The sequence below is a fragment of the Aethalodelphis obliquidens genome, unplaced genomic scaffold (genome assembly GCF_003676395.1).
Source record: "Aethalodelphis obliquidens isolate GAN/ISIS:26980383/991018 unplaced genomic scaffold, ASM367639v1 scaffold24, whole genome shotgun sequence".
In the NCBI taxonomy this organism is placed as follows: domain Eukaryota; kingdom Metazoa; phylum Chordata; class Mammalia; order Artiodactyla; family Delphinidae; genus Aethalodelphis; species Aethalodelphis obliquidens.
The window spans coordinates 22,097,015-22,169,103 of NW_020837968.1; the positions used below are offsets into that span (position 1 = coordinate 22,097,015).

Consider the following 72,089-nt stretch of genomic DNA (forward strand, 5'->3'; position numbering starts at 1 on the left):
CTTATTGTGATAAACTTTTCATGTTGTATGTAAGTCCAATCATTATGCTGAACATCTTAAACTTATACAGCGCTGTATGTCAATTATACCTCTATAAAACTGGAAGAAAAAAATTGATCATGCAGTAGGCTATTAAACCTTAACAACTTTCAAAGAATTAGTATACAGTCAACATTTTTGGACTACAATGCAATTAAATGGAAAATCAATAAAAGGTAATTAGAAAATTCTCATGAGTTTGAAAATAAATGCACATAATTCTAAAAAAAACTTGTGGGTTAAAGAATAAATAATATTGTACATTACCAAATGTAAAATAGATAGCTAGTGGGAAGCAGCTGCATAGCACAGGGAGATCAGCTCGGTGCTTTGTGACCACCTAGAGGGGTGGGATAGGGAGGGTGGCAGGGAGACACAAGAAGGAGGAGATATGGGGATATATGTATAGCTGATTTACTTTGTTATACAGCAGAAACTAACACACTGTTGTAAAGCAATTATACTCCAATAAAGATGTTTTTAAAAAAAGAATAAGTAATATTGAAGACTAGAAACTATTCTGAACTAGATGATATCACCAATATTATGTAACAGAACCTGAGGAACACAATATTTTGAGGAAAATATATGATTTAAATTAGACAACAAGATTGTGAATTCTGAAAGTAGCTGAGAATTCATGAAAAACAAAGAATAGCATAATAAACCAAAAAATAAAGAGAAAGAAGGAGCATTAAAAAAAACAAAAGCAGAAATTAATGACAGACAATATAGTCATACAAGAGAGTACAAATAAACCCCAAAGTTAATCTTTTGAAATAAAAAAAAAAAAAACTTGTAAAATGGAAAAACCAAACTGGCAGTACTGAAAGAGAAGGGTCGGGGAGGGGAGAGAGAGAAAAAGGAAAAAATATTAATAATAAAAAAGAGGACATAACTATATATCTAGAAGAAATTCAAATGGTAACGAAAAAATATTATGAACAATTTTAGGCACTATGTTTGGAAAAAAAGATAAAATGGATAAATTCTTACAAAAGTATAATTGACAAAAGAGAATTGAGAAACAATTGAATATCTGAATAATCTTGTAATTATTAATGAAATTGAATCAATATTTAAAAATATTCCCATGAAAAAATCATCAGGTCCAGTCAGCTTAACAGCCTAGTTCTACAAAACATTTAAGGAATTTACCATTCTGCTCATACACAGACTTTTCTAGAGAACAGAAGAAACTTTCCCTAATTCATTTTATAAGGCCAGCACAAGCTTGAATCCAAAATCAGACAAGGACATTTCAAGAAAGGAAAATTATATGACAATTTCACTCAGAACTTAGAATACCTATCTATCTACTTATCTATATATATACTTACCTACCTGTCTGTGCTCCTGTCTATCTATCCTAAATCTAGCAATACATTAAGAAGATATAATGACCAAGTTGGAAGTTGGGTTTAGGCCAGATGTGCAAGGAATGCAAAGTTTAAAATCAATTATTTAGAAAATCAATTAATGTAATTCACCACATTAAGAAATTAAAAGAGACTTCTGATTCTGGCCATTATGGACTAATAGGGTTCCAACTTGCTCTCCTGCTGTAAGCAACTAAAAAATCGAATGTGAGACGTGGAACAACTATTTTCAGACATTGGACACAGGCAGTGCAAGACTGTGATCCCTGAAGGTGGAAAAGGAAGTAAGTGAGGTGAACCTCACAACTGCCTTGGCTTTCTGCCTGTAGGCACCTTCTGGACCACAGTGTAGGGAGGGGCTTCCCAAGCAGAGCACGAGTCACTGAGTTGAGAAGATAGGGTTCAGAGTTCAGGAAGGCAGAAGATGCTGCAAGTTGTGGGACAGAGTTCTAGAGAGGATATAGTTACGTAGAGAAAAGAGATCCAGCATTCTCCATAGGGGTCACCTTGAGACTTTGCTTGATACTAAGTGACAAAGAAGTGGGTGAAACTCCATGAATCTGGGCAAAGAATGACCTGGAAGCTTTAAGCTAAACAATTCCCAGAGCTCCACAGGACAGAGTCTGACCAGTCAGACTCGAAAGGCCTTGTTAATCATCTGGGGTACTCCATAGTGAGACCTGAAGAGTCACACCTTAATAGGAGGGCTACGCCACCCCTAGAGCATGGGCTACTACGAACCAGCCATAAAAGCTTACAAACAAGCCTCGGAAAGATCGAACTGATCTGCAAGTTATTTAATTGCCAGCCAGAAAAAAACCCCTCAACATCCTTTAAAATACAGACACTCAGCAATGTAACATTTGAAACATATAACATTCAATCAAAAAATATTATGTATGCCAATAAGCAGAAGAATGTGACCCAAAACCAGAAGAAAAATCAGTCAATAAAAACAGACAGAATTTAAAAACAAACAAACCAGAAATGAAAGCTATGATAGAATTAGATAAGAATAAGAATAAGATTAAATAAGAACTTTAATATAATTATTATAAATATGCTCAAGGATTTAAAGGAAAACGTGAACAGAATGAGGAGAGATGGAAGATTTCTGGAGACTAAAACATATAATATACTAAATAAAAATTTCACTTATTGGGATTTATAGCAGATTAAGCACTGCAGAAGAAAATATCAATCAGCATTAACACATAGTAATAGAATAGAAACTATTTGCAGTAAAGCACACAGAGAAAAAAAGACTAGGAAAAAGATCAGAGCATTTGGCCGTTTGACAATATCAAAGCATTCTAACATATGTGTAATTGGAGTTTCAGAAGGAGAAGAGAAAGGGTGAAGTGAGGGGAAGCACTGCAGAAAAAGTAGTTGAAGACATAATGAGTAAAATTTTTGAAATTTTTGAAAACTACAAGAAAACCACTGTATCACAGGAAACATTAAAGGAATTCTTCATGTGAAAGGAAAATGATGCCAGATGAAAACTTGGATCTATACAAAGAACACTGGAAATGGTAAATATGTGGGTAGATTTAAAATATTTTTTGTCATTTAAAAGTTTCTTTAAAAGGTAACCATTTTAAAGCAAAAACAATGACAAAGTATTGTGTGGTTTATAACATACATAGAACTAAAATGTATGAAAACTAGCACAGAGAACGGGAGAGAAAAACTTGAAGTATACTGTTTTAAGGTTCTAACAATATATGTGAAGTGGGATAATACTAGTTGAGTGTAGACAGTGATGAGGTAATGATGCAAGTTGTGAACCATGAGCAACCACTAGAGACAGAACAAAACAAAACCCAAAGACATATGAACCTAAAACCACCCTAGAAAAATAATTTTAAAAAAACCCCGAAGACAGATTGCTAATAAAGTAGATAAAATGGAATACTAAACTGTGCTAAATAAATCCAAAAGAAGTCAGGAAAAAGGAATAAAGAAACAAAACACAGGACAAATGGTAAAAAAAAAAAAAAAAGCTAAGTGGTAGATTTAGACGGAACCATATTGATAACTGCATTCCACGCAAAAGTCCAAGAGCTCCAATCTAAGAGATTGTCACACTGGGATAAAAATGCAAGATTCAGTTATATGCTGTAGGTTTAAAAAAAACACCCACTTTAAATATAATGATACACAGATTGAAAATATAAAAGGATGGAAAAAGATAAAAAACATCATAAGAAAGAGTGGTTATATTAATACCAAAGTAGACTTCAGAGCAAGGAATATAACCAGGGATAAAGAAGGAGATTTTCATAACAATAAAGGGGTCAATTCATTAAGAATATAATTCTAAATGTCTAGGCACCCAATAATAGAGCTTCAAAGAACATGAAGCAAAACTTGACAAAAACTTGAAAGGCCAAAAACTTTTATTTAAGATCAAGGAAACATTGCATGGGAGGTCTTAACCAAAGGCATAGAGATAAATAAATAACAGACAACATTAAAATTATATGGGTTTGAAAGGAAGAAACAGAACTATCATGATTTGCAGATGATATAGTTGACTATGTAAAAAACTCCAAAGAATCTCAAATATATAATTAAAACTAACAAGAGAGTTTTGCAAAATTGCTGGAAAAAACTTTACCTATAAAAAACAACTGCAGTCACAGGTAGGAGAAAATATTTGCAAAACAAATATCTGCTGAAGGACTATTATTTAAAATATACAAAGAACTCTTAAAAATCAACAATAAGAAAACAAATAGCCCAATTAAAAAGTGAGCAAAGATCTGAACAGTTACCTCATCAAACAAGATATCCAGATGGCAAATAAGCATTAAAGAGATGTTCAGCATCCTATGTCATTAGGGAATTGCAAATTAAAATAGTGAGATACCACTGTACATCTCTTTGAATGGTCAAAATCCAAAATACTGACAATGCCAAGCACTTACGAGGATGTGGAGCAACAGGAACTCTCACTTATTGCTGGTGGGAATGCAAAATGGCACAGCCACTTTGGAGAGCTTGACAATTTCTTACAGAGCTAAACATATAATCCAGCAATCACGTATCTTGGGATGAACCCAAAGGATTTGAAAACTTAAATCCACACGAAAACCTGCACGTGAATGTTTATAGTAGCTTTATTTATAATTGCCAAAACTTGTAAGCCACCAAGATGTTTTTCAGTAGGTGAATGGAAAAACAAACTATGGTATATCCATACAGTGACTATTATTCAGAAAAAAAAAAAGAGGTATCAAGCCATGATAAGACATGGAGGAACCTTAAATACATATTGCTAAGTGAAAGAAGCCAAGTCTGAAAAGACTACATATTGTACAATTCCAACTGCATGACATTCTGGGAAAGACAAAAATAGAGAAACAGTAAAAACACCAGTGGTTTAGGGATTAGGGGGGTGGGAAAAATAATAAGTGGAGCACATGGGTCTTTTGTTTTTTTCACATGAGTCTTTTGAGGCAGTAAAATTATTCTGTGTGATGCTTCAATGGTGGATATGTGACACTATGCATTTGGTAAAACCCATAGAACTGTATAATAGCACAAGAGTGAGCCCTAATATAAATGGACTTTAGTTAATAATAATGTATTAACTGGTTCATCAATTCATAAATGTGCCACACTAACGTAAGATGTTAATGGTAGGGGAAAGTGTGCGTGTGAGAGGCGGTATATGAGAACTCTTTGTTCTGATCAATTTTTCTATTAATTCAAATCTGTTTAAAAAAATAACATCTATCATTTTTCTAAAAAAATGAAAAAGTCAATGGCATTTTTACATATGAGGAACAATGAGTCCGAAAAATATAATTAAGAAATAAAAGATATCATTTACACTAGCAAGAAAAAGATATAAGGAACATAGGGATATAGCTAACAAAATACATGAGAGCACTTTATGGAGAAAATTATAAAACTTTATTGAAGGACACTGAAGGTCAGTATACATGGAGTGATGGATCATGTTTTTGGATAAAGACAATATCATAAAGATATTGGTTCTTTACAAATTGATAAATTAATTCAATGCAATTTCAATAGGATTTGTGTGTGGGTATGTAAATTGAGAAGTTGATTCCAAGATATACATGGAAGAGTAAAGGGTCAAGAATAACCAAATAACTTCTCGAAGAAGATGGGGAAGCTTACTTTACCACATATTGAGAGTTATTATAAAGCCTTAGTAATTAAGACAGTGTATCATTGATCTGGAGACAGTAAATAGACCAATGGAACTAGAGAGCCCAGAAACAGATTCACATATATGTGGAAACTTGATTAATGGAAATGGAACTTGTAGGTCAGTGGGTAAAGGGTAGACTATTCAACGTATTGTGTCAGGGCAAATAGTTACCTATACAGAAAAAAAGAAATAGATAACTCTCTCTCTCTCTCACACACACACACACACACACACACACACACACAAAATCAATTCTGGTTGGATTAAATTCTTAAATACAAAAAGCAAAGATTGAAATATTGAGAAGAAAACGTAGGAGAATATCTTTCCAATTCAGGTGGAGAGAGGGATTTCTTAGGATTAAAAAATATTTACCAAAGAGAAAAATACTGATATTACTGACTACTTTAAAACGAACTTGTTTATCAAAACATACTTTAGGACTTCCCTGGTGGTCTAGTGGTTGATACTCCATGCTTCCACTGCCATGGCATGGCCCAAAACAACCAACCAACCAAACAAACAAACAAGAAACACACTTTAAAGACAGTGAAAAGACAAATAACAAACTGGGAGAAAATATTTGTAACACAAAGAATTATCAAAGAAGAGTAGGCAGAATGTGTAACTATTTTCTACAAATCTGTAAGAAAAAGATAAATAACCTAACAGAAAAACAGGCTAAAGATAGGACAGACATTTCACAGAAAAAAAAAAAAGGCCCAGAAACATAGAAAGATTCTTACTCTTATTAATAGCCAGGAAAATGCAAATTAGATGTGCAGCTAGATGCCAATTTATGCCTACCAGACTGGCAAACATTAAGGAGTTAGTCAATATCAAGTCTAGGCAAGGGTGTGGAGTAATGGGAACGAAAATCTTCTGCTGGTGGGATTGGAGAGTGTTACAGCTACCTTGGAAAACAATTTTGATTACCCAGTGTTGACAAGATGATACAAGGACTTTCAGATGATTTGTTAAATATTATAATATATCTAGCAGGGGCTTTGATTTTTCCATGATGCATGTAAGAGAAAAGTGCCATGATCCTCTTCTGATCTGTAAGAGAAGTTTTTTTCAAGTATCTATAACTTTTAGGAATACTGAGACAATTTATTATAACATTATAATTAAGTCGGTGAATTGAGACAAGCAACCAAATATTGGTTTCTCTGGAGGTTATTTTCACATGGTGGTTATTTTCACAGGATGTGGCAACAATTTCTAAAGTCATAGGAGTCGAACAAGACCCTGCCGCTCTGAGTTGCCAAGAGCGATGAAGAGTCACATGTGTCCACTTTACATGGGAGAACAGGACACATTCCGTTAAAAGTTTTGAACCAAACAAGCAGGTTCTTTTTTTTTTTTCTTTGATAGAGTAGTTAGAGATCTGAAGTGATTTTACTTTTATTTTCTTCACTTTACTCCAATCATGAAGTTTCACAGTGATTTCTGGGGTGGAAGAGGGAAGGTGATGTTGAGAATCATCAGGGCTGTGGTCCAGATGGCCCCAGGAGGTGTGGGCCTCACTGGGGCAGCTGGAAGAGCACGGACTGCCCGGCGGGCTGGTACGTGATGTCCTCCGAGGCCTCCAACTTGCGCAGCTCAATCAGGCGGTCGCCTGCAGGGGCAAGTGAGTTGGCTATCAGCTCTGCTGCCTTGAAATCGCCCTCCGCAGAGATGACGGCTGCTGCTTCTGAGGCTCAGCCTTTTTCATCACAAATCTGGCTCCTCTGCTTCCTGCTGAGCCATCTATTTGGCTTCCACCACTTCTGGGAACTCCCTTCCGAAGGTCAGATGTGTCAAGGGTTATGTCATCCAGGATGAGCCTAAAGGTGGCTGCTCGCTCCATGAGCTCATTGCTCACCTGTCTGGAGACCAGCTCTCTCTGGTGATAAGTTCTCCAGCATCAAAGTGAGCCACCACGGATCTGAGGATCTCTGTACTGATGGACGGCAGCATGTGCTCATCAGAGTCTTCTCTGATGCTGGTGAAGATTCGGGGAAGTGGCTAGTAACCGGCTGGAAGACGATGCGCAGGGTGATGTTGACATTCTGTAAATCTTTGCTTCCAGTGATTACTGGCACGTTACATGCTGGAGGGCAGTAGACAAAGATAATTGGTTTCTGTACCCAAGGGATGAGAAAGCGAGTCCCTTTTCCTACAACAATGTCCTGCACTCCACAGAACGGGTCAAAGGTGATAGGATACCTCTGTGCCCAGCATCTGTATTATACAAGGCAGAATTTGCCATGCCTCCTGCAACGGCTAAGGCCAGGCTGAACTTGACGATGGACTCAAACACTGTCTCCTTCTGCTGGACCCACTCACACCTTCGCAAGCCCTGGCTCCTCCCGGGCACACCCCCTTCCCCTCCGACACGAGGCAGCCGATCCCCTACATTCTCACCTGTCAAGCAGATTCTTTGAACCACTTTTGTGATGTTGAGTATTGTCCTCCCAGCGGCTGTGTGGGAGCAGGGAACAGCGCTCACCTCTGAGTAATGAAAAAAATACTTTTCAGGCCCAGGCTCTGAAATTTCATTATATGACATTATAAGAAAATAGCCTGTGGAGCTCTGTTTGACTAGCAGATGGAGAGGAGGCTGAATAGAATTTTATTTAATGAAAGTGCAGTAAGAGGAATACATTGTTTTTTTCTAAAAATTAATAAAGTTGGATGTGTACATTCCCTCCAACTTTGCGGCTCCTCTCCCAGAGAAGCGGAAACCCTCCCATCTTCCCTCCAGTCTCACAGCTCCACCCCCAGAAGAACCCTTCCATCTGCAGCAGAAGGTATGCCTTACGATATTCATAGCCATAAATTGAAACAGGCCAAATGTCCATTAAAAGTCGAATATATAAATAAAACTGTGGTGTAGTTGTACAGAAGAATACAGCAGTGAAAATGAACTATAACTGTACACATAAACATGCATTAATTAAAGAAATACGTAGAATTTTTAATTTTTAATTTTTTTTGGCCATGCCATGCACCTTGCGGGATCTTAGTTCCCCAACCAGGGATCAAACCCGGGCCCCCTGCAGTGGAAGTGCAGAGTCCTAACCACTGGACTATCAGGGAATTCCACAGTATCTAGAAATTTTTTAAATCACAAGGGAATATATACAAAATGATTCCATTCATAAAAAGTTTTGAAATAAGTATAAGCAAATAATTATACTATCTTGGGATGCATATGTGGGTATTAAAAAACCATTAAAAAGAAAAAGCAAAGGAATGATTTACACAGAGTTCGGGATAGCAGTGGGGGGGAGAGGAGGAAGTGACTGGGGAGGGAGATGGTGCTTCTGAGGTCCTTCTCAGGTTCTACTTTTTAGTCTGGGTGTTGGGTACAGGAGGTGTTCGTTTTATTATTTTTCAGACTGTACATATACATCCTATATATTCTTTCATATATATGTGTGTGTGTATATACGTATGACACGTATATATGTAAACCAAAGTGTTGTTTATAAGAGTGAATGGGACATGAAAGTGCATGAACTTTTGTTGTGGAGTGAAATCGGGAAATGTTGCCCTGCTTGGGATGAGGGAGTGAAGGGAAGGTTTGTCTTGGGTTTTCGGTTGTGGCTGAGAAACCATGGAACATGTCTTATGCTCACAGGAATGATGCAGTGGAGAAAGGGAAGCTGGTGTTTTGAAGGAGAGAAGGAATAATGTGGGAGCAAGTCCTTCAGCGATGAGAGAGGGTGGGATCCAGTGACAAAGGAAGGCTTGGCTTTTGAAAATAGTAAGGACGTTTTCCCATTGTAACACAGACAGTGACTCTGGGTACGAGCTCCAGTGAGTATGTAGGTTGAAAAATTGGAAGCTGTGAGATAATAGTAAATATATGTCTTGGTCTTTGGCCCCAATTCCAAGCACAGAGCTCCTAGAACTCTTCCTTGTAAATTCCTAAGTGATACAATCACCAGGGGAACCTTTGTTCTATTGAGGCCACTCTGGGTGGGTGCCTGATGGCTCCTGGTCTCCAGAAAGACTAAGCTACGATTAGAGGCTTGGAATTTTTACCACCCTCCGATTCCCCACACCCCCTTCCCTCCAATTCTCTAGAAGAGTGAGAAGGGCTGAAAATTGAGTTAATAATTGATCATCCCTGCGTGAAGAAGCCTCCATAAAACCCCAGTAGTATGAGGTTTGGAGAGTTTCCAGGTGGCTGAACACATCCGCAGACCAGGAGGGTGATGCACCCCAACTCCACGGAGACAGAAGCTCCTGTGCCCAGGACGCTCTCAGACCTCTCCTTGCAGAGCACAGGCTCCGGACACGCAGGCTCAGCGGCCATGGCTCCCGGACCCAGCCGCTCCGCGGCATGTGGGATCTTCCCGGACCGGGGCACGAACCCGTGTCCCCTGCATCGGCAGGCTGACTCTCAACCACTGCGCCACCAGGGAAGCCCCACTTGTATTTTTTAAATCATATCCTTTAATAAACTGTTAAGTGGAAGCGTTGCCCTTGTTAGACCTTCACGGTCTCCTAGGAGTTTCGACTCGCCCAGGAAACAACAAGAGTCGGAAGCCGATGCAAAACGCAAGAGGTTTATTGAAGGCCGGTGCACCGGGGTTCCTTGGTCCTCACGCAGGAGGTCGAAGAAGGAATCCCTTTTGGGCGCGAATATGTCAGTTTTATAGGTTCCCACTTCCCCGTATGTAAATTATAGACTTGGTTGTGTTTTCCTGCTGATTGGTCCTGGCTTAGGCTCGGACCAGAGAGGGAACTTGTCCCCAGCTTCCTGATTGGTCTTTGACAGATACCTTTTTTACATTTTGTTTATCTCCCTCCTTCTCGGAAGGGGGCCGGACATCCTGGAAATTCACCCATTGTCTAAGAAGCCCCTATTGTCTGGAGAGTTCTTAATTAGCTGGAACAATGTCCCTCGAGTCCCACACCCTGAGTTCTGTGAGCCTCTCTAGCAAATCAGACTCAAACCTGGGAACCTCCGATTTGTACCCAAGCTGGACAGAAATTGTGGGTAACCTGGGGCCGTACTACTAGCAATTGGCATCTGAAGTGGGGGGCAGTCTTGTGGGACTGAGCGCTTAACCTGTGGGATCTGATGTCATCTCCAGGTAGATAGCGTCAAAATTAAGTTGTAGGCCAACCAGCTGGTGTCATGGAGAATTGCTTGGTGTAGGGAAAATCCCCACACATCTGGTGAAGAAGTGTCCCAAGTGAAGTGTTCTGTGTGACAGTAAGGGAGAAACACAGGGGAGGGAGAACTGGGTATTTTCCCCCATTACAGAGGCCAACTGCCTAAATTGTCTGTGTTTTCAATGAAGCATAAAGTGAAGTTCTCAACTGAAATGCGTGTGGGGAACGCGTGGGAGGTTTGAAGAGATAAAGTCTGAAGTGTCATCCGGGAGAGCAGTGAGCAGGCTTACAAGGGACCTGCAAGAAACCGCGTGTGGTGCTGAGAGACGGGAACATTAAGATAAAACTGGTCAGCCCAGTCGTGTGAGTTCACCCTAGCAACATTCAGCGGATCAGGCACAGAGAGGTCTGGGTCTGAGAACAGGGCTGGGTTGGCCAGGCCATGAGATGAAGCGAGAAAAGGGCACAGAAGTGGAGGATCCAGAGACGGAAACAGTTTAATTACTGACCGTGGAATTTAGGCTGAGTGAGGAGAAAAATGAAAGATGGGGGAGGGAGTGATATTAGTAAAACCAGTGCTGAACTTAGTGGCTTTGGGATCTTAATGAGGTCAAAGACTTGCCTCAGTGTGTTGGGTACTCAGGGGAGCTGGGAAGTTAGTGGTCAGAGATTACTTGAAATGAAGATTTTAGCAGAGGCGCAGTTACTGGTGATGACAAGTCCAAGGTCTGCGTGCCTGGTGCAAGTGAGGAGATCAGGAGCCTGAGACAGTGATGGTAGTTCTCAAGCCAGGATAGGGCTGCCTACCTCCTGGGGGCAATATGTGTGGGGATGCTTAACGTGGCCACGACTGTGGAGCGGGAAAAACGCTGCTAATTAGTGGACAGAGTGTAGAGATGCCACATGTCTTGTAATGGGCAGGACTGTCTAGCACAAAGGATCGTCCTACCCTGATGACAATAGAGCCTCAGCTGAGAAACGCTGGGCTAGGGTATTGGATGGGTCACCTGCATGAATGCAGAGTCACTGATGACAGGAAGAAGGTGGACAGGAAGACAGAGGAGGCGAGGGAGAGCAGAAGAGAGCCACGAGGCAGCAGCTGGTAGCACTCAGTAGCACGGTTTCAGTGGAGCCGGAGGTTTGGAAGCAAAGAAGCATGGGAGACCGAGGGCACATACCCCGAGGGAGAGAGCACCACAGGGGACGGCTGGGTTTCACATAAAGCAGAGAGGTCAAGAAGCATTTGAAAAAGTGGAGGCTATTGGGCATTTTCGTCACAGACGGGAAGTTCCAGAGGGTACATTGGAAGGTGGGCCAGTAAGGATGAGAGAGAGAGAGCTGGCCAAATGAGAGCATGCCCAGAGTAGCTGGGAATGAGGATTTGGGCACGGAAACTTCTGGTGATCTAAAGCAAAACAGCAGGGATGGCCGCGTGATGGGTGTAGCCCTGGTGGTCTCTCACAGGAAGGTGGATAATCAGTTCAAACTACGGTCCAGAATCCTTAGTGCATGGATCAGGGACTTCTAGGTAACCATTCCTTGAAGTAAACCCAGAGGGTTCAAGTTTATCTTTCACATTTATTAGAGTACTCCTTGAATAATTTATATGGATTCGGTCAAACCCAGGAAAAATCCAGAAAATCCAACCACACCTCTATTGAATTTTGGAGAAGATTCAGCTACCGGGTCCTTCAGACATTCATGAGTCCAGGCTGCCTGACAGAGTCACCTCATCGAGGAAATTCTGATTTCTATGGGCAGAGTAGGCTGGAACCATGCAGAATAGAGTCCTATGGGCAAGAGCAGTACTTCTGAACCCTTACTGTACAGGTGAATTGCCTGGAGGTTTTGTTAATATTCTGATTCTGACTCAGTGGGTCTGGACTGGACCCGGGTTCTCCACTGCAGGAAAGCAGTGTACTTAGGTGGAAAGAGGAGAAGCCTTGCAACTGGCTGGGTTCAAATATGGGTTTTCCTTATGTTGTCTGTGCGTTCTTGGGTTACTAACCACTAAACTCCTTTGGTGTAAAGCAGGAATAACGTCGTAGGCTGTGGTGATTAAATGCCCGAGGAGCACACAGCAGGGGCACTGCAGGAGGACTTCCCTTTCCCCTTTGTCCTGTCCACAAAACCCACTGCCTTTCCGGACTCAACGTGACACCTTTTCGTATTCGTGGGCATACTGGCCTTCTGTGGTGTGTCAGCTGCCTGCGAGGGCAGCTCTGTGGTGGCCACTCATTGACGCCAGTGGGAGAGGAAGGTACAGGAGTCTTCTTCTATCTTTGATTAGGGCCAAGCTGGCTGCCCTAGCTCCCCTTAGCTTTTCTTTTTTCCGTTTTGTAATCTGAAAATCCCAGTCCCTATTTGGGTGGATAATTACTGGCCACCAAGACTGAGGGTCCTAGGTAGACCGAATGGCTTTTCCTTGTCTAATTTTTTCACTGCCCTGTCCAATGCATATTCCTTTTCCAGTGTGGAATGAGTAGAGCAGGCCTCCCACCCTCCCCCTGTGGAGTCTGGCTTAGTGACTTTGGTAACTTTATCCCTGAGTCCACCTGCCTGCAAGGCTATAAGGACAGCCTGGTGAGGCCTGTGGCTTCCTCTGCATGGCTGCAGCTTCAGAAGCACCTGAAGGTTGCCCAGGCACTAAATCCCACTAATCACTGGGAGTTAGGGGTGTGAAGGATACAGCCTGGCGGTCAATGGCTCCCCTAACTGAGGCCCACGAAGGCCATGAGTGTTTCGTAGAACCAGGCACTTCTTCCTGAGTGAAGGGGTCCCGGGGTCAGGGAGATCAATGTAGACGGCTCTACGCCACTCCTCAACAGCCCGGGGGTGGTACATTCTTGATTGGGTCCACAAAGCCCTCCCAGTGAGGGCAGGGCTGCAGGGCACAGGTGCGCCCATCTAGCCTTTGGAAATGAATGCCTCCCGCACCGCGTTGGGATCGAGAGGAGGCCCCGCTTAACCTTCGCTTTTCCCTTGGCCTTGACAAGATGGGCCCTTCACACTTCCCAGTGTAGGAACAAGGTATGATCCTCTTTGGGAGGATTTTCCTTTTGGGGGAAAGGATCAAAGGGACAAGCTTGAGAGGACTCAGCAGTTCTCTGGGTTTAGAATCCAGAAGGAAATAAGCAGCTGCCTGCCTCTAATCTACCTCTTGGAATGCATAGCATGGAGCCACTCATCTTTATTAGCGTGGACTTCTGCACACTTAGAACAAGGTCCGTATCTGGGTGATAAGGAGAACTTCAGGAGCAGATAATAATGGGAAAGAAAAAACCATTGTCCCTCAGTGTATTTGGTATCCTTTCTACAGGTAAAACCAGTTGCTTTACCAGATTTGAGTTGGTGATCAACTTGTTATAGTCTATCAAAAACCTATGTAGACTAGGGGAAAAATTCCCCTTCGGCTCCTGTCCTTGAGAACAAATGAGTTGTAGATCATTCCTACTTAGCAGAGAGTGGACAGGCATTGACAGACCACAAATGACCTCCATTATTATTTTTTTTAATTTTTTAAAATTTATTTATTTTTGGATGCGTTGGATCTTCACTGCTGCATGCGGGCTTTCCCTAGTTGCGGTGAGAGGGGATCCCTCTTCATTGCAGCGCGCAGGCTTCCCACTGCGGTGGAGTCTCTTGTTGCGGAGAACGGGCTCTAGGCACGCGGGCTTCAATAGTTGTTGCTTGCGAGCTCTAGAGCACAGGCTCAGTAGCTGTGGTGCTCGGGCTTAGTTGTTCCACGGTATGTGGGATCTTCCCGGACCCGGGCTCGAACCCGGGCTCGAATCCGTGTCCACTGCATTGACAGGCAGATTCTTAACCACTGCGCCACCAGGGAAGCCCCTCCATTATTATTATTAATTTTACGGTACGCGGGCCTCTCACTGCTGTAGCCTCTCCCGTTGCGCAGCACAGGCTCCGGACGCGCAGGCTCAGCGGCATGGCTCACGGGCCCAGCCGTTCCGCGGCATGTGGGATCTTCCCGGACCGGGGCACAAACCTGCGTCCCCTGCATCGGCAGGCGGACTCTCAACCACTGCGCCACCAGGGAAGCCCTATTTTTTAATAATACTTAATCCAAGAGAGGTCTTTTGAGTTTGTGGAGGGAAATATTACTTGGCTAGGTACCAAAAGGCCAATGGAGACGGGGGGTCAGGTTGGAGGTGCAAAGCAGACTAGGTTAGTAGAAAACGAGGTGCGCAGTCACCCAGGCTCCTGCTTGCTTGATGCTTCTAGATGGGAAGTGTGTGTGCACGAGCAGTGGGGGCAATTCCCCTGCAGGTCTCTCTGCTGCGCTCCTGGCGGAGAGAAGAGGGCATGTTCTCCCTTCCCAGCCTTGTCTCCATCCTCCAGAAGCTGGGGCTGGCACTGCTGCCTGGGAACAGGTGTGGTTATGCTCTCTGACAGTTAAGGACTTGGCCCGTGGACCTGAGCTTGAGGGGAATACATGGGAGTAAATGTACATGCAAACACAAGAGAAATGTATGATGGAGAAGGGCGGACTATATTTCTGCAGAGCAGATGGGATTCTTGGGTTTCAAAAATAATCTCCCTATTGGGCGTGAGACAGACTACAAGGACCTACTGTACAACACAGGGAATAAAGCCAATATTCTGTAATAACTGTAAATGGAGTGTAACCTTTAAAACTGTATAAAAATAAAAAATATCAAACAAAAGTACCCCTCCCCAACACAAATATATAACATTTGCAGTCTCCTGGAGGTCAAAAAGCACTACAAAACATTTCTTATAAAAGTATTTTTTAATAAATTGATGTATTTCAATGTTAACATGATAGCCCAATGCTATATCAAGGTAGCAAAAGTGAAGATTCCTGGTATTTTTTTTTTATATAAACACTATGAATGACAGTACATTTGCATTCAACTTCACAAGAAATTATCCTCAGGTTCATGAAGATTCTTGAACAGCTGTAACACCTTTCAAACAGTGAAGATGTGTATTGACTGAGTAGACAATGAAAGTCTAATGACTGAGCTGCACTCTAAACCATACTGAAGGAAAGGGGTACAATGGCAGTTTGGCCAGCTTGCTGGACAAAATCCAAGCCTTTTAAACTTAGTCACTGAAAGAAAACACAGCATGTATCAAAATTACAGAGTATCTTATAGAAATGGACCCATTAGAAGACACACAGATTAGAACCCTGAAGCAGTGAATGAGTTTCTACCCGTTTTGTGATGGAAAGAAGCCATGGATATAGAGTCCCGCAGCCGTCTGTAGGGTTGAATCTCCTCACACACACAATGCTATCAATTGGTGAAAACCAGAATTCCCTGCTATGTACAAATGCTGGTGAAGGTAACTTGCACTATTGCTGTGGGTCAGAACAATAGTGGGCTGGATTTCAGGCATCAAGTGGAGGCTCTCTTTACTGCTGTATCACTGCCTTCTACCATTCCACAGGCCACACTTTCCAAAGCTGATGCCCCTTTCTTAGGGTTGAAACAAAGGAAAAACAAAACCCAAGGGCACTGAAAACAAACAGTAGAAACCAGCAGCTTCTGACCCTCTTAACACTATATTACTGTCCAACCCACAATGAGAAATGTGTTTCACTTGGTTACAACTACGAAGAGAATATCTGATGCCATCATATCACATGTATCTTAATGACTGGATTTTTTATATAGGATTTTTCTTAACAGAGATCGGGTTGAGAACAAGATTCTTTTCCTCCAAGGGAAAGCTGGTGAAATGCTAGTTAACTGAATTCACCCTCAATTTTGAACTGTAGTGGACAAACTGACTTAAATGAGATTTTCTAAAGTAAAGACATTTATTTCTCAACCTCAAGTACCATTAGACTGCAAGCAATCTCACGTCCAGAATTTTATCTGGTGGTTCTACGATAATTGGCCTCAGGGCCATTATTTATTTTTACTAGGACCTTAACACTATTTTTAAACTCCAAATGCTGCAGATGAAAGTCAGTACAACAAAATAACAATATAATCATTTGTGTGCTGAGGCGCTGGATTCTGGATAAGCAAAGGTGGAAGGCTCCTGGCTACTCACCAAGAAGTGCCTAAATAATGGCCACTCCTTCACGTGTGTCCGTAGCACAGATTTAAACTCATGTCTATTTGAATGGATTAGAAAAAACTGGAATCCACCACATTATTAAAAACAAAAAATCCCAAGCGAATGGCATCAAACATTTTTCACTAACCTGGGTTTTAGTGATAGGACTCTTCTTTGAGTGAACTGATTCACTGTCAAGAGTCTTCGCATTTTATTCTAAATCTCATTTTTAGACCTGAATCAGGTCAACTTTTCATAAAGATCATAGATTCCTTTCTGTCACATCTCTTAAAACAAGTGCTCTGCCCCCCCCCCCCCCCGCTAAAAGAACTGAGAATAATTTGTAAAAGCTTTCCTCTCCAGCAACAGAACAGTCAAAAGCATAAATTAGGTTAAGTGGCTTCATTTTCCTCAGGTCAAACCCAAGGTTTATTTTCCCTATGAACAGGGTGTGCTTAATTTGATAAAATGATTCAAAATCAGCTTATGGAAAAGTTAAAAATGTAGTGTACTGAAAGATATGTATCCTTACAAAGAGCAATAGCAAACAATCCAATCTAGAAGTTTAAATAAAAGTAGATGATTTTAAAACTAATGATATATATATATATATATATATATAAAGCTGAAGTCACTGCCTTGGATAATTTATACACTGCATCCAATATTTTATGTAGAACATTCATTCTTAAGGCAGAAAAATTGAATTTGACATGTAATGACTTGGCTCTTACATCCAAGGGTCAAACTGGGAGTAGACTTGAGCAGACAGATTCCTTGCTAATGAGGACTTATCTGTGGTGACAATTTCATTCTTCGAGTAGGTTATGTAAGAGACATACATTTGAGAGAAAGAAAAACATGAATAAGACACATAAATATGAGTTTTCCACAAGAGGTCAATGAGACTAAGCTTTCTATAATGAGGTGAAACTACTCCCATAACAAACTGCAACATACTCTTTCTGGTATGGTACATAAAATGTTTAAAATATCAAAGTATTAACTTTTTGGAGAGTGTTACTTTAGACTCTAGTTTTCAAGGTGTGGTATAAAAGGTAGCCTGAAGACTTAAAAGCAGTTGAATGTCAACTCACACTGCTACTCAGAAGGCTACCACTTAGGATATTCCTGCCCCACAAACAAAATCCTCTGCAGGGAGGATATCAATATATATTAAAATAAAAATGAAGCCCCCAACACATGTGCAAAAACACTTGTTACTAGTAAGAATACCTTTAACGAAAAACATCTTACTTACAGAATCAGAGGCATCAAAGCCAGACTGACACGAGAGTATACCACCCCGTGGAGGTGGCCAGATATTTGGGATGAAAGCCACCGTTCGGTGGGAACCTCAGGAGATGTACCACTTGGAGTGGAGGGAGTGCTGGGTGCCCAGGGTCGGGCGCCTCTCACGCAGATCGAGGTCCCAAGCCCTCAGGGCTGTGTGTGCTCCTTCACCTCTGTGCACCCTGGTACCAAAATGGTAACAAAAACAAACACAAACCTAAAAGACAATTCTTAAGCAGGTGATGGTGACTGTAACTGTGTAAGTACCTTCTTGTGTGCCTCTTATTTATGCCGAAGCTCGGGCAATTGTCAGAAGTGTACAAAGATTACCTGCCTAATTTCTGAAGACATGAAGATTTTCTTCTTTCATGGTGGCAGGAGTCCATGCAAGATTTGTAAACAGCGATACAAAATACTGTAAACATAACTTAACAGAGCTTATATAAAACAGAAGTAAATCCGAATTTACAAGTGGGTAAAAAAGACAGAGGGCAGCTTCATACAAAGTTCTCCCTCCTGCGCCAAGTGATTTTTTTTTTTTGATTACAAATATAATCCTGAGCTGAAAAACTGGGATTTGGGGGAGAGCCATCTTTGCATACAAAATATCCAGAGGACATTTACTCTTTTACTCTTCTCTAGTGATATTCAACTGCCAGAGACAGTTCTGAATGCGTGACTTTGGAGACATTTACAGTTTAGTGTGGCGCCCGGGTCTGGAGCCTGCGGCAGTGCTGGCCATGGAAGCGGAGGCTGCAGCATCCTCCGCTTCCTCCAGTTCGTCCTGGAGCTCTTGGCTGACGCTAGACTGCAGGGCTGCGGGAGTGAGCCACTCCTTTGGGAGGCAACTCTGGAGAAAGGGTATACAGGAGCTGAAGTAGGCAAGCCGATTGATCCAGCGAGGAATCTCTTTCCCACAAAGAATCTACAGGAGAAAGAGTGTAGTATTACGTGAGAGGTTAGGGTTATCTGGTCAGCTGCCAAGGAGGGGAGGGTCGGGGAGGGAGGCGGATATACAAAAAGGCCACTGCGCATTAGCCTTTGGTGCTGTTACTTCCGGCCTTTGATGACAAGCAGCTCCCTAACTCGGAAGCCTGGGGTCCCCCTACTGTCAGCTCCATCCCTTCCCTTCTGAAGAACTTTGTTAAGTTGCTTACTTTTTACATCTATAAAATCAAGCTAATTCCATTTGGCTCCTTTCTTTCTTTGGTCTTTGTAACTGCTTTGAGTAGCATGTAGAAGTACTTTGAACACATAGAAGACTTGTTAATACAAGATACTATTCAAGTAACAGAAGCTCCAGGCACTTCTCATCCTTATCCTGTTCTTAGGACTTGTAAGCCCCCTCTTTTCCCAACTGCAAATAATAAGAACTAGGTCTTTTATAATACTAACTTTACTCTTTATTACCCTCCTTTCCTTCTGCAGTCAAAACTAGGGTTAACTAATCCATGCTTTATTGTCCCTGTGGTGTTTTTGCCTCCAATCATGTCAAAGATTATAATCATTATACTTATGATCTGGAAGTACCATCTACTTTAGCTTAGTTGGTTTCAAAGTATCTTACATCCAAAAATTAGCTAAAATGTAAATAAGCTGGCACCTGTCATCAAGCAATATAACTTTTCTCCCTAAAGGTTTAGCCCTATGCCTTAAGGGCTACATTTAAATACTATGTCTCTGTCTTAACTACAGGGCTAGGCGGTGGTCTCAATGGAGGGAGAGTGGCATGTTTTGATCATTTTTGATTACCCGGCCTGTAATCAAAGAGAGGTAGACAGTACTTAAAAATACCTGAAGAATGTGCATGAATTAGATCTGGGGGAAAGCTAGCAATGCCCTTATACCGTTCCTATCTGTCTATTCTAAAAAACACAGGCAAACAAGTATTACATTATATTTTACACCCAAGACATAATTGGGGATATACGTATATTTGAAGGTTACCACAGAGCGGTGACTAGGAATAGCAAGGTTAATGTAATGAGCCACTGCTGACTATCCAGCAGCTATTCTCTTCATTCTCCTTCCTAAACCCTGGTTTCATTCAGTCACCTGCCTTCCTCCATACATCAATGTGCTTCACAGGAAGCTGACTTCATCCCAACACCTGCAGGCGGCTTGATTAACCTAAAACAGAGGTCTGTAAACTAAAGCCACCTGTTTTTATAGGTAAAATTTTATTGCAACACAGCCATGCCCCCTCATTTTTTTTTTATGGCCTACAATTCTTGGGCTACCATGGCCGAGTGGGGTCCAGGAATAGTCCACAGGCCTAAAATATTTACTATGTGGCCCTTTCAGAAAAAGTGTGCAGATCCGTGATCAAGCCAATGTCTTTTAAACTTTGAGTCAAGATCCATTAGTAGCTTTAGCATTTTAACTTGAATTCTTAAAATGAAATAGACTGTAGATACTAGGGAAATTGTGACACTTGTTTTAGTTATGTGTACATATCTGGATCATGATGTAAAATATATTTCTTACTGTAGGTAGCGGTCAAAAAATATGTGATTCATATAACAAAGTTACTTTTGCATTTAAGCTTCACCTTGGTAATCCCTCTTTCTAGGAATTTATTCCAGAGACACACTGGCAAAAATATGAAAAAAAGGTATGCACAGGGTTATTCATTACAGCACTTTTTTGTAGGCTAAAAATAATCCAAATGTCATTAATAGCAAACTGACTGAATACATTTTGGCACAAACAAGGACTATTTAGCTGTGAAAAGAAGTGAGGACTATCTCTATATACTGTTACAGAATAAACTCCATGGTACAATGTTAAGTTAAAAAAACAAAGTGTGTGTCGGATGCCTCCCAAATATAATGGTGGACCGGCACAGAGTAAGTTATAGACATTCCCATTCTAAAAGGGAGAACACGGAAGGAAGAAAGGAATCATTAGTCCCAAGCAATTTCCTTTTATAAATTTATTTTATTATTTATTTTTGGCTGCACTGGGTCTTCGTTGCTGCGCACAGGCTTTCTCTAGTTGCAGTGAGCGGGGGCTACTCTTCGTTGCGTTGTGCGGGCTTCTCACTGCGGTGGCTTCTCTTGTTGTGGAGCATGGGCTCTAGGTGCAGGCTTCAGTAGTTGCAGCATGCAGGCTCAGTAGTTGTGGCTTGTGGGCTCTAGAGCGCAGGCTCAGTAGTCGTGGCGCATGGGCTTAGGTGCTCCGAGGCATGTGGGATCTTCCCAGACCAGGGATGGTACCCGTGTCCCCTGCATTGGCAGGCGGATTCTTAACCACTGTGCCACCAGGGAAGCCCCCAAGCAATTTCAAAATCTGACTGGGCAACCTCCATTAGGTTTCAAGGCCTGGGACTAATCCTCTGCGGCCCTCAGTTCTGTCGTCTGGGCCCTTGAAATTACCCTTTTTCGCCAGGCTGTTTACTGCCTGTGAAATTTCGGAATCCAGCAGTCATCTTTCATTCTGTCCTCTTTCAGTCCAAGCCGGCAGTGTTTCTGCTAATATAACATCGTCAAAAATGTTGAGTCTCCTGTGGGATTCACTCTATTGGATAAGAGGTTCCTCTACAGATCTTTCCTGGAAAATCCCATTTCTATTCCTGATTTCCACTGAGATGGCTGAGAGGATCCACGAGTCACATGTTTAATCTCTTCAGCAGCAGCAAAAGGTTATCCAGTCACACCCTTGGCCTTCTCTCCACAATATGCTTTCCTAACAGTAAAGCCCTCTGCTATGTTAATTTTTCTCTGCACAGCACAGGAACCAATTCTTTTTTTGAAGACTGTTAAGTAACGGAAAAGAATCAAGACATCTATCCTACCTTTCCTATGCGGACTGAACCTCATGGTAACAAGAGGGTATTTGGCCTTTATTTATCCTGATTCAAACAAACTGTTAAAAAATTATGACAAGTGGGAAAATTTCAACATTGTATATTTGCATTATATTAAGGAATGCATGTTAATTTTTTTTAGGTTGATAATATTTGTAGTTATGTTAAAAAAATCTTTATCTTTGGAGCTACAAAGTAAACTATTTACAACTGAAATGAAATAACACCTGCGATTTGTTTCAAAGTAATCTAGGGATCAGTGTTATTTCAGAGTGGGCATTTATGGATAAAACAAAATTAGCCATGAGTTGATAATTTTTGAAGCTAAGCGATACGTATATCAGGCTCATTATACTAGTCTCTCTACTTTTATTCAGGTTTGGAATTTCCCACTGAAAATATTAATTTACAGAAGGTATTCAGGCCAGTGGCATTTAGTAACGGCAATGCCATTCTTCTTGCTAGTGACTGGTTTAGAAATGGCATTCGACCCAATTCTGGCCATGAAACATGACCTGCTTTGGAAAGGGTGGGAGGTTCTGGAGAAAGTCTCAGTTTCTCAGAGAGAAGTAACGGGAGAGACAGAGCTTTCTTTTTTCTCTTGATGTTGCTGTATCAGGATATGGTGCCGAAAATTGTTGCAACTACCTGAAAACCATAAAGGGAGCTAGCCTGAGGGCAGAGCCAACCTAACACCCTAAGGATGGCAGCTCAGAGAGATAAAAAGACCTTAGGCCACTGGTGACACACAGTTGAGACACTGACCATACTGACATGGAGCCCACCTTATCCTGGACTTCTTGTTTTGTGAGATAAAATATTTCCTCATTGTTTAAGTCAATCTGAATCAGATTCGAATGCATCTGACCTGTAGTGTAGGGGTTGGGAAACTTTATCTGTAAAGAGCCAAACAGTAAATATTTTAGGCTCCGCAGACCATTTGGTTTCTGATACAATTACTCAACTCTGCTGCTGCAGCCTGTAAGCAGTAAAGATGATAGGTTAAAAATATGAGTACGGATGTGTTCCAGTCAGATTTTAATGGATACTGAAATGTGAATTTCACACAATTTATACATGTAACTATATATTCTTCTTTTGACCTTTTCCCAACGGTTTAAAGATGTAAAAATCGGGACTTCCCTGGTGGCGTAGTGGTTGAGAATCCGCCTGCCAATGCAGGGAACACGGGTTCGAGCCCTGGTCCAGGAAGATCCCACATGCCATGGAGCAACTAAGCCCGTGCGCCACAACTACTGAGCCTGTGCTCTAGAGCCCACGAGCCACAACTACTGAAGCTCACGCACCTAGAGCCCGTGCTCCGCAACAAGAGAAGCCACCACAATGAGAAGACTGCGCACGGCAACGAAGAGTAGCCCCCGCTCGCCACAACTAGAGAGAGCCCGCACGCAGCAACGAAGACCCAATGCAGCAAAAATAAAATAAATAAATAAACAAGCAAACAAATTTAAAAAAAGGTAAAAACCATCTTTAGCTTGCAGGCCATACAAAAAGAGGTGGTAGGCTAGTACTGGTGTGCAGGTTGTAGTGGTTTGCTAATCCTTGTTGTAGAGAAGCGTCTGCAATGATAACTATGATGCTTCTTAGAACTTTTGGAACAATTTTGAATAACAGAGTACATATATCAACAATCATTTATAATTAGCTATGGTTTTCTATCTGCAACTGGTTATACGACACATGTAGAAACTATGTTGTCAAAGACATAGAAGCACATTAGATTTAATAACTTTTTAAGAGTGCCTAACGTTAATTTTTTTGCCTTGATTATATGAGGTTTACTAAAAATAGCCCCTTACCTCCTCCACTATCCAGAATTCTAGTCTCAGTTGTCACTAACAAGCTGGCTAGGCTAAGTCCCCTAACTTCTGAGTCTCAGTTTCTTTAACAATTCAGCACTCACAAGGGTGAAAGCATGAAAACTGTGACCTAAAAAGATGGCTCCAGGGGCATCTAGAATTGCTCTTCAGGCACTCAACTCCAATATGGTTTTAGGGTTAGACCAGGGCTGAGGTGGTGTTACAGATGCTCAATAAAGCTAATAATTTATTTCGGAGAGAGGATAAGTTGGAACCAGAAGAAGTAACGATAAAATATAACAAGCACTGAACTAAGCAGTCTGGGTCTAATCTGAGTTCTCCACAATCTTGGTAAGTCATTTCCCCAATCAGGGCCTGTTACTTAGTCCATAAAATGAGGAGACTAAATTAGATGCTATCTAAAACCTTTGCTAATTTTAACGTTCTACGGATCTTTGAATGCACTTCCTACAAATGTAATGTCTAGGGTCAAGAAAGCTTAGAACTACCTTGTCTCTTCCTTGAAAATCAACTTGGTCACCTCTGCGGTATCAATGCACCCACTAGACTAGTGGGTGCTTCTCCAACTTTTATGAATCATCTGGGGATCATGGTAAAATGAAGATTCTGATTCAGTACATCTATGGTGGGGTAGAGATGATGTATATCTTACAAATCCCTATGTGATGCTAATGCCGTCAGTCCTCAAAAAATAACTGGAGAAGCACAGCAGCAGTCTGCTGTAGTCCTGTTTGAAACCTATGCTGTGGAAGCCATGAGGGCAGTGAAAAGGGCCAGGTAGCTAAGCAGCTCTGCAGAGGAGGTCACTGAAGCAGCAGCTCATTTTCTCTTTTACACATTTCACAATTTCTGTGGTACCTGATGTGGCTTCTGCAACCATCTGCTAAGGGTCAGAAAGCTGGGAAGCTGTTTCAAGCGCTATTTAATTCTCCAGACCTTATTTTATAACCTTTTGCTTTCTTCCCGTCATTTCCTTTTTTAAAGACCTTTAATTTGGATCTACTTTTGGTTTTCTGCTTGGCATTCAAGAACTGGGAAGGCAAATAAGTGTGTGTGTGTGATAAACTGGCAGAGTAAAATTTCAAGATAGGAGAAATGAATTACTTATTAATAAGAGCCAGAAAAATTTCAAGTTGGCAACTAAAATTTAGGAAAAGAGAAATCATAGTGGCTAAGAAGCAGAAGTCACTTAAGCATTAATTTTTTTAATTTTTTATTATTTTTTTCTTCCCCAACCCCCTAGGCATTAATTTTTAAGTGAAAATATAAGATTGTAATGAAACAAATTAGAATAAGAAGAGACCCGTTACTGTATTCACTCTACTCACTGCAAAGTCATGAACAGAATTACAGTTTAAAACTGTGCTCACTCTAAAGTTACCAACTTTGGAAAGGTCACTCATATAAAAGAAACATTCACATAAAAGAAATAAAATACCATATATTACATAACATAAATAATCAGAAAAAAATAATTGATTAAATATAGTGGGACAGTAAATATACTAGTGTTATTTATTTGAAGAACTTTTAGAATAAAATTTAACTTACCTCTGATAAAGCCGAAGAAAAGTGGTTGCAGTTTTTATGCATCAAATGGTAAGCATTGCCTTTGTATTCTTTTCCCAATTCTTCTACAATTTTTTCTATATCATCTTCTAGGAAGTCGGTGCTCCCTAAAACAACAGCTTCTCTTAAAGAACAAAAAAAAAAAAAAGAAAAAAAAAGAAAAAAAAGAATATAGCTGCGTGAGTTATAGGTATTATAGGCATGCTTAAAGACTCATTTCCAGAAATGCTTATTGCCAGGAATATTATGACTGATGTAACAAAGCAGGGTTACTGTGAGAAGACTAAAAGGTAAATGAGGTATTTTAATAATTTCGATTATTTTCTACTTTTTAAAAGCAATAAACTCTTAAGTATACCACTTCTAAATAATACAAATGCAAAATAAGTCATTTTCTTTATTAAACAGTGTCATATTAAAAATATAATATCACAGTTATTTTTATTACTATTACATTAGCAGTTACATTATTAGAGAACCAGATCCATGCTGCAAATATTCTTGCTTAATTACACTCACCATCAAATGGCTGGTCATATTCTCACTTAGAAATAATCTTTTAAGTTATCTGCCACTCGGCTGCAGTGAGATGACTGTCAAATGACTAATTTTTAAAAAAGCATTATAAACCCAAAACCCTCCAAAAGAATACACCAAACCAAAAAAACAATACACCAAACCAAAAAAGCAACCAGCCCTGCCACCACTCCCAAACTACTACCCTGGAAATGCAATAGACATCATTCAATAGAGAGTAGAATTTTAGTCAGATACAAGTCAGGCATCCAAGAAAGCTGACAATACTTAGAAAATCCTTTTATCTAGCAGTTTTGACCAAAGGGAGACCTAAGGAATGGATTCAGGCTGGCATTATAGCACTTCTGTGTGTAAATATTTCAAATTAGTTATAGGTTAAGAGAGTAATTAACTCAGTAGTGATAAAAAGATACAACCCTATACTGAATTTCAATGTTATAACCTCATTTCACTATTTTTCACTTGGCAAGTTAACTATTATAGGTCCAGAAGTTTCTTTAAAGTTCCTTGAAACTAAGATTCTAAATATCACTTTAAATACAAAACTCAGTTAAGGAATGGAAGTTTGATTATTAGCATTCAGGTTTTCAGTGCTGTTTACTACACATAAGCCTCCACAGTACACTCAGATCCATAATTTTAGGTTTATCCATACATATACTACACGAACCTTAACAACAGTTTCTTGGCTAATCTACTCAAATTAGTTTAGTTATTTCAAGTTTGTAAACAGTGTCGCTTTCATTGGGAAAATGAAGAGATTTTTAAGAGTGTTAAGTAGGTCACAATAAAACTTTCCTCCATCTCCCCCTAAATAGGAGACTGACGGGAAGCAGTCATTATATAGGAAATGTTTTCTAAAGCAGAATCTTATACCAGGTAAAAACACTTTTAAAGTAGACATAGTAACTTCTGTGGGTCCTGAATAAGAGCAACAGACTTCCTTATTTCAGGCACTTTATTTGGCTGATTACTATCTTTACACAACAATTTAGATTTGATTTTAAAGTGTCCGCAACTAAAACAACATTAAAGAAACATTTTAAGTTCCTAGATTTTAATCTACAGAATGAATTCTGTATGCCTGAAAACAAGCTTTGGCATCTAAGACAGTGTAATAAAAATTATCCTCCCTACTTACTTAAATTTAAATGTTTCTCCTAGTTCAGAAGCATTTCCTGGGGAAATTTCAAATATTCCAGAAAAGGGGTAAGGATGGCCACCATAAGCAAATTCTGAAAAGAGAAAACTCATGATTTTTAGTATTTATCACATAAAACTTAACCAGTATGCTGAATCAGATTTAATAAATGATGAGGATAATAATGATACCATCTAAATATTTTTCAATTTAGTAATGCTTTTACAAACATCTTATTTACCTATTGCTTGTATAGAACAGTTGACGTAAAGGACTTGAAACTCTAATAACAAAAGACGCTCAAAGGTAATCCTGACTTCTATATTTACTTTATATTGGCTAGAGGAGACTGGCTAACACTCAAAGGTGAAAAAAGTCCCTGCATTTACCTATCACCCCAAAGTATGTACGTGGTCAGTTCTGTGTTTTGCCACTTTCTAAATTAAAGTGATCAAATTTCAAACCTGGACTTTACTGGAAAAACTGTCTAATAACAATGAGTTTTCATGGTTCCTGAGATGAAGACGCTTGTTTTATCTTTGAGTAAGAGGGAAAAAACATTAGCAAACCAGAAAAACTGAATTCAATTCCCCTCATTCAAGAAAAGATAAGTTGCAAAATTAACATACACACCCACGCACACATAAAGACACACACACTTTCCACAGCACATCTTTAAGCTAGGAGAGAGCTACTTGTACTACAGTGAATGTACATCCAGCCTCATCAGATATAAACTCTCATTCAGAACAAAAATGGAGAACGGTTTCAAATCAGGAAGGAAATAAAATTTCTGGCTACAATTCTGGTACTAGATACTTCGATATTTAAGTGGCAAATCTTAGTAGACTTACTTAAAGTATTCCAAACAAATGCTTAAATTAATCTTGTCACTTAAAATTTATTAAATACAATCTTATAAGGTCAGAACAAAGCATGGGAAAGAAAAAGGCAATTCTACAATACATTTACTTTTGATTCAGACCTTTCAGGAAAAAAAAGCAATAATGTAGAATAAAAAAGTATTTAGCATTTAATTCTAAAACATACATTAAAAATTTAATGACCGAATTTTATAAAACACTGTAGATAAGGTTAGATGTGGAAATATCGTATTTCAACTTTCTCAATTATGGTAAGGAAAGTTGTAGACCCACTTATTCTTCTATTCAAGAAGCAATAATTCACTTTTAGGAATGTATTTGGCCCTGGCTTTGCTGTTTTGAGCCATGTTTCTAATTATTCCTAAGTCATTTTATGAATGGGAGCAATGATTAGGCAGATAAATGGATAATGGACTAGTATATAAGAATACTTGGGTTCAAGTCCTAGTTCTGTTAATTAGCAGTATGACTTTCAGCAGGTCTGAGCTTTAGTTTCTTCATCTGAAAAATGGAGAAAATGTCTCATGCTCCAATCTACCTCAGAGCAGCGAGGTCATGTGGTCCAAAATTCGATGGCACTTAAAAAAAAACAACTGTAACACACCATACAAATTCAGCTAAAAGGGAATATACATGCAACTTTGGCAAAAGCCAAACCAAACCGGGAGCAAACCCACAGACTACCATTTCACCCGTATCAATACTCCAACCACTGGAACTTTCAGCACAAACCTCACTGCTTTTTGGAATTATCTGGTAGATGCAGTCTTTCAGGTAAAATGGAGCTTATATGGCAGATCTTTATAGCCAATATTTAATATGGTACACTGCACCTAGAAGCAGTTAATTTAGCATATAAAAAAGGGACAGTAAACCACCACACTGACACATTTAAGTAAATGAGCCTTTTCTTTGTATTAGCTGAAGTTGTTATGTAGTCTTCAGGGGTAACTGGGAGTAAAGTGCAGTAACATTATAGCAAAGACCTCCTAGCTGAAGCAAATAAAAGCATTTCTGCTATATGGTGAGTTTATGATTCAAACTAGTATATTATTACAAGCTTGATGAAATCAGCAATGTGATCTGTCTTATGCAGAACATTCTACTTACAACTTGATCAGGAGATTATCTTGTATCAAGAGAGAATTAGAACAAAGGAAAAAGCTGCTGAAACAGAGCTGCTTGATTTAGTGGCTCCAGTTATGTTTATCATAATGAAGGGTAATAAAGAATAAAAAGGGCTGAGTTAATGACAAAGGCCATCATTCTTAAGCAAAAAGCTAGATGTAATCAAAGGCAGGATTTGCTCAGCAGTATTTTTAAACTTTATATATTTGTAGGTCTACAAAAACAAATTTATTACTGAAATTCCCTCAGGAAATTGGTATTTCAAGTTTGACATTCTAGCACCAACCCTTTTCCAATCAAAATGATTATTTTTATCACACTATTTTTCAAAGTGCAAGGTTTCTTAGGAATGCCAATACATATTAAGGCAAAACTGTCATAGTATAACAATCTTGAAAGGAAAATATTTTTTAAGACATAGTACCTAGAATAAAAGATAACCAAATCAATGTACACTTGTATACTTTGAGTACTTTCTCCCCAGATACATTCCACTTTGGGTATTTTTCCAAAATACAGTATAAACAAATATGGGGAGATTTTCTTCTACTTTTTAAAGTATGGAAGTACTTCAAAAAAAAAAAAAGGAAGAGCTACAGTCATGATTTTGCAACTCCTTTAAATGAGAAAAATCTTCAGAAAGTATATTTAGACTGTGTGTACACGTACCTCTGCCATATACTTCAATTCCTGAATGAAAAACTCCAATTCCGATGGATGAGGTGTATTCGTTCATCCAATACTGAAGAAGAAAAAAAAAGATTCAGAATATTTGTTCATTTATAATTCAAATCCACGTTATAGGAGGCTACTAATTTCCAAATCTTTTACTGAATATTTAGGCCTTTCTAATCCCATTTCTTGGTATTTTCCTTACAGGTCTGAAACTCCCATGATAACGAGGCATTCAGTCCTAACTCTGTGCCTTTGCTTATGCCACATCCCATATGGAATTCAAATGAATGTCTCAGTTTGTGTATCAGCACCTTTTCTAAGGCTTAGCACATAAGCCATAAAATCTAAACCTGGTTAGGTTGGGGAAGTGATATAAAAGCTCTCCTGTTAGTGACTTTTTAAAGAATCACATATAATATCTGTGTTCATACCTATTTTTCTTCTATCTTAAGCGTTCCCTTTCATTCTCTGGTATGCTCCCTTAAGACAGGGATATTTTATTCTTTTTCAAAAGCATTTGGCATATATGTCCTGATTCAGCTCAAAGCTTGATAATGATAATATTAGGAATAAATAACATGAGGCACAAAGATTAGAACAATCTTCTTACTGTTGGCATGAAGAAAAACTTCCCAGAAAAGGCAATATCTGAACTGAGTTTTTAGGAACAAATGAGATTTCCCCACACAAAAAATATGGAAGGTAAAGTGAGGTTGCTGGGGGAAGGTGGTGGGGAATGAGAAGAAATGCCAGGTAGAGGGAAGTGGATGTACACAAGTAATGTGATGTGAAATTCTGTGAGATGACTGTGAAAGGGGTTAGTGTGGAGGGGAGAGGGTTACACCTAGAAGGTAAAGGAGTTAATGCTAAACAAACACTTAGGTAACACTTAACAGTGTTACAAACCTATTTGATTTCTCCCAGGTTAGAGGGTAGATGATTTGATTTTAATTTTTCTAGGCTTATTCAAGTCTTAACCTTGGCTTCAGACCCCCAGCCAGTTTCTCCCAGACCTGGGAAAATGCACATTCTCATACACTGCTGGAGGAAGCATAAACGATAAGGGAGACTTTTCCCCCTAAAATGTTACTGGAAGAAAAATTAAACAATAATAAACAAGAAACATTTAAAAAAGAACAAGGGACTGTCTCATCTAGATATCAAAATAATCATTAAAACAGTATGGTACTGGGCTTCCCTGGTGGCGCAGTGGTTGAGAGTCTGCCTGCCGATGCAGGGGACATGTGTTTGTGCCCCAGTCTGGGAAGATCCCACATGCCTCGGAGCGGCTGGGCCCGTGAGCCATGGCCACTGAGCCTGCACATCCGAAGCCTGTGCTCCGCAATGGGAGAGGCCACAACAGTGAGAGGCCCGCGTACTGCAAAAAACCCCAAAAAACCCAAAAAGAGAAAAAAACCCAGTATGGTACTGTTGCAGGAACATCCTTGTATACATAAGTATCTGGTATATGAAAAAGGTAGTATTTAAAATTAATGATAAAGAATAAGTTATTATAAATGTGTTGATAAAATTGACTATGCATAAAAATACATTTCACACATCTAAAACTTTCAGTGTTTTTAAAAATAATCGTATAGAAGAAAATAAAATAGATTAAAAAAATCTTAAAATGAACTTATCTACAAAACAGAAACAGACTCACAGAATTAGGAGAATGAACTTATGGTTCCCAGGGCGGAAGGACAGACTAGGAGTTTGGGATTGACATGTACACACTGCTATATTTAAAAGAGATAACCAACAAGGACCTACTGTATAGCACAGAGAACTCTGCTCAGTATTCTGTAATAAGTTTTAAAAATAAAGAAAAAAAAATCTTAGATGGGAAAAGCCAACCTAAGCAAAGCAAAACCTAGTATAGAGGAAAACAACAGATATTTAACATAAACATTTACAACTTTTTATTGTGTAAAACTACACAAACAAGAACAAAAGATAAACAATACACAGGGAGAAAAAAGTTGTTAACACTAAGATCAGTATGAGAATACAAATCTTCCTCTCTATCTCATCCTATTTGATTGCTGATTTTGGACAGTCTGAATTTAGATGGCAAGTTAGGAAGGTGAGTGACACCTTTTTATCTGAAACAATTTCATTTTGGATGGAGAGTAGCGAGGGTACATATAGTAAGGGATTTCTCAAAGCATTTACCCAAATCTATTTAATTCCAGAATTTGGGCAGCAAAAGTTCAGACAGCAAGGGATACTATATACAAAAACTCCACTAAAAAAAATAACTCCCACAGACAAAAGTGAGCAATCATAGAAGAAATCAGTGGCTAACAAACATGGACTAGTAAACAGATCTCCTTAGTAACAGAAAAATGCTAATTAAAACAATAAGTTACCATTCATTTTTTTTTTTGGCCGCTCAGCTTGCGGGATCTTAGTTCCCTGACCAGGGATTGAACCCAGGCCCTAGGCAGTGAGAGTGCACAGTCTTAACCACTGGACCACCAGGGAATTCCCTACTTTTTTTTTTTTCTTTTATTCATTGTATTGGCAAATATACAAAATATTGCTAATACTTAGTGTTGGTAAGGATGTCAGGAAGATACTGCAGAAATGTGAATCAATGACAATTAATTAACCATTCTACCTCCTGGAATCTAGCCTACAGAAATGCTTGAACATAGGCAGACATGTTCCAGGGTGTTAACTGCAGTTGTCTATAGCACTGAAAAACTGGAAACAATCTAAATATCGATAGGAAAATGGCTACATAAACGATGGTAAATCCATATTATGAACTATCATACAGCTACTGAAATAAATGAGTTAACTCAATACGTAAGGGCATAAAAAGATATCTAAGACACATAAAGTAAAAACACCAGGTCATACTACATCATCTGTAGCAAGATCACATTTTTGTAAGTTAAATAAATTGGCCCCGAGTGTATGTTTACATGCTAAATATGGAAAAATAAAACCACCACCAATTACAACAAAAGAAAGTTTGAAGCATTACAGATCAAACTGTTAACAGTTTGGGGGAGGGGAGTAGATATAGCGCAGGGGTGGGAATACAGGTGTGTAAAGGAATACTTTCACTTTTAACTCCATACATTTCAGGACTGTTTTTCTGAATTTTATGAATTATGTGTATTACCAACTTTTATTATTAGAAAAATGTTAAAGTAAAATACTATATTCTCTTAGCTTAACAGGCTTCAATTTATTTGAACATTTATACTATCTTAAAAGAATAGGCTGCATATATATAAAACACAAGCAGCAGCATTATCTGTAGTAGCAAAATACTGGTAACAACTTAAATGTGCACATATAAGGTACTGGCTGAATAAACTATGATAAACAATATCTGGAATATACAAAGCCATAAAAAGAAGGGGGATACTCTCGAGAAACTGATAGGGAGTAATTTCTAGGATATGTTAGGCGAACAAAAGGAAAAGAAAAATGGAGACATGGCAAAATGATACAGAGGCTGGTTTGATGGTGCTTTCATTGGTCAACTTTGGGAAAATCTGAATATCAAAAAGAATAACGACAATAATGGACTATAGCATATTGAATAACAAATAATCTGAGTCCACAGTAGTATCAAAAAAAACCCCCAAAACCCCCATACAAAACAGAATAGAAAAACAAAAAGTGAAGGGAGAGAAAGCTCTTTTTACAGAGGAAAGTCACCTAATAAATATGAAGTAAAGGCAGAATTAAATAATTTTGCACCTCCAGCTGATGCAGGCAAGGATCATGGATGCTAAAACCATTGGGAGAAGGTTGTTGAAGAACAATGTTCCCATGGTCTTAAAGTATCAACCTCACATTTTCCTAAATTATAAGGAGAAAAGATACCTTAGCAATGGAAAATTATGGTGAGTATCATCTTATCCAAGTGATTAAACTGAGTGTCATCAACAGTTGGACAAACTGATGTTATGTGCCTCCTGATGTGATGAAATAGAAAGCGTTTCCTTTGTTAGTTTTCTTTTCAAATATATTAAACAGAATATAATCATAAGGAAAAATCAGATAAGTCTGGACTGCGGGACATTCTATAAGAAAAGCAGCCTGGTCTTTTAAAAAATAATGACATTAAAGTCAAAAGAAGGGCGGCTATTCTTTAAGGAAGATTAAAAGGACACGATAACTATCAATATATACAACGAAGGAGCTCTGACTGGATCCTAGATTAAAAAAGAACAAAAAGCCAAAGACATTATTGGGATAATTGGGGGAAATATTAATATGGATTGTTCATTAGATAAATTATTGTATCAACTGAAAACTTCTTGGGTTTGGTAAATAGTACTGTGGTTAAGTAGACAATGTCTTATTGGGAAATACATGTTGAAGTATTTAGAAATGAAATGTTATAATGGTTGTGACATTTTCTGTGTGCGTGTGTGTAGAAGACGGTAAAAGAAAACAAATATGGTTAAAAACTGGTGAATCTAGGTGAAGAGTGTACAAAACGTACTCTTCTTTCACTTTTTTTTGAAGATTTAAACATTTTCAAAATAAAAAGTTAGTGGGAACCAAAGAGAACAATCTACTCCTTGTCTCCTTCCGACAGAAAAGATACCTTTCCAAGTTTCCTGCTATCCTCCTCCTTTCTCCCCTGCCTTTTACAGAAAGAGAGTAGAAAATACCACAAGCTGATCATACTAGTCTGCATAAAAATTCTGCTAGTCTTTTTTAAAAAACTGAGTTATAATTAACATAGAATGTTATATTAGCTTCAGGTATACAACACAGTGATTCAATATTTTTATATGTTATGAAATGGTCACCACAATAAGACCAGCTACCATCCATCACCATATCAAGTCATTACAATATTATTGATTATATTCCCTATGTGGACATCACATCCCCATGACTTCATTATTTTATAGCTGGAAGTCTGTATCTCTTAATCCCCCTTCACCTATTTCATCTATCTTCCCACCCCACCCTCCTATGGCAACTACTATCTATGAGTTTGTTTCTGTTCTGTCTTGTTTGTTCATTTGTTTTTGATTTTTTTTCAGATTCTACATATAAGTGAAATCATATGGATTTTTTTTTTTTTTGCGGTATGCGGGCCCCACACTGCTGCAGCCTCTCCCGTTGCGGAGCACAGGCTCCGGACGCGCAGGCTCAGCGGCCATGGCTCACGGGCCCAGCTGCTCCGCGGCATGTGGGATCCTCCCGGACCGGGGCATGAATCCGTGTCCCCTGCATTGGCAGGCAGACTCCCAACCACTGCGCCACCAGGGAAACCCTGGAATTTGTTTTTCTCTGACTTATTTCACTTAGCATAATACCCTCCAGAAATATTTACGTTGCTGCAAATTGCAAGATTTCATTCTTTTTTTAATGGCTGAGTAATATTCCAACGTGTGTGTGTGTGTATACACACACACACACACACACACATACATACGCACCACATCTTCTTTATCCATTCATCCACTGATGGACATTTAGGTTGCTTCTATATCTTGGCTACTGCAGTCAGTGGTTTCCTTGGCAGCCAACTTCTAGGACTTAAATTGTCTCTTCCAATTGAGAAATCTCATTGCTTATATTGTTTACAACCAATAATTTGATCTACTAACTGATTTCCTTAACAATGACACCAACAGGCTTTTGTTCTGGATGCAGACAGCTCCTACTTAAAGTTACCTGTTCTCTTTTTACAGTGTGAGCACTTCTCTTTCAAAATATAGAGTATTTTAAAAAAGAGACAGATATAAAATTGTTGTCTGCAATAATCGAAAGGTTTTAAACTCTTAGTAAATCGAACATTTATTTCCATTTAATGTATAGTATCGCTTAATTTTAACAATTTATCTTTTGTTGACCAGTAAACAGCATTCTGAAAGTGCTTTTATAATAAATTTCCATAATGGGAATCTAAATGTTCTATTAAGAGATAGAAAGTCTTTCACTGATTAAAAAAAAAATCTGCACACTTATTTTTAGCCAAAGAGTTAAGAAAGGGTTAGGATGGGAATGTACTTGTCAGAATGGGGATCCTGGACTCAGAAATCTTTTATTCTCTGCTGTTTCACAGTTGAAAATAATCTCTTCCACGTTAGAACTCCTGTATGTTGCCTGTGTGTGTGTGTGTGTGTGTGTGTGTGTTGTGTGTGTGTATATGTATATACATACTTTAGTCTGAAATTTCCCTGTATTCAAGATTTTACATTATACATATAAAAGGTTATGTTTTGACACATTTCATAAACTGGAAAATCTATAAAATGAGAGAAACTTAAATATGAGAGAGAAATGTACCATCTAAAAATCTGGTCAGTCCTTTGGATTTTACTATAATGAGATTTGACCTATGTAAGGTTTCTAAAGAATTGCTGAGACACTGCAATGAAAAATGAATACCTGACAGGCTTTGCAAGTGGTAATGTTACCTCTACTCTCAGATGGAAAGTTGGACAATCAGGTAAAGTGTTTCTGCTCAAGGGTTAGGCAGCCGGCAAGTGGCTAGGAAAAGGATTTCTTAACCCAGAGATATTCCTTTGAACAGTATTAAAAAGCAGAAGCTACCCGCTCTTAACATTACTTGCTTCCTAAAGGCTGTCTCAATCAATATTCTGTGCCAGGCAGGAATTAACGCTGATGTTGCTTATTCACTGTTAGCAATAACAATGAGGGACTCAATAGTTCTTTGCTTTTCATGTTCTTTGTACCTTCTATCCTTAGAAAGGGCCCCAAATGTTAAGAGTTAATTCATTTTCTAGATTAAAGCAACTATTTACTAGTTAGAAATCTATTACTAGATATCGCTACTGACCTTACAGAAACAAAATGATTATAAAGAATACTATAAGCAACTGTATACTAACAGATTAGATAACTGAGATGAAATGGATAAATTCCTGGAAAGACACGAAGTACCAAAACTGAATCAAGAAGAGAGAGAAAATCTGAATAGATCTATAATGAATGGGAATAAAAAAAAGAGAATGAATTAGTAATTTTAAAACTACCCTCAAAGAAAAGCCTACAACCAGATGATTTTGGTGAATTCTACCAAATATTTAAACAAGAATACTAATTCTTCATAAACTGCTCAAAAGAAAAGGGGACTCTTCCCAAATCATTCTATGAGGCCAGTATTAATTTGACACCAAAACCAGACAAAGACATCATAAGGAAACTACAGATCAATCTCGTATGAATACCCACTCAAAAATCCTCAACAAAATACAAGCAAATTGAATTCAGCAACATATAAAAAGGATTATACACCACGACCAAGTGGTATTTATTCCAGGAATGCAAAACGGATTTAACATCCCCCCAAATCAATTAATGTAATATACCATAGCACTAGAGTAAAGGACAAAATCCACAAAATACAACACTTTTCATGACCAAAACACTCAACAAACTAGGAATATAAGGAAACTTCTCCAACTTGATAAAGGTTATCTATGAAAAACTCACAGCTCACATCATACTTAATGGTGAAAGACTTAATGCTTTCCCTTTAAGATCAGGAACAAAACAAGGATATCTGCTCTTGCCACTTCTATGAAACACTGTACTGGAGATTCTAGCCAAGGTAAATAGAGAAGAAAAAGAAATAAAAGACATTCAGATTGGAAAAGAAGTAAAATTATTTCTATTTGCAAATGACATGATCTTGTATATAGGAAATTATAAGTAATCTACTAAAAAAATACTAAAACCAATAATAATAAACAAGTTCAGGAAGGTTGCTGGGTACAAGATTAATATACAAACATCAATGTAATCCTATATACTAGCAGTAAACAATACAAAAATGAAATTAGGAAAACAATTCCCTTTAAAGTTGCAGTAAAAAATATTTAGGGATAAATTTAACAAAGAACTACATAACTTTGTAAGTGAAAACTATAAACATTACTGAAAGAATTTAAAGACCTAAATAAATGTAAAGACATTCCATGCTCACAGATTAGAAGACAATATTGTTAGGATTGCAGTACTCTCTGAATTGACCTGATTCATTGCTATCCTTATCCAAGTCCCAGCTGCCTTTTCTGCAGAAATTGACAAGCTAATGCTGCAAATTCAAGGGACCCATGATAGCCAAGACAATCTTGAAAAAGTTGGAATACTCACACTTCCTGGTTTCAAAACTTAGTACAGGGCTACAGTAATTAACACACTGTGTAACTGGCACAAAGACAGAAATACAGACCAATGGAATAGAATCCAGTTCAGAAAGAAACCCTTATATTTATGGTCAACTGATTCTCAACAAGGGTGCCAAGACAATTCAATGGGGGAAATGAACAGTATTTTCAAGAAACTGGACTGTGACAACCGGACATTCACATGCAAATAAATGAAGTGGGACTCCTACCTCACACCATATACAAAGATTAACTCAAAATGAATCAAAGACCTAAATGTAAAAGCTAAAACTATAAAACTCTAAGAAGATAACAAAAGTATATCTTCATGATCTTAAATTAGGCAACAGTCTCTCAGTTGTGACACCAAATATACAAGCAACAAAATAAAAAAATAAATTGGACTTCATAAAAATTAAAACCTTTCGTGATTCAAAAGACACCATAAGTAAAATGAAAAAGCAACCCACAGACTGGGAGAAATTTGATAAGGGATGTATATCCGGAATATATAAAGAACTCTTAGAAATCAAGAACACCACAAATAACCCAATTAAAAAATGGGCAAAGGATCTAAATAGGTGTTTCTCTAAAGAAGACAGACAAATAAAAACTACCATTAGATGCATTTCACACCCACTCAGATGACTATATTCAAAAAGACAGATATAACAAGTGTTGATAAGGATGCAGAGGAACTGGAATCCTCATCACCGATGATGGGATTTTAAAATGGTACAGCAGTTTTATTTTATTTATTATTATTTTTAGTTAAAAAAATTTTTAATTTTATATTGGAGTATAGTTGCTTAACAATATTGTGTTAGTTTCAAGTGTACAGCAAAGTGATTCAGTTATACATATACATGCATCTATTCTTTTTCAAATTCTTTTCCCATTTAGGTTATTACAGAATATTGAGCAGTGTTCCCTGTGCTATACAGTAGGTCCTTGTTGGTTATCTATTTTAAACACAACAGTGTGTACATGTCAATCCCAAACTCCCAATCTATCTTCTCTTCCCACCCTTCGCCCCTGGTAACCATAAGTTTGTTCTCTAAGTCTGTAAGTCTATTTTGTAAATAATTTCATTTGCATCATTTTTTTTTAAGATTCCATATAAGCTATATCATATGATATTTGTCTTTCTCTGTCTTACTTCACTTAGTGTGATAATCTCCAGGTCCACTGTGTTGCTGCAAATGGCATTATTTCATCCTTTTTAATGGCTGAGTAATATTCCATAGTATATATGTAAAACAGTAGAGCAGTTTTGGAAAAATTTGGCAGTTTCTCAAAAAAATATTAAGCCTAAAGTTACTATATGACCCACAATTTCACTCCTGGGTTTATACTCAAGAGAAATGAAAATATATAGTCACACGAAAACTTTTCATCTATGTTCACAGTAGTATTACTCACTATAGCCAAAAAGTGGAAACAACCCAAATGACCCTTAACTGATGAATGAATAAATACAGTGTGGTATATCTATAAAATGTAGTATTATTTCTCAACAAAAAGGAAAGAAGTACTGATGCATGCAGCAAATGAATGAACCTTGATAACATTATGCTAGGTGAAATAAGTCAATCACAAAAGACCACAGAGTGTATAACTCCATTTATATGAAATGCCTAGAATAGGTAAATTTATACAGATAGAAAATAGATTAGTGGCTACTTATGACTAGGTTTGCAGGGAAATGGGGAGTGACTGCCAATGGGTATACGGTTCCTTTCTGAGGCGATGAAAAATGTCTAATATTGAATGCAATGATGGTTGTAAAACTCTGAATATACCAAAATCCACTGAATTATACACAAAGGGTAAACCGTATGGTATGTGAACTATATCTCAATAAAACTGTTTAAAAAATGCTAGGAATAGAAGTAAAGGATCTACTAACTTGTACCAAATGGTAGAAGAGTATATACTTTCACAGTTGGCAAACCTAAACAAAAACTATTCTATAAATATCATGAATCCTCCAAGGACAAAATTTCCTGCAGATACTTATCCCCAATCAAAAACTTTAGATTATTTCTCAAATTACAGACCGCATTCCTAATTCCAGATAGCTGCCTTCAAAAACATGCAGAAAACAGACTATATACAAATAACATATCAAGAACAGAAAAAAAAAAAAAAAAGGGAATTCCCTGGTGGTCCAGTCATTAGGACTCTGCGCTTTCACTGCCGAGGGCCTGGGTTCAATCGCTGGTCAGGGAACTGAGATCCCGCAAGCCACGCAGCAAGACTGAAGAAAAAAAAACCCAGGAAAAAAAATCCTCTAAATATACATATTCTGGTCAACCACCGCTCATATATAAACAGCAGCACATTACTGAATAAATATTATGAAGTAAATGTGATGTTTTTCTTTGGTGTGATTTTTTTTCTGAATGGACTCCAAAGAAAAGTGGGTAAGCCTTCCACAGAGATGCTCTCTAAAATGTTCTTGTTTCTGTTAGGGTTTCCTAGCTCTATTATCAGAGAACACGCCTGGAAGGCTCACTCTTTAAAAACTGGGCAGGCTGCCTGTGGAAGACATGTGTTTAATTCAAGGTCAGCAAGCCTTATCTAGTCCTTCTGCCTCAAAGTCCTGCCAAGGCTATGCAGACAATATGGATGATGCCTACTTTAAGTGGAGATTTAATGATATAACTGTAAACAAACAGAGAAAGTACAGCAGTCCTATTGCACCCACGGGGGATTGGTTCCAGAACCCCCCCAGATTCTCAAGTCCCTTATTTGAAACGGTGTGGTACAGTCAGACCCCTGCATCTGCGGATACGGAATGCCGGCTGTGTATGAGGACTGAGTCTTTTACTAAATGATTTCAGTTGTGAAACTCTCCTACAATGATTTGCTGTTGGTAGTGATTCATGTAATTACTATCCTCTCATAGTTTAAGATTTTTGAAATTAATAGTAGTATTTCTCAATGCTCCTCTAACTTGTTTTCCATCCTTTGTCATTACTTTAAAAAATTATTTACCACTGTCAAAACATTTCACATGGCATCTCTGGAATAAAAATCTCCCTACAAAGCTCAAAAGAGCTTCTCAAACTTGCTATGTGGAAATTCATGCTTTTGTAGAACCACAAAACATTGATATTTTCTAACAGAAGATATAAATATGCAACATGAAATCACAGCCAAGAAAATGTATCCATGAAAAACAAACAAACCAAGCTGCTGAATTAGATATGACTGGATGTTAGCAAGATTTCTGTTAATTTTTGTTGGGTACGTCTTCATTGATTTTGTTGTCTAAATAGCAGCAGATGCCAAAAGTTTGAAATTATATACTTGGGAAAAATGGATAATACAGGACAATTTTATTTAAAGCTTAGCTTTTTATTTGAATTGGGAAAAGACCACTTTTATTGCTAGAGTTTTTCCAAGTCTAAGAATACAACAAGTATTCAGGAGACTAGTTGAACTATTGCTCTGAGACAACTGCAGAAGCTGGGATGAAGAGGTATATATGATGACACTGGGGCCAGCCCTGCAGAGAAAGCTTACCACACAGGGCCATGCTGTGTGAGGCAGGAGTGAAATGGAACACTAGGGGCAGATCCACTAAAGGAAACTATACATTCAAGTTTACCCAATGCTGACAACTATACAATCTCTCAAGGATTATATGAAAAATCAGGTGTTTTCATTTGAAAGTTTACAGTTTGATTCTTCTCAAACTTTTCCCAACATACCAAAGGAAAACAGTAAACCAGCCAGCTGCTACCACAAAAGAGTATCTCTCAAACCACCAAACAACAGCAGAGTTACCACAACATGTCCATGTCAACCACCTACTAAACCATTTGGTTAGCTTAATCTAAGGCTATCTTTCCCTTAGGATCAAACAGGAAAGCCCACAACGTTCCTGTGTTCCAGTCTGGATCACAAGAGTATTGCTTCTATTATCTTTGAATTTACTTCAGAGTTTATTGCTTGGATAGAAAAAGGTTGATCCAAGCATTACAATGAACAACGCTGAAGCATTTGAACTATAGTGGAAAGACACTGGGCTGAGTGTCAGGAGATGGGGGTTCTTTGCCTTGTTTTCTTCACAGATATTTGGTAACTTTAAAAAAGTTTTTTTAATTTTATTTAAAAATTAAAAAAATTTTTATATTGGAGTATAGTTGATTAACAATGATGTGTTGTTAGTTACAGGTGTACAGCAAAGTGATTCAGTTATACCCATACAAGTATCCATTCTTTTTCAAATTCTTTTCCCATTAGGTTATTATAGAATATTGAGCTGAGTTCCCTGTGCTATACAGCAGGTCCTTGTTGGTTATCTATTTTAAATATAGTAGTGTGTACATGTCAATCCCAAAGTCCCAATCTATCCCCATCCCACACTAATATTTGATAACTTTTAAAGATACCCAATATGTCTCAAAAAGTGTTTGATTCCAATTCAGATCCTGGAGCCAGAACACCTTGGTTCAAATTCTGACTTCATTATTTACTAGTTGTGTGACCTGGGTAAAGATATTTATCCTCTCTGTCCTTATTTATAAAATGGAGATAATAAATAGTATCTTCCACAGAGGACTATTATGAGGATTAATAAAGTAGTATGTATAAAGTACTTAGAACAGTGCTTGACCTATAGTAAACATTAAGCATTAGTAGTAGCAAACACATATATTGATAATATGATCCTTCCCTAATACTCTGTTCTACAAATTGGTAAAGGGTCGTATGCACGTGTAAATAATCAGATTGGTTCTGGCTACCTGTTAATTCTCAGAATTTTCAAGAATCTTTGGGAGTTGATGTCAAATCACCAAGAGCAGTGACTCACTGAACTGAACAGCAAACAATGGCAAAGTTAATTGGACTCTAAGACTCCTATAAGCAATGATTTATATTCTTGAAAAGTACAGATCTGAGTAAAAGGTCTCTGTAAATAAGGCAGTGGTTTTATAGGATTCTTATATATTCATGAAGGACATGAGCAGAGGGCTGGAGAACCAATCTCACTTTGGTGCTAGGACCTTACAGTCTTGTACTTCCTAAGTCCATGGAGGTGGCAAGTAAGTAAAGAGAGGAGGGCCAAGGAAGGACCACTAATACATGCTTTACCTCCTTTGATACCAGCCAGTGTCACTGAAGTTTAGAAGGCTTATCAAAGCATTCCAAATTATTAATATAAAAAGGTAAGAGGAAACCATTCACAGAAAAGTTATCTTGAAATATGTGGGAAGGCAATAAATACATAAACTATAGTTAACTTTTTTTTTTTTTTTTGCGGAGCACCGGCTCTGGACGCGCAGGCTCGGCAGCCATGGCTCACCGGCCCAGCTGCTCCGCGGCATGTGGGATCTTCCTGTACCGGGGCACGAACCCATGCCCCCTGCATCGGCAGGCGGACTCTCAACCACTGCGCCACCAGGGAAGCCCCAACTATAGTTAACTTTTGAGCTCAATCTTGCTTCAATGAAAAAATTGGCCTAAATATTTCTATTTATTATTTTAAAGCATTGCTTATAGAAGTGAACTGACTGTACTATATTATAGTCATATATTAAAATGTTAAGTTCTTCTTCTGATAGAGAACTTTCATTAAACTTCATTTTAGTCAGTGATTTGCTTTATTCATTTAATAAAATGTTACGCTTCCTGTTTGAAAGCAACAGCAATGATAAATGCTATCTCCCTAGTCTGGAACTTAAAACACTTAATATAACCACTTAGAGCCTGGGTCTGACTTCCTTAAAAGGCAGTATTAAATGATCTAAGTATAAAGTATGACTGTTTCCCCTATAAACTAGAACCAGTGTTCACTGGATTAAAAGTAAACATTTTACTTAATTCCCAAAAAAAGGTGTTTAGGACAAGGCATTTCAATTACTGAGTTAAAATTCCAAAATAGGGCTTCCCTGGTGGCGCAGTGGTTGAGAGTCCACTTGCCAATGCACGGGACACGGGTTCGTGCCCTGGTCCGGGAAGATCCCACGTGCCACGGAGCGGCTGGGTCCGTGAGCCATGGCTGCTGAGCCTGCACGTCCGGAGCCTGTGCTCCGCTACGGGAGAGGCCACACAGTGAGAGGCCCGTGTACCGCAAAAAAAAAAAAAAAAAAAAAAAATCCAAAATAAACTGTGACTAGTAGAGATTGTGGGATAATTATTATAGTGTCATCTAATATAAAACTGTCCTTGATGTTCACACTGTTAAACTACCTTATGAAGTCTTTCTGGTACCACTGGATTTAGCCCCAGATAACCTTACAGCAAATGCTATTTAATACTGACAGTAAATCATATTTAATGCTATCTATGGTGCCTTAGCATCAGGTTCGTCATAAAGCAGAGAGACAATAAAAACTCACTGAATGAAAAGAATTTCTAGTATCTTTTTTAGATGAAATCACGAATATCCAGTGCTATGTCTGTTAATTTGCTTTATACTATAAGAAATATATAGATTCTATTCCATAATAATTATTTCTAAGAAAATGTCCAATCTTTTCACTACCTGAAAATATTATCTAATAAGCACATGGCCAACTTTCTGTCTTAGAAAAAAAAAATCTTTATGTAACAAAAACATTTTCATTACAAAGTTATTTATAAATTGTTGATAACAGTAGGTATTAAGCCTCAATTTTTTAGAGTACATAATCTCTCCTGATTATGAAAGATTTGTAATTTTTTAGTTAATAGTGTTTTATAAATATAAATTTGGTTTTTTTTTTGCGGTACACGGGCCTCTCACTGTTGTGGCCTCTCCCGTTGCGGAGCACAGGCTCCGGACGCGCAGGCTCAACGGCCATGGCTCACGGGCCCAGCTGCTCTGCGGCATGTGGGATCTTCCCGGACTGGGGCACGAACCCGTGTCCCCTGCATCGGCAGGTGTACTCTCAACCACTGCACCACCAGGGAAGCCCTAAATATAAAGTTTTATAAATGTTCTGTAAAAAAAAATTTTTTTTTCCTTTTTGAGACAGTGTAGCCAAACACAAACATATGCACAAAAGCTAGCCTAGCCAAACTTCCTTGTTTGCTGGGACAGTCCCAGTTTACGTTTGCTTCAATACAACCATTACGCCTGCACCCTCTTTTACTCTTTAGTCTCAGTTTTGATGATAAAATTTAAAGTTAGCCTAAGACTGGCCTTCTTAAGAACTGTACTCTGAGTCTTAAAAAGCTCCTAAGCACTGTCCTGACCTCACAAGTGTGAATATGCCTAACTACATACTGACACGATAATCTAAGAAACCAAGGAAAATGTGGTGACGTGTATTTTGTACAGAGCTAAAGCTTCCTCCTGTTTACTAACTATGCAAACTAATTTTCAAAAACAAATTATTATGTTTACCAAAGGATCTAATTTCTAAGACCCTCCCACAACAAGCTAGACATAGGATGACTGTGAATTAAGTTATTTAAAGGAGAACAGATTTTTAGAAGTCAAATCAACAGTGAACCAAATGCCCCTTGAATATTTTTAAGACTAACCCTATTTTATATTAGCCACCGTTAGACTCTACTAGTGATGATAAGTAGATGGGGCAGGGTACTGCCAATTCTTGGTCCTGAGCCACATCTACACCAGAAAACCATGTTCTGGAAAATCTCTCGTATCAGGCACTTAATTTAGTTGTGTGAAATAAAAATTTTGGTAAAACCCTGAAACTCCTTTTAAGAAGGCCTATTTGCACCTGACTGTCCTCGTGGATTGGGTTCTAAAACTGCATGAGATCTGAGACAAAGTCTTACTTAATTCTGTACCTTCCATGTTGCTTAGTGTATTGTATTATATCGTACTTAGATCACTCAAATACTTGATGAGCTGAAATGTAGCAAGGAATATGTAATGCTTTTCCCTTTGTCCTGTTCTTAAACATGACCCATGGGAAAACAACTCCATTCTTTCTCTCATTCAAGATATATGTACTGAACACCTATTATGTGCTAAGAACTAGCAATACAGAAGTGAACATGATCAAGTTCCTGTTCTCATGGAGCTTGCCTTCCTGAGAGGTATCTTTTAAACTGTAGGTTTAAAACCCATTAAAGAATCCTAAAATCATTTCAGTGGGTTGCACCAGCATTATTTTAAATGAATGAAACATAATGCAATAGAACTTATCAGAGGACATCACACACAGCAAGGTGTTTCCTGAACATCTGGTTTCAGTTACATGTGTGTATAGTAAGTATTATGTAAAATGTGTATTTTAGTTGGTCCAGGATAAAATTGAGAAACAGTTCTAGAAGGTTCCCCTAAATTGCATCTCAATTTAAATCTCATTTAAAATTTTTACTTACCTACAAAGCTATAAATAAAGTAAGTTAGAGAACTTTGATTCAATAAAATGTATGTCAGGGACTCTGCTAGACACTGGGGATACAAGGATGATTAACTCACTGTCCTTGCCCATAAGGAACTCATTAAGAATGTAAACAATCAGTCAAAATTTGACAAGTGTTAAAACAAGTATGTGTATATCTAATAAATTAATAACTTTTTGGGTTACTCTAACACATGCTTTCACTTATTCTTTCATAATAACAGTCCACATAAAATATGTAAATCAATTATGGGATATTCAAGCAAGTAATATGTGCCCAAGGCCACATAATGACTGGCTAAACTGTAAACAGAGTCCAGGTTTCTTAGCCTTCACCTAGTGCCTTTTGAAGTCACATGACTACTTCCTAACAGTCTCATGTGGCTTTGATTTTCTTTACATGATCTCGAAGTACCCTGAAACTTCAGAATAAGATGGAGATCAATACTATTAGTTCATTATTTTTCCTTAAATGTGAAATTATGGTGGCCCATCATATACCATCGCAAGTAAAAAGAAATAGCCATCACTTACTCTTGCCTAAATGCCATGTGACATGCCTACCTTATTACTAGTTTAGTAATGTAGAGACCTCCTATTCTGGGAGCTATAACTAACCCTCAAATCTGAAGGAGTGGGAAAATCTAGAAGATATGTTCCTTCTGGAAACTAGAATTTCGACTGTACTTCAACCAGACAACTCTTTATACTATTCAGTAGACTAGAATACACACAACAGATTATACTGAGAACTGCTGGAGACAATTAACATCTTAACTTTATCTGGTGGTTCATTTAACTCAGTGTTGGACAGTGAGCTATAAATTATAATTACACTACGGTATACAAACCAATCTCAAGCTAAGTTGTTTATTTTTAGTTTCCACAAATATTTAAAGACTTATATAAATTAGAAGCATTAAGTTCATCTGGCAGAAAGGCTGAAGACCAGCTGTCAACTCTAACACACAAAGGGGAAAAAAAGGCTATACAATTAACCTCAATTTTATACATATAGTATGATGGAGATCTTGGAGATGGTGTCAAGTGTACAACAGCCCACATTTTTTTAAATCTAAATTTACTATTAATTTTTTATACAATTTTTTAAAGGTTGCTTTCCATTTACAGCTGTTATAAAATACTGGCTATATTCCCCATGTTGTACAATATGTCCTTAAGCCTATCTTACACCCAAAAATTTGTACCCTTTTGCACACCCCTGCAAACTGGTAACCCCTAGTTTGCTCTCCATTCAACAGCCTGCTTTTAATGCTTAAATCTGGGTAGCACTTTGTTCTGTGTACTAACACTCCTTTAGATAAACTGATGAAATTCCAAAACTTGAGTTATTAAGTGTTGCAACGGCTGAAAGTATACAAATGGAAGCTCATTTAGCTTCTACAATCCTGCAAATAACAACACTAGCGATAACAATAGCCAACACTTTCTAGTGCTTATCATGTGCCAGGTATCATCCTATGCATTTTACACAAATTGACTCATGATCCTTAAAAAAACCCTATGAGCTAGGTACAGTACTATTCCCATTTTATTTTATTTTTAAAATTTTTGGCCGTGCTGCCTGGCATGTGGGATCTTAGCTCCGTGACCAGGGATTGAACCAGCACCCCCTGCATTGGAAGCGTGGAGTCTTAACCACTGGACTGCCAGGGAAGTCCTATTCCCATTTTAGAAAGAAATAGAAGCACAGAGAAGTTAAGTAATTTTCCTAAAGTCACACAGCTAAAGCGCAGGAGGTAGAATACAAATCCATGCAGCCTGATGCCAGGCTAAACCACAAAGAACTGCATTTCACTACTTCCGATAACAGATTCCACACAGTAAGCGTGACCAAGGAGAAGGTAGAGAAGGCGTGACCAAGGAGAAGCCAGGTCTGTCTCAGCCCTGACTCTTTCTCACATCGATACTCTTGTTCTGAACCAGTGTGGATGCTTTGGGACTCTCACTTGCCACCTGACTGGCTAGGGAGACCCGTCAAGACACCAGAGCAAAGCACGTCCCCGGAGGTGAGCAGCCAGCCACAGGGTTGAAACCCAAAGCCATTGCAGGTGTCCAGCAGCATGCTTCTCCATCCTGCAAGTAGCAGCAATGAACAAGAGGACACAGTGGAGGGAGAAACTGTTTTAGGACGACAAGTCCTAGGGGAACTTCAGGTAAGTCCACAAACCTTTTTAAAGTGATCACTATGTCCCAAGCTCTGGGAATAAAAAGAAGAGTAACACACTCTCTCTACCCTCAAGCTCACTGTAGAGTGAAGAATTTATAAACAGAGATAATAAGGACTGGAAAATATTACAGCATATTCATATGCTGACTGGAATGACAGTAGAGGGGGAAAAACTGAGAGAGAACAGAAGAAAAGCAAAGTCCTTGCATAGGAGAGCATGGGCTTCAGCACACAGTGGAAGGTTTGACCTCAGGCAGGGACACCGGCAATGCGTTCCCTTTCCATGTAATAGGAGGGAGGTGAACAGCGGTGGTGGAAGGATGAGAAAATTCTCTTCAATCGCTTTTTTTTTTTTTTTTAATTTAAGTGAAATAAGCAGTGAAGCCATCAGCTGACAGTAAGGAATGTGGGGAGAGAGTATGAAATACTGTAGTTGCCCTGGAGAGTGGGAAAGTCAGTTGACCATAGAAATAAGGAAGCATTGCCAGACGGCACTTAGGGTCCTCTTGGGGTTTGTGGTCATGATTTTAAAGTGAGATTAGTCTGTATGGTTGTATATTTTTCTCTAGCTGCATTTGTCTGCTGAGGTGTAGAGGACATGGAGAGTTCAATTTAACAACATTTGCCAGACAAATACGACAGAGGGAATGATTAAAATGGTATACTACAAAATCTAACTTAGACGGTAGGGGGAGAACAAGGGAGTGATTATTTTAAGGAATTGACTCACGTGATAGTGGGGGATGACAAGTGTGAAATTTGCAGGGCAGGAGAGCAGGCAGGAAAGGCAGGGAAGAGGTGATGTTACAGCTCCTCTGGCAGCAGAATTCTTTCTTCCTTACGGACCCGCAGTCTTTTCTCTTAAGATCTTCAACTGATTGGATGAGGCCCACCCACATTATGGAGGATAATCTGCTTTACTCAGTCTCCTGATTTAAATATTAATCACATCTAAAAAATATCTTCATAGCAACATCTAGACTGCTGTTTGACGGAAAACTGGGTACTCTGCCCTAGCCATGTTGACACATAAAATTAACCATCAGAGGACCATTTACAGAAAAGGTTTAGGATGTAGGGGATTTTAAAAATCACTACTCATTCATGAGTTCCAAAGAGCACAGTGAAAGTTAATTTAGGAATGGGTGTAAGATTAGGACAAATAAAAAGAGAAACACAGCACTTTCCAAGGATGAGGGCAGCTATGTGGTGGTTAAGGGCACAGATTTTAGTGTCAGAGCTCTTGGTTCAAGACTGCTCTATCACTTATGGCATGATTCTGAGCACATTCTTCAACTAAGCCCCAGTTTCATCATTTTTAAAAAGGATATGAGGGAATGGCTTATTGCAATGGCTGGCATACAGAAAACATTCAAAAATGTTAGCTCTAATTTTTTTTAAAGGTTTATTTATTTTTAATTTATTTATTTTTGGCCGCGTTGGGTCTTAGTTGCGGCACGTGGAATCTTCGTTGAGACATGCGGGATCTTTCACTGTGGCACACAAGGCTCTTTGTTGTGGTACGTGGGCTTCTCTCTAGTTGTGGCGTACATGTTTCTCTCTCGAGTTGTGGCGCGCAGGCTCCAGGGCACATGGGCTCTGTAGTTGTGGCGCCTGGGTTCCAGAGCGCGTGGGCTGTGTAGTTTGCGGCACGCAGGCTCCAGTTGAGGCGTGCAGGCTCTAGCTGAGGTGTGCGAGCTCAGGCTTAGCTGTCCCGCGGCATGTGGGATCTTAGTTCCCCAACCAGGGATCAAACCCCTGTGCCCCGCATTGTAAGGCGGGATCTTTACCACTGGACCACCAGGGAAGTCCCGTTAGCTCTTATTATTACGGGAAAAGACTCAATATTGTAAATCTATCAATTCTCCCCAAAATTATTCATAAATTTAATGTCATTACACTTAAATTTTCAATGACATTTTTTACAAATTGATTTTAAATTTTATTTGAAAAACAAATGTGTGGGAAAAATAAAGAGAATTCTGAAAGAGAATATGAGAAACTTATCACCAGTTATCAAAACACAGTAGAATACTGCAATTAAACATCTGCAATGGTGCAGGAAGTGGTAACTAAATAAATGAACAGTATAGAAAGTCAAATAGATTTATATATCCATGATAATTTAAGACAGGATAAACGTGGCACGTACCTCCAATTAACATGGGGAACCATGGATCATTCAATAATTAGTACTGGTTTTCCACTTGGGAACAAACATGTAGATTATTTCTATAATTTTAGGCTAGGGGAAGCCTTTCTAGGGATGACATGAGACTGAAATGTCATAAAACAAAAAAAATCTTGTGGGCTACTGGGTATACAGCTAAAAGAACTGAAAGCAAAGATTTGAACAGATTTATTTGTAGACCCATGTTCACAGCAGCATTATTTACAATAGCCAAAAGGTGGAAGCAAACAAGTGTCCATCAACAGATAAACGGATAAACAAAATGTGGAATATTATTCACCTTTAAGAAGGAAGGGAATTCTGACACATGCTACAACAGGGATGAAACTTGAGGACACTATGCAAAGAAAAATAGGTCAGTTACAAAAAGACAAATAATGTATGATTCCACTTATATGAGGCATCTAGTCAAATTCACAGAGAAAGAAAGTAGAATGGGAATAACCAGGGACTGAGGGGAAGGGGAAGTGGGAAATTGTTTCATGGGTATAGTTTCACTTTTGCAAGATGAAAAAGTTCTGGAGATTGGTTGCACAACAATGTGTTATACACGGAACTACACAGGTAAAAATAGTTAAGACAGTAAATTTTATGTGTATTTTAACAAAGTCAAAAAAAAAAGACAAAAAAGTATGCAATTTTTTCAGAGCCTTACAAAGTACTTCTAAAAAAGAAAATGAGTAACAGCCATGAAAACTTTGGAATGATAAGAAAGGGAAACTGGCCCAGCCATATACTAAATATATTGTGAGATTATAATAATTAAAATACTGTAGTAATGAGACTAGAATCAATCCTGTATGGGCAAGAATTTAGTATTATGATAAGGATGACATCACAATTTAGTGAGGAGAGACTTTTATTTCAAATAATGTGGGGTTAATTAGTTAAGTTTTGAGTTATTGTTTTGGGGGTAGGGGACTATCACAGTCATACACCAAAATACATTCCAAATAAATTGAAACAAAATTATTGACATGTATCTCGTTTCCCTTTATTATTGTTCTGCCTTTCTCATAGTTTAAGATTATTTTGGCAGTCTTCTCTTTATATTCTAGTAACCAGCTGGGTGATACTTGAACAATAATGGTGCTTTGGAATTTAAATATTCTTATAGAAAATCTGACAGTCAACAAATGGAAAGTGTAAGTATAACCTGTCTTAAGAAAAATCCATTTAACAAAAGATTTCACCTAAAATAGTAGGCTCTCCTTAGTATTTAAAGTACTTAATTTATAAGTTTCACTGAATTCTATACTGTTAACTTTATCCATCAACACGTGACCTCGTGATTGATATACACTATACCACTGCAGTTTGAAGGGTCTGTAGTCATCAGCATGCTTGGACCCTTAACATCGGAGTATTTGCCAATCATAAAAGATTCCCATACTTTACTTTCTGAATACAGGTGACGGTTGAACAACACGGGACCACTTAATACGTGGATTTTTTTCAATAACATACAGTCAGCCCTCCATATCCACAGGTTCCACACCTGCGCATGTGGAGGGTCAACCACAGGATTTGAGCATCTGCAGATTTTGGCATCTAGGGTGGATCCTGGAACCAATTCCCCCATGGATACTGAGGGATGACTGTACCTCAAATTTTCCATTTTAAATTACTAGGTTAACATTTATTCCATGCCAAGTCAAGGGACTGCTAAAAGGGAACACTGAACATTTTGGGGTTTACAAAATACCTTTCACAGATGGTGTGGTAAGCAGAATGACTCCTTAAGATGTCCAGATCCTGCTCTCCAGAACCCGTGAATATGCTATATTACATGACAAAGGGACTTTGCAGATGTAAGGATACAGACTTTAAGATAGATACTACCCTGGACTATCCTTGTGGGTCTCATCTAATTATAAGAGCCCTTAAAAGCAGAGAACTTTTACTGGATGGAGGTAGGAAACATGTGGGAGAAGGGGAGGCCAGAGATATGTGAAGTGTGAGAAGGAATCAATGCATTATTGCTGGTTTGAGGATGAAGGATGCAAGAGGCTTTAAGCATCTGAGAGAGGCTCGGCTGACAAAACAAGGAATGGGACCTCAGCCCTACAACTGCAAGCAACTGAATTCTGGGAACAATCTAACGGGCTTAGCAGCAGATGTGTCCCCCACAGCCTAGGACAGCTGACACCTTGCTTTCAAGCCTTGTGAGATCTGGAGCAAAGGAACCAGCCTAGTCCACCTGAATGCATGACCTACAGAAGTGTGAGAGAATAAATCTGCATTACTTTAAACCACTAAGTTTTGGGCAATTTGTTATTGCAGGAATATAAAACAAATATATAGAGGGACTGGATTCTTTTATACACTAAACCAAAAAAAAAAAAAAAGAAAGAAAGAAAAGAAAAAAGGAGATACTGTCAGAGATAACACAGGAGGGCTGATTTATGACTGCCCTTTTTCTTTTTTTTTAGCTAGACTCACGGGTCACTGTTTCTATATCAAGTGGTAGGAAAGTCACTGGCCCAAGAAGCATACTTGGTACAAGAAAGTTAAGACTAGTTCCTATTAACTAGTTAAATCTTATTAAAATTCAGGAACTGACAATGTTTTTGAAGGGATTATCTTCCAAGGAGTGACTAAAATCCAAGTTCAAAGAATAAACAGATTAAGAACATTTCTTCAGTCTAGTTACACAGTGTTAAAAACAAAACAAAACAGAACAAAAAAACAATGTCAAAGAAGAATAATTGATGTTATTTTGCTATCTTACTTCCCTTCTTGGTCCAATAAAGCTAAAATCCTGCAATAAACTAAGTAAAAGTACAAGGAAAAAAACCCAGAAATAGGCATTTGACACAGGGAGAAGAGGGAACAGATGACCTTTTCAGGCCATTCAAGTACTAGCACCATTCCTAACAAAACTGCCTAGTTAAAATCCCATTCATCTGGTAAAGATTTACTTACAGAACACATTCTAGCGAAAGGCCCTGTTCTAAACACTGGTGATAGTATGATGCTATCAAGGAACTTACAGTTTAGTGGGATGCACAGAATTATAATACATGCAGTGATTGAGACATGTAGAAATTACAACTAGGGCACAGAAGTTAAGCCAAGTCTGATGAATAAAGGCTAAGCTACAGCTAGGAGCAGGGGGTCATACTGATCAACGCTGGAATAGGACATTCCACACAGAAGGATCAGCATGTGTGAAAGAACCTGGGTACAGTATAGCTTACTCGGATAACTTAAAAATTTCATTGTGTGAGCATAAAGAGTATATGTTGGGGGGAGGGGAGATAGTGGGGGATTGGTAGGAAATGGGCCTTTAACAAGAAATGTGGGGGACTGGGGGGGTTCGGTAGAGTAACGGGGAAGGGTCTGAAGTCAGGAAAGGAGAAAAGGGAAAAAGAAGTTTGTTCCTGGACATGTTGTTTTAATAATATTATGGAATCACTTAGGTGAAAAGTATATTTAAATGAGTCTGAAACTCTTTCAGAAAGTCTGAATTAGATCTACAGATGTACAGATCTACAGATGTACAGATCTACAGATGTACGGGAAGTCAGACCATGTCACACCTGCATGGCCTCACACTCTCTAGAAGTGTAATGCTGACAGGAGGATCAAAAGAATGGAGTCCAGACAAAAACTTCCTCATTTGAAGAGTCCTAGAAAGTGTTTCTTTTCTGTTAAGACTCTGAAGATGTACAGGTACTGTTTAACAATAGGAAGAAAATTGTTTACGGAATGAATCTACAAACGTCATCATATTACTGCATATTCTTACTTTATAAAAATTCCTTAGTAGCACAAAATCTGGATCTATGACACATGAAGACTTTGTGCTAAAGTGACTATACCAGAGACTGGCCCAGCAAGGGAAACTAATCTGAATCACCTGCTTTACTATGTATGCCAGTAAGTTAGCAATATGTGAATAACCTCATTCCCAAGACTTGGAAAATAACTCCAGGACATGTTTTATTGGTGGTAGATTACCCCAAAGTACAGAGAGGAACATAATCACTGAGAAGGCAGCAAGCAATAATTAAGCAGCACTGTGTAAGATTAAGTAACCTTTTGAGGATTATACTGTTTCTTCATGAGAAGAAAGTTAATTCAGATGACCCTGATACAATTATTTTCATGTATGTGGCAGAGTTATGGGAGAAAAGAAATGATGAACAGCTCCCAATCTACTGAACAGGAAAATTACAGTCACCTAGAGCAAGTAACAGTCTCACAGAGAAAGAGGTACAAGGATACACCGCAAGAGGTCCCTATAAACAGTGATTATTAAGTGCAAATCAAAGGCTGATTTTCATGTTTACCAAGTCTGGACTAGATAGATAGTTGATGTATTAGGCCTGTACAGACAGACCACAGTAATCCTCATCAAAGTCATTTATGATGAATAGGAAGTACTACCAAAGATAAAAGGAATTTGCCCTTGACATCAAGCAAAAATGTTTCAAAAACCAAAACTGGCTTGAGAAAAATGAGAGTGTAATAGATACAAATTTGTACCTCAACCCACTGGTCTTAATTCTAAAACGTAACTCTGATCACATTGCTCCTCCCCACAAAAACTTTAAATGGTTCCCCCTGGCTCGCAGCCCAGCCCCTCAGCCCCAAATAATAAAAATTCTAATCAAACTGAAAGTTTTGTCTCCTTTCATGCATCCTACACTCTCGCTATACTGGATTTCCCAAATCCAACCTATGCCTTCCTACTCCTGCCAGTGTTCATGCTGAATGTTCCCTGCCTGCGGAAATCCTACCAATCCTTCAGGTTTTGCCCCCTTTATCTTTCAGCATTCCCTGATCCTACAAGCACACTCAGTCTTCCCCTTTACATCTTGTTCTCCTCTTATCAAAAACACGGTATTCTGTTTTGAATTGTTACTACTGTTACTACTGTATTGCTAACTCCCCTATGACTTTCTAAATTCCTTAAAGAAAAAAAGGGTAATTAATTTTTGTGACTTTTACAGGGTCCTAACTAAATAACTGTAGGTTGCTGAGTTAGTGAGACAAAACACTCACAGACCAAAAGCCCTTAAAAGAACATATAAAAGGAAGTTTATTAGAAGTCATATAATTCAGCTAGTTTCCATTCTGATAATAAACATTCACATGCTCCTTCTCCTCCTGTTGACACAGGAATTATTCAGTAGAGAAAATAATGAAACAGACTGTGGTCTAGAAATTCTAGATCCTATTCATAGTTACCTGGGAAGGTTTAACCTACCCTATTCTCTGCTTCCTTTGTAACTACCTACTTTACAAAAGTGATGTGAAGAATAAGATCTTTGTCATCCAGTTAATATTTTTAAAATCTTTCAGAACACTCCTCCCTTTAAAATATACTGGTTTTAATATCATCTCTAGCTTTTCCTACATTTACCACATGGCAATGATTTTTGTGATTCACAGAATACCTAAAGTGTAAAAAAGGCCATTAAAAGCCAAAGAATGTACTTTCAGTTTTATTAAAAAAGCAAAACACTCTCTTCCTCTACTTTCACAGACTTCTTTTAGGCTATGAAACCGTGGTCCTCTGGCCATTGCATAATCCTAATTTCTAACGGGGTTTAATAATCTAGAAGAAAAGGGATATTGTGCTCTCAAGAGCAGAATATATCCCGAGGGACAGATGGTTTGTAACAATCTTCACGAATAAACAAGAAACCAAATTCAGATCACGGGGGGCGTGGTAGGGAGGAGGGTAAACAGAAACAATAAAAGAGCAATAAAAATTCTTGGAAAATAAAGGCATCCACAGCTATCCACAAAACGTTTTACTCTAGAGAATTATTTACTCTAGAGAATTATTACTCTAGAGAATTACAGTCTTCTCTGTAACTTTTTCTATCATGTGCCACTTTTCTCTGTATGTTAACCCATCTCCTTTCACCTCCCAAGTTTATATGTGAACTCAACAGAGATCTGATCTCAAATCTCAAGCAGTTCTTATGGCCTTCTCACATAATTCCCAGATTGTGGCATGGGAATCCCTTTCTACCCAAGATGTTACACTGTAAATTTAAAAACTTAAAAACAATACAAGGGAGCAAAAATGTTAGATCTGTGAATGAGAACCGAGACTCCTGACCTCCAGTATTTTTGCTCTTCTGCATCTTTAAGACAACAAAAATAATGTTGGGGACTTTTTCATTTGTCAATCCACTTAACAAGAAATTTTAAACATCGCAGGTAGAAGGGAATCCCTTATAAAACAAAAACTTATCAACCGAAAGCAAACAAACCCAAGCACGCATCTAACTGCAACAATAACTGTGTACTGGGTATTTCAATGGCAATTATAACGCAAACCAATCCTTGGACTCAATTCTGTGTGCTCACAGTACTCCAAAGTTAGATGACAACAAACAAGTTCTTCGAGTCCCTCTCTTGTGGTCACGTCACATACCTGTTGCATCACCTGGAAAGTGGTCTCCAAAATCCAGGAAAGGAGCACCACCATGATCCCTAAATAATTCTGCTGGGCTATTTTCTGGATAAATTTTAGCCTCATTCATTTTAATGAGGTTGCCTTGGAGGCAAGGGTGTCTTGGCTCCTGTTCACCTTTAAAGAGACTCTAACACAGGCATCACAAGCGGTGACTTTGTGGACTTACAAGAGCTTGGGAGTTTCTGAAGTCTCGGGCTGGTCTGGCAGAGTAGGCAGTCGGCGTGGGAGAAGCGGGGCTGCCCCGGAGTCCGTGTGGAGTGGGAAGTCCGGCCCGCGACCCAAGCTTCGCGGAAGGGACAAGAGGTTCGGGCCCAGCCCAGGGTCCGGGCCAAGTCGGGGCACGCGAGAGGTTCAAGACGAACCGAGTCTTGGCCAAAGCCCCGGGGCAGACTGGGCAACGCTAACAAGCGCGTCGACGTTTACAAGGATTAAAAAATAATACTCCCCTCCCCCCACACCAGAGAACCAAGCGGGAGACAGCGACGCGAGGCAGGAAGCGCGTGGGGCCGGGTCCGAGCCGACCGGCGAGAGTATGCGGGCCTGGGCCGGGCTCCCGCCGCTGGCGCCGTACTCACCATGTCGTACACGTTGAGCACCACTAACTGGTTAGCCCCCATCCTCCTCCCGGCGGCCGCCGCCTCGCCCTCCAGCTGCTTCGTCTCCGCGGGGCCGAGGCCGCTCTCACCGCCCCCCGGACGCCTCAGGGGGCCGGAGCCGGGCACTAAGCGCACAGCGCGGCCCGCGGCAGCCGGGGCGGGAACATCGGGAAGCGACTCGTTCCCGGGCGCCGCCAACTACACCCTCTGCGCCGACCGGGCCGGACCGCAGGCGGCCCGCTCCGGCTCAGGCGCCTCCCCCGGCAGCAGACACGTGGGGGAAGGCGGGGCCCAAGCGAGGGGCGGGCGCCAGGCCCCCGGGGGCGGGGCCGGCCGGCCGGCGCCTGGGCTGAGCCCGCCTGCGCTCTAGCCTCCACTGCCGCACTCGGACCTAAGATGGCGCAGCCTCGGTGCCTCTCGGCCCGGGAGGAGCGGGTTCCCAGAAAGACTACAGTTCCCAGCATGCAATGAGGAAGCGCAGAGGCGGAGTCTCAACTGCGGTCCTTCCTCGCGGCGGGTTGCCAGCCGTCGACTACAGTTCCCAGCATGCTGCGGGGGCCCGGTGCGTCGAGCCAGGCCTCCCCGGGAGACTACAGCTCCCAGCATGCAGTGCTTGCGGTCAGCGCCCCAGCACTTGTAGTCCGCTCTTGCGGCTGGTGAGGTCTTCTAACTCTTCTACCTTACCTCTCCGCTGCTGCTGCGGTTAGTTTCTGTCACGTTTAACTCGATGAAGCCTTCGGAATGTGGCAGAAGACCATATTGATGACGCCGTTTTCCAAATCTCTCCTCATTATTATTATTATTTATTTTTGCAAGGGGAGGGGTGGGGAAATAGGGGAAGGCGGGTTACTGGTGGGGGAACCGGTGTAATATGCATCCAGTTAATCCTCAGTGTGGAATTTTACATTTACGAAAGTATCCTGCTGAGATGGGAAGAGAGTACAGTACTCATAGATTAGCACAACAGTGGGACGCAGTATGTGCTTTTGTATTCGTTCAAAAATTATTTATGTGCCTGCCCTTTGCCAGGCCGTGATGTAGGCCCTGGGGAATATAGAAATGAACAGGAGGGAGGACAAACAAAATATCGGTGATATGTGCTTTGTAGAGAGTTAAAATAGGATGAAGTGATTGAGAGTAAGCTTAGATTGGCTGCAGTGCGAAGGTCTAGGTGTAAGCTCAGATCCGAATGACGAAAAGCCAGCCCTGCAAAGTTAATTGATTCAACCAGTTAAGAAGCTATTCCACAAGTGCACGCCAAAAGGTGGCTTGGATATTGGGGGTAGTGGGTAACACTGAATAAATTAATTTGGACTATTTTGGAAGTAGACTCTACAGCAGGGGTTTCGCCCGCCCCGCCCCCCCAACACACACACACAGCAGGAGGTGAGCAGCAAGCGAGGGAAGCTTCATCTGCTGCTCTCCATCGCTGGCATCTGCCGCTCTCCATCGCTGGCATCTGCCGCTCTCCATCGCTGGCATTACCGCCTCAACCATTTCCCCCCGACCCCCTAGAAAAATTATCTTCCACGAAACTGGTCCCTGGTGCCAGAAAGGTTGGGAACTGCTGCTCTACAGGACTTGCTAATGAATTGGATATTGAGTTTGTTAGGGAGAGAACACTCAAGGCTAATTTCTAGATTTTTGACTTCAGAAATTGTGTGGATGGTGGTGCCATTCATAAGATGTGAAAATTGTGAAGAACAGGTTGGGAAGAGGGAAATCAAGAGTTTTGGTTTGGTCTTGTTAAGTTGCAGATACCATTGAGACATCCATGATGTCAAGTAGGCATTTGGAAAAAGTGGAGACATGGCCATGATAAATGGACTCTAAAGCCTTAGGACTTACTGGATGACAGGAAAATGTGTAGCTTAGAAAAGGTAAAGGGGTCAAAGACAAAGATCTAGCCCCCATCATGTAGAGGAGGAAGAGGAATCACAGAGGCAGGAGGAGTACATGGTAGCACAGAAGCTGTTAAGTATTAGATTCAGCAGTATGGAGGTCACTGGTAGCATTGACATGAGCAGTGTCAGGGGAGGAGTGGGATCCAGAGAACATTTGGAATGGTTTGAGGGGTGAGTGTAAAGTGAAGAAATGGAGACTGTAGGCAACTTGGGGCAATAGTGGAATAAGGCTGTGTGGTCAATGGAGGACATTTTAAAGACGAGAGATACTAAAGTATACTTGTATGTAAAAAGAGAAATTGATGATGTAGGAGAGAGAGGGGATTTCCATGGGCAAGGTAAGAAGGGGAAGAGATCCAGTGCATAAGTGAGGGTTTGGCCTTTAGTAGGAGGGATGCTTTATCTGTAGTGACAGCATATAAGGTAGATGCAAGTGCATAGTGATGGTATGGAAAGTGTAGAAGACAAATGAGGGCAGTTCTTCTCTGATTTGTTTTGATCTTCTCAATGAGTAAGAGGCAAGATCACTGGAAAGTTGGGGATGGGTGAGGTGTAGGGAATTTGAAGACAGAGGAGAAGGTGTAAAATAGAGAAGACAAATATACCAGGGAAATAGGGTTGAATTGCCAGGCAGTGTTGAGTGACAGTAAATGCTGCGTGCATGATTGTTCTTTGACTTATCCTCAGGTTGTGGACAAAGTTCTAAAATTCATTTTTGGTGTACCCAGCTGCTTTGCTTCCCTCCCCCCGCCCCCGTGGCCTTCCTTTCCTCCTAACCCAACTGAACAAACTACAGGTGTGGGGAAAGGCAGGCACTCTCCATTAACACGTCATAACACCTCCTACTGAGGGCTCAAGCTACTGGTTCATTTCACCTCTTACTCTAAACACTCCCTTTGCTCTTTGTGATCTCAGCTACTCTGTCAGCTGTAAGGATCACCTGTAAGCTGAAAAGTCTGAGGCCCCCATCTCCAATCCCTGTCTCTCTCTTGAGCACTAGGCCAGTATAACCTGCAGCTATTAGACGTCTCCACCAGGTGTATTAGTTTCCTATTTCTGCTGTAACAAATGACCCCAAACTTAGCGGTTTGAAACAACACTACACATGTTTATTACCTTACAGTTCTAGAGACCAGAAGTCCAAAATGAGTCTCCCTGGACTAAAATCAAGGACTATGTTCTTTCTGGAGGCTCCAGGGGAGAATCTGCTTCCTTGCCTTTCTTATTCATCTCCTAGAGGTTGCTCTCATTCCTTGACTCATGGCCACATCACCCTGACCTGTTTCCATCATATCTTCTCTGACTCTCCTGCCTCCTCCTTTCACTTACAAGGACCCTTGTGGTTACTTTAGGCCCACCTGGATAATCAAGGATAATGTCATCTCAAGATCCTTAACCTAATCACATCGGCAAAGTCTTTTTATCCTATGTAGAGTAATATATTTGCATGGTCTGGGGAACTGGAATGTGGACATCTTTGGGGAGCTATTAGCCTGCCCACCATACAGGATGTCCCAAGGTCACTTCAAATTAACCAGTTACAAAATTGAATTCAGGGCTTCCCTGGTGGCGCAGTGGTTGAGAGTCCGCCTGCCGACGCAGAGGACACGGGTTCGTGCCCCGGTCCGGGAAGATCCCACATGCCGCGGAGCGGCTGGGCCCGTGAGCCATGGCCGCTGAGCCTGCACGTCCGGAGCCTGTGCTCCGCAACGGGAGAGGCCACAACAGTGAGAGGACCGCGTACGGAAAAAAAAAAAAAAAAATTGAATTCACTGATGATGAATCGAGTTGTGTTGCTCATGTAATTTAGGTACTGATCCGCCAGTAACTGAAATTATCTATCATTCATTCATTCATTCACTGTGCAAGTATTAAAGTCCTCATGAAGCTTACTAACCAGTGGAAGACAGAAAAAAAGTATGTATTCATTAATTTTTAATTTAAACCGAAGGGCACAAGCAGTAGTAGAGCATAATAGGAGACTTATTTGGGGTGGTTGTCAGGAGACAGTAATATTAACAAAGAAAATGTAATTAAATAGTTGTAAATGGGGTACTGGAGGCTGAAAAAGACAAAACAAAGGAACACTAAGGTATCAGAGAGGTGGGAAGCACCAGAAGCAGCTATCACTCCTAGGCCTGGAAGCACAAAGAGGCTGGGATTTAAACAGTTTTAAAGCTTGGAGGAGAGTCCCGTGGAGGTGGAATCCAGAGCTCTGAAGGGGGAAGTTTGGCAGGCTGGTGCTGCTGGTGCCTCTGAGTGGCACGGTGACATGGGTCCTGGAAAGTTTTAAAAACTTCAAGCTGGAAATCAACCACTGCTCCTGAAATCTGCTGCCACTGCTGGGATGAAGAAGCATGACTAAGCTCACGCTGACAGGAAAGGTGGAAAACAGGAAGTACTTTTCTTCCTCCAGTACCTGGTACTAGAGAAAGCTACCAGGGAGCTAGGTCTGGAGCAGAAATGTGGTTTGCAGAGTCCTGGCCTCAGCAAGGAAAGGCAGATTTGAAACTAGAAAGTTAGATTTGAAACTGAGAGATAGTAGCCTCATTACAACCTACCACAAACAATTTCTTAGGCCACCTGAAGGATTTGAAGCATTATAAAGGAAAATACATTTTAAAGCTTATTGCTGCCTGAACTGTGTTGTAGAGATGAACTGAGTCCAAGCGTGTTTTTTCAATTACTTGAAGTATAACTGACAATATTATATTAGTTTCAGGTGTACAACACAGTGATTCGATATTTTTATAAATTACAAAATGATCACCACAATAAGTCTAGTTACCATCTCTCACCATAAAAAATGATTCCAATATTATTGGCTATATTCCCTATGTTGTACATTACACCCCTGTAACTCATTTATTTTATAGCTGGAAGTTTGTACCTCTTAATCTCCTTCATCTATTTTGTCCTTCCCCCAACCCCCTCCCCTTTGACAACCACCCATTTATTCCCTGTCCCTATGAATCTGTTTTTTGTTTTATTTGTTCATTTGTTTGTTTTCACATGTTAGTGAAAACAAACAGTATTTGTCTTTCTCTGTCTGACTTATTTCACTAAGCATAATACCTTCCAGGTCCATCCATGTTTCACAAATGCCAAGATTTGTATATATATTTTAGTTTTCATTCTCTATTTCATTAGAAAAAACAAAGCCACTTTGAATCCTTCTTACAAAGAGGTGTACATACATTTTAGAATACAAAAGATGAAATAAACTTTAAAATCTAAATAAATAGAAACAATAATGCTACGCTATTTATTTTATTTTTATTTTTTTAGTTTTGTCTCTGTTAAAAAAAGTTGGGTTTTCTTCCTGTTGGATGTTTGTTTCTCTAACTTTTAAAAAACTAAAGTATATATATTTTTTCTATTGTCAACTTGCTGTTAACAATTTTTGCTTTAAGATATGAATTACATTAATACGTCACATTACATATATGAAGCCAAATTACACTAACTTAGTTGTTTACAACCTCAAATCTTACTCCCAGTACACATTCCAATAAATTTATTCTGTAAAAACAATACTTTTTTTGGTTTTGATTTTTTTTACAGTAAAGTTTTCAACTACAAACCTTGAATACGTGAAAGATGTTCCAAGGACAAGCATAACAGGATTGATAAAACCCAAACTGACTAAATGTGTTCTCACAATACGAGCTGGCATAAAAATAAACAAACTTTTCTATTATCACATTTGCAACAATAAGGTACAGATAATAATGGTTTGTGAATATTAGCTATTCTAATTCTAGTTCCAAAAGAAAACAACAGATCATTTTAAAAGTCTGTATTTAAAAGGCAATGCTTTGTCTTCCTTCCCATAGGGCTACTGCTGATTCCAGCTTTAAAATGTAAAGTATCCAGCTTGAGTCATTAGCTCAAATTGTATTGAGACTGGGAAAAAATAAATCATTGCCTTCGTTTTGGAGTAACACAAAAGACTCATTAACTTCACATACAGAAACTGAGTTTGTGTACATTAACAACATGAGTTTTGAGAAGTATAAGCTGTCAACTAGCTATTTCTAATACGGAATAGATACTTTACAATATGATTAAACTTTACACATGGCCTCAAAACTAAAGAACAATTTTAAGCTCATCTTCAATATGCCAACATTATGTATCTAGGAATTGGTTCCCGGGTTCTGTCACAGAGAGGAAATCCCTTAAGCATTATGTTGAGTGGTCATTTTAAAAAATGCTAACTTATATTTAACTGAGTGTTTGGTGATGGTGGAGTAAATGCAGGAGAGTGATGAACATTAACTGCCTTGATAAAGGATCCTAGACTTGTATAAACTTGTGCAAAAAGCTGGATAATCCTTAGTGGTTAAGGGCAACCAAATAACATGAAATTAAATCAATAACCTTAAAAAAGGCTAAAATGTCTTTTTTCCCCCAAACACAGCAGAGAGGAATGTGAATAATGTACATACAAACTGGGGTTCTGTCAGTGACAACAAGGACTATGTGTTGGTTCATATCAAATCCAAGAATATTAGACAACAAAACGTATAACCTTCGTGTGGTTTTCTTAATATGCAGCATTCAATACGGTAGTTAGGTCCCTTCACTGGTTTTCTTGCAAGTCTGAAGTTGTGTTTCTTGTGTCATTGCCGGCATCTCCACCCTCAGAGCTGCTTTTATTTTCTTCTTCTTTGCAGTCCTTGTCATCTTCATCTCTTGGAGATTTCCGGTACTGTTTAGAGGATTTCTTTTAAGTGTATGACTTCCGTTTCGAGCCTGCTTTTTCATTCTTTCTTTTGCCTTTTCCATTTTCTTCCATTCTCTCACGTTCTTCCTCACTGCTTGCCTCTGCAGTATTCCCGCCTTCTCCCTCAGTTTCTGAAGAGCTCTGTTGCTGAATGGCCTGGTACCCAGTAAACTTTACCCCTGGGTTATTTTCTATCTCCCACAATCCTTCATTAAATCCTTTCCGTTTGTTTGACTTCCCAAACTTGTCTTTGTATTCCTTATAAGGGAAAAGGTCTTTGGGACCTAGAAATGCAGTTTCAAATATTTTTGGCAAATACTTTGCCAAAAAAGTAGATAGGATACTTATTTGCTAGAGGCGTCACAGCTCCCTCCGGGAGCTCCTCAGTCCGCGCCGGCCACTGCTGGTAGCCCTATAACCTTGGTGAAGACCTGGTCGCCCGCCTTGTACTCGCGGGGCCGCGGACGCGCCATCTCGGCCGCTCCGCTTCCTGGTCGTCCTTGGGCGCCGCGAAGACGCCGGGAGGCCGGCCCCCCGCGGGCCAACGGACTGCGCCGCGCTCCTTGCCAGCCGGGGGGGGGGGGGGGGAGGACTAGGGGCCGCTCGGACCAGGGGAAACGGCGAGGCGGCGGCTGGGGCGAGGGGTGGGCGGGGGTCGCAGCAGGCCCCGCGCCTCACCACCCTGCAGCGGGGGAGGGGAGTCCCCGGCCGCTCGGCTCTCGTCGTCGTCGTCGTCGTCGCCGCCGCCGCCGCCGCCGCCCTCTTTCCCCCAGAGCTAAACTATAGTTGATTTACAATATTGTGTTAGTTCAGGTGTACAGCAAAGTGACTCAGTTATAGTTTTTGCTAGATTATATTCCGTTACAGGTTATTACATGATATTGAATATAATTCCCTGTGCTATATAGTAAATCCTTGTTGCTTACCTATTGATATTTTACGTATACAGTAGTATCTGTTAATCCCATACTACTAATTTGTCCCTCCCTCCCTCTCCCCTTTGGTAACCATAAGTTTGTTTTCCTACTTCTAGTTATGGCCTTTTCTTTGCCATTTAAAGAAGTCCCGTTAACATTTCTTGTAAGGCCAGTTTAGTGGTGATGAACACCTTTAGCTTTTACTTTTCTGGAAAACTCTTTATCTCTCCTTCAATTCTGAATGATAACCTTGAGGATAGAGTATCCTTATAGATTATACGTTTTTTCCTTTCAGCATTTTTAATACATTGTGCTACTCCCTTCTAAACTGCAAAGTTACTGCTGAAAAATCAACTGATAGTCTTCTGGTGTTTCCCTTGTATGTAACTAGTTGTTTTTCTCTTGCTGCTTTTAAGATTCTCTCATTAACTTTTGACATCTTAATTATAATATGTCTGGGGGTGGCCTCTTTGGTTCATTTTGTTTGGGACTCTCTGTGCTTCCTGGACTTGGACGTCTGATTCCTTCACCCGTTTAGGGAAATTTTCAGCTATTATTTCTTCAAATAGGTTTTCTGTCCCTTACTCTCTCTTCTCCTGTGTTCTCTATAATATGAATGTTAGCACACTTGATGTTGTGCCAGAAATCTCTTAAACTATTCTCAGTTTTTTGGTTTCTTTTTCTTTTTGCTGTTTCAGTTGGGTAATTTCCGCTAGCCTGTCTTCCAGACTGCTGATCTGTTCTTCTGCATCCTCTAATCTGCTACTGGTTCCTTCTAGTGTATTTTTTATTTCAGTTATTTTTTCTTCAGTTCTGATTTGTTCTTTTTTATATTTTCTATCTATGTTGAAGTTCTCACTGAATTCATCCATTCTTCTCCCAAGTTCAGTGAGCATCTTTATAACTATTACTTTAAACTCTTTATCTGGTAAATTGCTTATCTCTTTTTTGTTTAGTTCTTTTTGGAGGTTTTTGTCTTGTTCTTTCATCTGGAAGATATTTCTTTGTCTCATTCTGTGTTTGTTTCTATGTATTAGGTATATCAGTTATGTCCCAGTTTCAAGCCTGGGAGCAGTCTTGAAAGAGTAGCCTTATGTAGAAGGCCTATGTGGCCAGTGCCACACCTGTGGTCACCAGAGCCAGGTGCTCCAGAGACATCCCCTGTGTGGGCTGCATGCATCCACATGTTGTGGTTGGGCTGTGATTGCTTCGGGCACAGTGGTGGGCAGGGCTGGCTCCCACGACTGGGAGCCACTTTGGAGGGGTGCTGGTGTAGGCTGAAATTGCATGCTGGGTGGAGTGGGGCAGGAGCTGCTCTGGAGGGGCTGGCTGGGGCCGGTCCTCAGGGGTGGGGCACATGGTGTTAGCTAGGTTGACTGAGAGTGACAGAAATGGTGCCTGTCAGCTAAATGGAAGAATTAAGGAAAAAAAAAAAAAAAAAAGAAAGTTCTACCAGATCCCTGCCCCTCTGGCACACATCCTAAAATTAGTCAATGAATCTTCTTCTTGTATGACCCAGGTGCTTTTCAAACTGCTGCCTCTAGGCTGGGACTTGGAGCCAACAAGTTTGAGGGCGAACCCTTCAGGAGTGGAGCCTCAGTTTCCCACAGTCCTCCAGGTCTCCCAGATGTAAACCCCACTGCTTTTCAAAGCCAGACATTATGGGGGCTCATCTTCCTGATGCAGGTCCCCTGGGCTGGGACCTATTGTTCCTCAGGGGGACCTCTGCAGTTGTGATATCCCTCCCTCTTGTGGGTGTGGGGTTGTGGGTTTTGACTAGACCTCTCTACCCCTCCTGCTTGTCTTGATATGGCCTTCTCTTTATATTCTTCATCTGTAGAAAGTCTGTTCAGGTCATTCTCAGAGATAAGTGTTCTATATCTAGCGGCAGTTTTGGTGTGTAGGGAGGAGGTGAGCTCAGGATCTTCCTACTCTGCCATCTTGATCTGGAACAGCTGTTTCATTCTTAACTGGTACAATGTGACCTGGGGCCCACAACAGCATTGCTTCCCAGGCACTGTGATTGGACCAGAAATGAGGTTGGTTTGCTATTTCGGTTATCTGTATGAGGATATACCCTTGGGAATTTCATAGGATGGGCAGATAATTTAATATTGTTGTCCATGTGAATGTGAACTGTTTCTGATATTCTTTTCTTGTGGGATGGAAAAGGATGCATTTTCCAAGTCAGTAGTTGCATACCATATACCTGAGCCCTGATTAACCTGCCCTAGCACTGATTCCACCCGTGGCATACTGGATGCAATTGGCACTACTACTTGATTAAATCTGCAGTATTCTACTGTCATTCTCTAGGATTCATCCATTTTCTGCATGGGCCAGACTGGTTATTAAATGAAGATCTGACAGAGACCACCAACCCTGCATCTTTTAGGTCCTTAATTGTGGCACTAATCTGTGCTATTCCTTGGAAAATGATAATGATTTTCTAACTTTCTCAGGGGTGTGTGTGGGGACAGTTTCAGAGGTTTCATTTGTCCTTTCCCCACTATTATTGATCCTACTCCACAAACTGGGGGCTCCGTGTGGGCTTCATTCCAACTGCCAAGTATATCAATTTCAATTATGCACTCGGGGACTGAGGTAAAGACCCCCCACATGGCCAAAGCCACTTTGGCCCTCATAGGTCCCTACTCTAAAGGGGGGGCTTGATGACACTTTGGGTCTCTAGGTATCAATGTTAACTCAGACCTGCATCAAATAGTCCTCAAAACATCTGATTATTCCCCGTTCCTCAGTGTAGTCACCTGAGTAAATGACCATAGGTCTGAGGGGGAATTGTCACGGTATAGACTTGTCACACTGTTGCAGGGTCCTTCTTCCTAGGGACCTGGCCACTTCTTCAGGTAACAGATTCTGGATCTGAAAATCTACTCAGGTCTGGGGACTAGAGCAAAGGATTGTGACTTTTTATAGGGACAACTGCCCTCAACCTCCTCCTCCATTCTTTTTTTTCTTAGATGTTATCATCCAACAGCCTTGTTGACTGCTTGATAATTTTGCCACTAACACCACTATGTTCTATCTTCACAACTCCCTGTAGGTCAAGCCCCCATAGCTGCACCTTTCCTGTCATTATGGTAACTGTGGCCTCCTGGCTTCAGGAAGTAAAGTGCCACTACCAAGCCTCTCTTACTGCAGGGCCTCATCCACCCAATGAGCCCTGTGGCCACCTCACCTGTCGTCATCCCTAGCTGCAGAGGAGAGACCCCACTGGACGTCTTAGTGATGCTGGTGCTGTTCTCATCAAAATGCCCTTGGTGATTAGTGTGCCATCTGCACCCTTTCATGGGACATAATCCTCTGCTGGGTCCTCTGGGCTTGTATAATGCCTCCATTCCAGCCCCTCCGCCTCCCTGAGCCTTTTCATTCCTTCCTCTACCAACGGCCAGGCCACCAGGTGTTTTTTTTTTTTTTACTTTGCAGAGAGTTGGCCAGCATTTTTTCTAGGCTTCTAAGACTCACTGGGTCTTTGCTAGGGCATTAGTTAAATCCCATATCCTGAAAAAATGGCTCAAACTCAACAAATTCTTGCTTATCCAGTTTCAAAGAGGCCTCAGAATCCAATCCCAGGCATACTCCCCTGGTTCCTGCCAGTACATGCAGGTTCATTTTTGTACATCTTCCTTCCCTTATCAGGCCCAGCACCAGCTGGATTATGCTGGGATTTAACCCATCAGAGGAGGTGGCGGGGGATCTGTTGTCTTGTGGGGGAGAAGCTTCTGCAGAACCTTCCAGCCCAGCAGAAGTGGTAGCTCTTTCTAGAGGTAGACAGGCCATGTCTGCATGCCCAGAGGGTGGGTGTGGGGTGGAGTGGGTGTGGAGAGACAATGTATTCAGGGGCATCCATCCAGATGACTCTGTCCCAGTTTTTACAATTCCAGGTTTTCCCTACCAGCGCCTCCACCTTTGCATAACAGACCTGCCTCGAAACAAACATCTGTAGAGCCCTGCGATTCCCCGGTCTTCAGCCTACTGTTAAATTGTGTCTACCCTTCCCTTACTGGTGATGCTGATCTCTTTATACGCTACCACCGAGGCACTCTGGTTCCCACACTCAATCTTTAACTGCTGTGGTTCTTTTTTTCACTAACCTTCTGCAGATTGTCAAGGGATAACAAGTGTTGGTGAGGATGTGGAAGTAAGGGAACCCTTGTACTCTGTTGGCAGGAATTTAAATTGGTTCAGCTGCTATGGAAAACAGTATGGAGTTTCCTCAAAAAATTAAAAATAGAGCTGCCATATGATCCAGCAATTCTATTTCTGAGTATATATTCAAAGGAAATGAAAACGGGATTTCGAAGAGATACATGCACTCTCATGTTTATTGCAGATTATGAGTATTCACAATAGCCAAGATATGGAAACAACCTAAGTGTCTGTCAACAGATGAATGGATAAAAAAGATGTGAGATATCTATATGTGTATATATATAGAGATGTAGATATGAATATTATTCACCCACGAGAAACAAGGAAATTCAGACATTTGAGATGACATGGATGAAACTTGAGGGTATTATGCTACGTGAAATAAACCAGACAAAGACAAATACTGTATGATATCACTTATATATGGAATCTAAAAAAGAGTTAAAAAAAAAAGAAAGCCTAACTCCTAAAAACAGAGTAGAATGGTGGCTACTAGATGCTGGGGGTGTGGGGTGTGTGTGGGAGAAAGGGAGATGTTGAAGGCTACAAACTTGCAACTAGTAGGTGAATAAATCTTGAAGAGCTAATGCACAGCATAGCGATTTTAGTCAACAATTCTGTATTATAAACTTCAAAGTTGCTAAGAGAATAGATCTTAATTGTTCCCAGCACAAAAAAGAAATGACAGGGGCTTCCCTGGTGGTGCAGTGGTTGAGAGTCCGCCTGCCGATGCAGGGGACACGGGTTCGTGCCCCAGTTCGGGAAGATCCCACATGCCTAGGAGTGCCTGGGCCCATGAGCCATGGCCGCTGAGCCTGCGTGTCCGGAGCCTGTGCTCCACAACGGGAGATGCCGCAACAGTGAGAGGCCCGCGTACCGCAAAAAAAAAAAAAAAGAAAAGACAATTATGTGACATGATAGAAGTGTTACCTAACACCATGGTGGTAATCATATTGTAACAGATAAATGTATCAAATCAATTCATGTATACCTTAAACTTACACAATGTTGTATGTCAATTATATATATTACATATGTTTCATTTATATGTGTGTATATGTATATACACTTAGCAGTAACCAGCAACCTTCACTGTCTTTGTTAGCCCCATGGTTTTCAAATGTTTGCTCCATTGTACCTGCATAACACTCCCCTCCATCAGGACGTTTCCCCAGGTCACTGCCAATAAAAACTTTAGCAAATAAACTACCACCTTGAGCCAGGAACGGTTGGTGCCTTGCATACCCTTCAGGATGGTGCCCTCTTTGCCTGCTGGGTACTGGCTGAGCCAGTCTCACATCCTCTCCCACTTCCTGTTTTCTCAGACCACTCACATTACCCCTGGTGTTACTCCAGGTCCTCTGGAAACAGTCACCAACATTGGATTAAGTGTGCAATAGTTTTATTAGGTAAATGCTTGTCTGAAAGGAAATAGGACATTGTGGAAGGTAGACGGAGTCAGAGAGAGAGAGAGAGAGATCAGGTGGAGGTGCCCTCAACTGCCATGCAATATGAAGGAGGTTTGGTAAAGCCTTCAGGAGTCCTTGAGGCAGGCTGGAAGGAGTCTTGTGTTTACCTAGGATCCAGGCTGCTTAAGTATCCCCACCACACTCAGTCACTGGAGAGGGAGCGACTTGAGGGTGGGTTGGAGGTGTGGCCTTGGTGCAAATGTGGTGGTGGATTTCAGGGGGCAGCAGCTGATGCCCTGGGTCATTTACACTCCTGCAGTAGGAGGCCTGCAGGGAGCATCCTCGTGGCTGCCACAAACCACTCATCTTCACCAGTCTACCTACATCAACACACACGATCTCTGGCTTCCCTCCTATAACAGTGGGTGAAATGTTCAATTTCAGCGCTGAATCACATTTCATCTTGCCTACTCAAAGGTTTTGATCCAGCAGTTACCCCTTTCTCTCCTGGATCATCAATTTTCCCTAGTCACTGGATTATTCCTATTAACTCTCAATAGCACCTTCCTGCCCTCACCTCTGTCTCCAGTTGCCCTCCATGTCTTTGCTTCTTATAGAAAAAAAGGAACTCCTCGAAAGAGTTGTTTACACTTGCTGTCTCCACTGCTTAAATTCTCAGTCTTTTGTTCAAAGTGAGAAGAGTTTTCCTCAGGATGATTAATTAAGTAGTATAAGTTCAGTGCGGTGAGAAACAATAGTAAGAAAGCAAATATCACCTGGAACGACATCATTTTAAGTTTGGTGACGATCACCCTTTTATTTGTCATTATGCACAGACACATCGTTTTACATAAAGAGAATAATTAATATGCTGTTCTTTTTTTAAAAAATAATCTTTATTTCTTCTGTCTTTTGCTTTTTGGCCACACCAAGCGGCTTGCGGGATCCTAGTTCCCTGACCAGGGATCCAACCCAGACCCTCGGCAGTGAAGGTGCAGAGTCCTAACCACTGGAATTCCCTGCTATTTTTCTATTGTTTCCTTATTCCCCAGTTTTGAGGGTTTTGTTTATATCCTTCCCTCTCTACATCTCTTGCCACATACCCTCTCCCCCTCCTGCAGTGTACAGACATACACATGCACACATGCACATGATGTACACAAAATGCTACACGATACATTCCATACTTTTCTCTGTGTTCTCATACACAGAGCTTTTGTTTTGTTTATATAATGGAATCATACTATAAATACTTCCTTGCAGCTTGTTTTTCTCATTTAACAAAACCTTGTGGAAAATCTTTTAAATCAACTAATACAGACTGATCTGTATGGTTAATGACCAATCATTTATTCAACCATTCACCTACTGATAGACATTAATTCTCCTTCTAGAGTTCTGTCACACTATCTATCTATCTATACACACACATATATGTATATAA

At 39.9% G+C, this 72,089-nt stretch overlaps 1 protein-coding gene, 1 non-coding gene and 2 pseudogenes across 4 annotated transcripts; all 4 read right to left on the reverse strand.

Annotated features, from left to right (window-relative positions):
- Positions 1-6,861: 6,861 nt before the first annotated feature.
- Positions 6,862-8,161, reverse strand: LOC113628657 (prohibitin pseudogene; annotated as a pseudogene).
- A 457-nt stretch (positions 8,162-8,618) lies between these two features.
- Positions 8,619-8,691, reverse strand: TRNAG-UCC (transfer RNA glycine (anticodon UCC)). Its single transcript has one exon. It is a non-coding gene; the product is annotated as a tRNA-Gly (tRNA).
- A 6,783-nt stretch (positions 8,692-15,474) lies between these two features.
- DESI2 (desumoylating isopeptidase 2) lies at positions 15,475-57,765 on the reverse strand. 3 transcript variants are annotated; one of them, XM_027122410.1, is made up of 5 exons: positions 57,493-57,765; positions 29,647-29,719; positions 26,966-27,059; positions 25,270-25,411; positions 15,475-18,994 (listed from the first exon to the last, which is right to left on the reverse strand). In XM_027122410.1, the coding sequence occupies exons 1-5, from the start codon at positions 57,532-57,534 to the stop codon at positions 18,761-18,763; spliced, it is 585 nt and encodes a 194-aa protein (XP_026978211.1). In that variant the 5' UTR covers positions 57,535-57,765; the 3' UTR covers positions 15,475-18,760. The 3 variants fall into 3 exon arrangements, with proteins under 3 accessions (XP_026978211.1, XP_026978213.1, XP_026978212.1); XM_027122412.1 differs by lacking the exon at positions 57,493-57,765 and adding an exon at positions 57,084-57,271; XM_027122411.1 differs by lacking the exon at positions 26,966-27,059 and having other exon boundaries at positions 25,270-25,406; positions 57,493-57,764.
- A 6,069-nt stretch (positions 57,766-63,834) lies between these two features.
- On the reverse strand, positions 63,835-64,904 carry LOC113628609 (hepatoma-derived growth factor-related protein 3 pseudogene; annotated as a pseudogene).
- Positions 64,905-72,089: the final 7,185 nt, after the last annotated feature.

Bases quoted from the DNA above. Each gene is read 5' to 3' on its own strand.
- DESI2 (XM_027122410.1), bottom strand. From the start codon at position 57,534: ATGGGGGCTAACCAGTTAGTGGTGCTCAACGTGTACGACATG. The intron at 29,720-57,492 runs GTGAGTACGGCG...TTTCTTCTTCAG, and splicing joins TGCTCAACGTGTACGACATG to TATTGGATGAACGAATACAC. The intron at 18,995-25,269 runs GTAAGTTAAATT...TTTCTCCTGTAG, and splicing joins TTTCTTCGGCTTTATCAGAG to ATTCTTTGTGGGAAAGAGAT.